The 67,269-nt window shown below is 39.6% G+C and overlaps 1 long non-coding RNA gene and 1 other non-coding gene across 2 annotated transcripts; one reads left to right on the top strand and one right to left on the bottom strand.

Moving 5' to 3' along the window:
• Window positions 1-13,471: 13,471 nt before the first annotated feature.
• On the top strand, window positions 13,472-41,421 carry LOC131229121 (uncharacterized). Its single transcript, XR_009163182.1, has 3 exons — window positions 13,472-13,575; window positions 40,029-40,095; window positions 41,244-41,421. It is a non-coding gene; the product is annotated as an uncharacterized LOC131229121 (long non-coding RNA).
• Window positions 26,089-26,195, bottom strand: LOC131229934 (small nucleolar RNA R71). Its single transcript, XR_009163670.1, has one exon. It is a non-coding gene; the product is annotated as a small nucleolar RNA R71 (small nucleolar RNA).
• Window positions 41,422-67,269: the final 25,848 nt, after the last annotated feature.

The following is a 67,269-nucleotide window of genomic DNA, read 5'->3' on the forward strand; positions in this document are numbered from 1 at the left end:
GAAAAACAAATTTCATATTGATCTAAAACTTCTGTGATACCCAAAAGAGTCAAGGGCAGGCATTAGATCCCCACTGTTTCCTGTGATGTGGGCCATCTGAGACTTATATTGGCCTGATCTTTGGAGGGGCCCACTTCAAGGAGGGGCCCACCTAATGGACGGTTTGGATACTAAACATACATCATGGTGGGGCCCACGGTAGGGGCCGTGGGTCACTGCCGTCCGCTCGCCCGTAATGACGTAGGTGCTGCCTACGCCTGCTGCATGTTATTTTTTTATTTTTTTTAAAACTAATTTTTCTGAGGTTTTTCACGTGTGGGGCCGGCATCAGGCGAATCCGCCCCGCCCATTAGTTCCCATAGCTCGAGACAAGCTAAACAAGCCCAATATCTGATATTTTTTGGTGCATAGAAACAACAGGATGGTTTTTCAATGGTAGAAACCACTGTTTTATGTACACTATGGCCCGCTAGAAGATCGGATGGACTTCATTTTTCGGCTCAACATTTAAAACAGGCTGAGGAATGAAATGGACGGCGTGGATTGAATACATACATTAAGGTGAGGCCTACATAAGTGGCCCACCCAATAAGCTTGAAATCAAGCTTATATTTATTTTTACATCCAGCGTCCCTGGACCCTGGACGTCCTGGCTCACACGAACGTTCAAGGTGGGCCCTGCTCAGGTGGGCCACCACATGGCTGGGTGGTGTGGGACAACACATATAAAGTGGGCCCCACCTACAAATGGATTGGATCCAATACATGCTTCATGGTGGGGTCCATCCAAGTGGGCTAAACAGCCACCTCATCACACATAAAAAAATAAATAAATAAAAAGAGGGAGAGAGAGAGAGAGAAAGATAGAGGGACACACGTGATGGAGGGACCCCGATACTATGGGCCCTCCATTTCAAGCATCCAATCATACATCAAGTGGGTCCCAATACATGTGGGCCCATTAAATCAAAATTCAACGGTGGAGATTCCTTCTTCACAAAAATGGATGGTCTAGATGACCTCTATTCAAGCTAGAAAAGTAAACATCATGATGGGGTCCATGGAGAATGGCCCTATCATGGAATGATATCGATAATCAAGGTGGGCCATCGGCCACATCTTAGGGTCCAAAGTAAGATCCATACCATCGATCGGTAGGCCTCACTTGGCCCATCATAAAAACATAAAAACCTAGCCTATAAGGCACCCACCATTGATTTTCTTGGTCTGTTGGAAAGCCGATCTCCTTGTGCTTCACTTTGATGGTGGAAGATGAGGAATGAATGGTTAGGATGAAGGTTTTTGGGATGGGAAGGTGGGCCACACACATGCACTCTCTCACATGGAAGAGAGCTTGGACGTGAGTGTTTTTGGTTGCTTGGACTTGTGTGTTGAGAAAGAGAGAGAGAAGGGGTTATAAGGAGAGGTGATGGATGGGTGAAAGGGTGAGTGATGTGTGATGTGTACTTGACATGTATGGTTGTGTAAGAGAGAGGGTGAGAAAGAGTTGACTTGGTGGTTGCTTAGGGATTGGGTGAAAGGTGATGTGTACTTGACATGAAGTGATTGATTGAATGATGGGACATGTTGTAGAGATTCTCTTGGGATTACAAACGCATGGTGTTTTTTTCAAAATAAATGCCGGCCCACATCTCCCTGCCAGGGTATCGGATCGGTATGCAAGATGCGGCGTTCGAACCGCGGCGATGGCTCGGTCGCAATGGTACAAGTTTCTGATTAAGCTGACTCAATTATATAGGATATGACTTAGGGTCGTGCGCAAACATCAATTATACGTCACAGATTGCCGGACTTCGACGGGAAGGATCGCGGGAGCTGACGGAACAGTACGAACTAGGATACAGGTCTTACAACACCGATCGAGACTTACTATTCACCTAGGCTCCACGAAGATGTATCATAATATGAGGAAGAAGTATTTTTGGGAGGGGATGAAGCATCAGATAGCTAATTTTATGGCCGAGTGTGACACATGCCAGCGTGTCAACGCTGATCACCAGAGACCCCTTAGTCCCTTGCAGCCGTTGAGCGTTCCAGAGTGGACGTAAGAGCACGTATCGATGGACTTCACCGCAGGTTTTCCGAGGACCCAGCGTGGTCATGATACCATCTAGGTTATCATCAATCGTCTGACGAAGTCGGCTTATTTCATTCCAGTGCATGCATCCTAGTCTATGGACCGTTTGGCGAGGATATTCATTGAGGAGATAGTGAGACTGCACGGCGTCTTAGTTCCAATCGTTTTAGACCGAGACTCTAAATTTATGTCTCAGTTTTTGAGGAGTTTTCAGTAGGCATTGGGGGTCACCTTATGTCTCAGCACCGCTTATCATCCGCAGACGGATGGGTAGACCGAAAGGGTTAACCAGATCCTTGAGGATATGCTCAAGGCTTGTGTAATCGACTTTGTGGGTAGTTGGGATGAGTATATGCGCCTCGCCGAGTTCGCGTACAATAACAGCTATTAGGCGACTATCGGTATGGCTCCTTTTGAGGTACTTTATGGCAGACCGTGCAGATCTCCTAGTTGTTAGACCGAGGTTGGAGAGCGTCGTCTCTTAGGTCCCGAGCTTGTGCAGCAGACGTCGGAGGTTATTAATGTTATTAGGCAGAGGATGCGTACAGCTTAGAGTCAGCAAAAGAGTTTTGCTGATCGTCGGCGTCGACCCCTTGAGTTCGCAGTCGGGGACATGGTATATCTCAAGGTCTCGCCTATGAAGGGCATGGTATGCTTTGGTGTGAAGGGCAAGCTCGCCTCGAGATTTATTGGACCTTTTAAGATTACCGAGCGCGTGGGCGCTGTGGCCTATAGGCTTGCCTTACCTCCTGAGTTGTCCGCGATCCAAGACGTGTTCCATGTTTCTATGTTACGGAAGTGTAGGTCGGATATTATTCCTTTGATTGATTGGCAGCCACTTGAGGTTCGTGAGGATGCTTCTTATATTAAGCAGCCGATTCGTATTCTTGATCGGAAGGACCAGGTTCTTAGGACCAAGGTCATTCCCTTGGTGAAGGTGCAATAAGGTCATCATTCGGAGGCCGAGGCGTCTTGGGAGAGCGAGGCTGAGATTAGAGAGCATTATCCCCATTTATTCGATAATTGATTGCTTGTATTTCTTGCATTACCTTCTCTTGTGTTTGATGATTGAGGTATATATATGATGATGTTTATGCATTTTGTTGTTCTGATTTTGTCAATTTCGAGGATGAAATTTCTTTGTTGGTGGGGATGATTGTGAGATCCGACCCTAGTTCGCATGTGTGCATGTGCGTGTGTGAGTATGGATTCCATCCATTTTAGTTCTCTAGTCCTACCGGTCAAATTTTGGTGACCCGTGACTCTCGGATTGTGTTTGCGGTCATCCTTGAGTTCGGTCAAGTAGGCCTAACTCAGATCGACCCTAGACATATGCCATCTCGATTGTATCGTCGCCGCGGTTCCAACGGCGGGTCTCGTGCGTAAATCCGACGTGTCCATCAAAAGTTGTAGGCCACACATTATTTAGGCCATCGATCATGATGTGGGGCCCACTTTACCCATGTGCACATTTTTCCTCTTGAAGCCTAGTACCTAGATCTTGGAGTTTGAAGGCATATTTCTAGGTGGGTGCTCTCCTTAGCTTCTTCTCTTTTTCTTCTCTTTTCTTTCTTTTCCTTGCATGCATGGAAGCATGTAGGACCCACCAATCCATGGTAGAGGTCCTGCATGGTTCCTAGGATGAGGACATGGGCCTAGATCCTCCATATTTCTATTCATGGTGAGCCATTCTCCATGGACCCACCATGATGCTTTCGCCTTCCCATTTCTTGCATCCCATGGGTCATATAGGCCTTGCATGCATGTGGGAAAAAGGATCCCTACCCTCCAGCAAGTTTCTTTGATGTATTATAATATGCACATATCATAACATAGTAGACGGTGTGGATTTGGGTGTGGGAGGTTCATTAGTGGTGGGACCTTCCACCAATGGCTGATTGCTTCTTCCTTCTCCCTTTCTCTCTATTTTTCTCTTGTGTATTCTGATGATGTGTGGCCCACTAAGGAGAGGTCAGTAACATCTTAGACCCTTAGCTAGATGGGAAGTCCAAGCCCACTTTGACTAGATGTCCAAGCCCACCATGCATGCATGGTTTGGGTGGCCTCCAAAATGGCTTTTTCATAGAGGTCTGAGTGAGCTCATGGGTCTGGAATTTTTTTAACCCATCAAGGTGGACCCCACATGTTGAATCAGGGCCATAAACCCTTTGATTAATTTATATGGGCTGAAATATGGACAAATATGTTGCTGTCCAGATTCCAGGCCCAGTTTGAGCATGACTTTTGAGTTAATGTTTGGATTTGTTTGTATGCCTTTTGGTCCCAAATTTCTTTGGGGTTTTTCTGAGACATGAACCCCATCTTGATGTAGGATGGGCCCCACATCATTTAACCCTTGATTGAGGCCTATGGGATGGGCCAAAGTAGGCTGGACGTCCAGAAATTTCGGAACATTCCAGCAATGTTGCATGTTGGAGAGGAGCCTATTGTACCTTGAATTTGGGGAAGTAGGCCGCTCCAGTGGACCCCACCTACTGTATTTACATAGGAGTACCAAACTCACCTATTTTCCCAGTGAATTGAGAGACCTATACCCACCCCATGAGGTGTTAATCATGGGGACAACAACATTGTGCAGTAGCAGATTTTTTTTTTTGAAAACATTACTTTCTGGAATTTGTATCAATTAAATAAAATACTTTTATCACTTCAAAAATTCTAAAATTTTATAGGGGGATGGCCCATTTATAGTTGGATACACTATAAAATTTTAGGGCCAATGGATACCTATACTCACCATGGCAATAGATGAACCGGCCCACTATATTCTGGGGTCCAGATCAGGAAGAATCACAGGATAAATTGTCTTCTTAAAATGAATTAAAATATTTATAGTTATCCAAAAATCCTAAAATTCTATATAAAGGTGGCCCACTAATTGTAGGACCTACCTAAAATTTTTTGGGGCCAATGGACTCTTGTACACACCGTGGTAAGGGCTGGACCGGCCCACCACGTTGGGACGTCTAGGTCAGTCTGATTTTCTGGACAGACTGATTTCTATAAATTCATTAAAATACTTTTAGTTATCTAAAAATTATATAATTTTATGGAGGTGTGGTCCACCTGTGGAAGAATCTCCCTGCAAAATTTCAGACTCAACAAACATTTGAACTGACCTTGGTGAGGCCAGGAGTGGCCCACCAATCAGGGACGCCCAGGCTGGGGTGTCCAGCCTGCTTCGTGGGCCCACCTTGATGTGTTGTATAGCCTACCATCCATCCATGTGGGGTCCTTAGGGGATTTATCATCCTCCTTTTTTTTTGGTATTCAATTGGGGCCTATTGGGTGAATTTTTGTGCCATATACCCCGGGCCCATAGGGTTGCTTACACATGGGATGTCCCTGCCTTAGGATATTGCTGGGCCTGCATTCCAACAGCCTGACCCACTTGATATATGTGTTACATATCTTCTCTCATTTGGTGGGGCCCATAGTGATGTGTGTGGGTCATTAGGGATAAAATAAATTAAGAAATACTTTTATTGTTGGACTCCATCCAACCCAGAAATTTGGGTGGGCTAGAATTTGGCAATGGGCCCAATGTTGCCACACATAAATGAATTGGGGCAATATGCTCCACCAGATATGAGGAGGACTTAGATCAGTTATCTTACCCATTCTCTACAGCATTTTGGGATGTGATTAGGTCCCAGTTGAGGCCCACACAAGTTGAGTTTTATTGGAATGTTACGTGTGATTAGTTGACTAATTCCTTAGGCCTTGTAGACTAGATCCTTTTAGTAGGCCCACTGACCTTTGGGCCTATAATCTTCTACCTATTGTGATGGGTTTAAGGGCTATAGTATGCAAGTAGTTGGGTCTTTTGGCTGCCCACTAAATTGACCCTATACTTGGGCTAGGATGTGAGGCCCAACTCGCTTGTGTTAAGTGCTAAATGGCCCATGTGAATGAACTACTGGGCCACCCATGAGGCCCACCACAATATATGGACTTCTGATGGTTGGGCCCAAACCTTGCTTGAGGGCCCACCATACTGTCTATGAGTTGGGCTCGTGTATAGCCCATCAGGCCACATATTTCTTGGGCCTTAGACCTTATTTTATATGTGTAGTGGGCTACCTTTTGGGACCCAGTTGATGTTGGATGTCCTTCTTGGTGGCCCTAAGGTAGGCCCATAAGGCCCTTATAGGTGGTTGAAGGCCCACCTTGGACCTTGTTAGGCTCGTCTCCTCCTTGAGGCTTTATGATTTTCCTAGCTTGTGGGTTATCCCAAAGTATTGGGCCCCCACTAGAGGACTTCGCTTCTCCTTAGTACCTGTTTATGTACCTAGACCTTGTCCCTCCTTAGGACGGAGGAATACATTCTATAGGTAGCACACTTACATCATTATGACCCATATGCATCATCTGTATGAATTGATTGCATTGTATGATGGTCATTGAGGGATGAAGTTTCTCCCCTTATGCACATTGAGTGCCTAAAGCTTGTTCATGATTTGTATGCATGACTCTTGTATTGGCATCGCATATCATGATGATACCACCCTTTCTTCATCAGGGCCTTGCCTCCACAGGGAAATTCATGGATGGCCGTATGTGTGGACATCAAAAATATTACTTGAGCATACCAGGTGCATAGGATGCCTATGGGTGAAATTCTCAAAACTTCCATGGTACCAAAGATCTACCCCAACGTCATGACTGAGTGGAAACTATGAGTGTACGAGGGCCTTATACCGTTAGGCCGCGACTCCCACTGTCGTGTAGTCGGTTGAGTAGAGATGTGGCCTTAGCCAACTGTGTGGGAGGGCATTGCTAGGCTGAGTCTGACCAGCTCGCAAATGGGTTCGCTATCGTTAGGACTTGTTGGTAATTGACTATCCACAGGTGGGTAGTGAGGTCTCTTACGCTCGTTTAACTGTGTAGGGTCTATAGAGCGGCAGTCATTCAGTAGTATAATGGACCCCGGTGATTTCCTTATGATTGGAAATGTATTTGACCTATGGTTTGGATTTGAGCACTAACATGACTTCCATCTTTTTAGCATTAGCTATATTAGCACCTTCATGCATTCCCTTGGTATGGCGCACAGTACTCATTGCATCATATTCATGATAAGCCTTGAAAAGGCTAGTGATATCCTCCTTGAGCATGATTCTGTTCTTGCATATCCCATTATTCTTCTGTGCACTATTGTCACACACTTTCACCACCCTCTAAGCTTCTATAAGCTTATGCACGATTGATGCGTGTAGGTGATCCTAGGCAGGTTCCGTAGAGAGGCAGAGTGCAGATTAGAGCTGAGCTTCAGGACCCAGTGTTGCTGACTTTCTCTCATTTTCTATTATCTTTTGTATGTCCTTTTGAACCTGATGTAAACTTGTAAAAGTTCAATTTCATAGTAGATTTTGTGATGTGTGCCTTGTTATTCTTAGATATACTTGTTGTGATCATGGGTATGCTCGTATTAGAAATGATTACACTATTATGAAAATCCTCCTTGTAGGATCTCAAGATCAGAACCTGTCTCAGGAGTGGAGAATGGGGTACTACAGAAGCTGTTGCAGCCAGAACCGGCCATCAGGTTCCTTGTGAGTCCGGTTACCGAGTCTGGGGCGTGACACACGACTACCTGCTGAAGCTCCAATTGATTTATCATGCCTCTCAACCAAACACCTTTTTAAAATGCTTCTGTCATTGTCATATACTTTGCTTCGGTCGTGGAAAGAACTAACATGAACTGAAGCTTCAACATTCAACTAATTGCTCCACCCGCTAGTACAAACGAGTAACCAGAAGTTAACTTCATGGAGTCCACACTACTTACATAGTCTTAATCCACATAGTCTAACAACTTTGTCCCTGTCTTCCCAAAAGTTTAGACGTAGTCTGTTGCACATTGAATGTATCGAAGTAGTCCTTTCATCACTTCCCAATGTTGCTTGTCGAAGTTTGACATGTATCTGTTCACAACACCGATTACCTATGAAATATCTGGTCTCATATAGACCATGATATATATTAAACAGCTAACCACATTCGAATAAGGCACATGAGACATAACTTGCTTTTCCTCAATCGATTTAGGATATTATTCTGAGGAAAACTTAAAGTGAGTCGCATGGGGAATGCTTATCGGTTTTACCTAGTCCATCCCATACTTGATCAATACTTTTCAAGGTATTCTGTCTAGGATAACTAAAGCATATTCCTCTTCCTGTCTTTATGAATATCTATGTTGAGAACCCACTTTTCAGCCCCCAGATCTTTTATCTCGAATGTCCTTGATAACCGAGTCTTCAGTACGTTGATTTCAGACATATCATGACTAGAGATCAATATATCATCAACATACAATACTAGGATGATGAACTTGCCATCCCTCAGTGTCTTATAATAAACATAGTGATCGTATTCTCTTAGAGTAAACTTCTGATTCAATATAAAAGAATCAAATTTCTTATACGATTGCCTAGGCGACTGTTTTAAGCCGTACAACAACCTCATTAACTTGTAAACTTTTTTCTTTGCCCCTTTAACTTCATAGCCCTCTGATTGCTTCATGTATATCTGCTCTTCCAACTCCCCATGCAGGAATGCAGTCTTGACATCCATCTGTTCCAGTTCGAGATCATATTGGGCAACCAACACCAACATGAATTTGATAGATACTTGCTTAACCACCAGATATCTCTGTGAAGTCGATTCCTGAGCATACCCCTTTGCTACCAGCCTCATTTTGTATCTATCATGTTTCCTTTTGAATAACCACTTGCATCCGATCGCTTTATGGCCCACTGGAAGTTCCACCAACTCTCATGTGTGGTTTTTGTGAAACGAGTCCATCTCATCATCCATAGCCGCCACTACTAAAACAAGAGCAAAGGCTATGGACTATGTAGACTTTTCGCTACGGATATAAATTGTAGCTATATTACTACGGATTTAATCTGTAGTTAAAAAATAGTTAATCTGTAGCTAAAACATACCTCTTCATGGGACCTTATTAAAGACTAACGATGCTTAAGGGGCTCCATGGGGCCCATTGCAATATATGTGTTTTATCTAATCCATCCATCAATTTTGAAATATTATTTTAGTGCATGAGCCCAAAAAGTAAAAAGATCAAAAGTCTAAGTGGACCACACCATAAGAAACAATGAAAAATAAATTTACATCGTTAATATGTGGTGTGGTCCACCTCCATCTTCGAACTGACTCATTTTTTAGATCAACCCTAAAAATGAGCCATTAAAATGAATGGATGGAATGGATAATTAACATACACAATGGTGGGCCCCACAAGTCCTAAAATAAATCAAGATGGTGATATGTCCGTCACCCTTAAAACACAGTCCCATCTGCCCTCCTCTCCCACGCACCCAATTTCCCAAAACCAAATCCCGCTCTCTCTCTCTCTCTCTCTCTCTCTCAGCTTCTCCCTTTCCCTCTCCCTCTCTCGATCTCCCGCGCTCCCTCACCCTCTCTCCGTCTCTCAGCCCCATTTCCCTCTCTCTGTTTCCTAACCTCTCTGTCTCTCTCGCAAGGGTTTTCAAAACCCCCTTTCACTTAAAACTCACCATTGATCTATGAGCACATCCTATGCTAGGGTTTTCGAAACCCCTTTCCTCTTGAAGATTTGAATGGTTCTGTTGTAGATTTTGGGGTATGGATGGGCTAGGATGCTTAGGAAATATTTGGTTGAGCCTGCTGAGATGTGGTGGCCGTCCAACCTTACTCAGGTCTCTCTATTCAGGTCTGTATTTTTCCGCTTCTCTTTCTAGAAATCAGATGCATGGCAATATGGTCCATTGTCCAGACCATTCATCAGGTGGGTCCCATTGTGGATTGGGCACAGTGGTAACATCTCACTGCTCAGGCAATCATAATCGTACAACTTGTCACTTACAAATGGATGGTAGAAAAAATATGAACAAATGTTAGCCTGGGTTGGGAAAAAGGTCTGCTACTCAAATTGGTAGGACCATCCAATCTATGTCATTCACTGAAACTGGTCCATCCATGCTTAGCACAATTTGCAAAAAGTGTTCCATTGATGGGATTTGCTTGATGAATGGACCCGGTGGACCATTGCTCCACCTGTCCAATTTTGAGTGGAGCACTGTGGGTAAGGAAATGGGTACGCCTAGATTCGCCTGATTTAAATTCCGTGGTCAAAATTTTATTTATTTTTTCTGGCTGTAATGGTAGTGCTGAAAAGGCTCTTTACCAACTTTCATTAGTGGATGGCTTGGATCTTAGACCTGTGTACCATGTTGGCACATCTGATGGCATGAAGACGAGATGCCTTATATCGGTGTATTGTAATTAGCAAACCTGGCTTTTGTGAATATATTTACATGGTGTTTTAGATCCATCGATAATTTAGTAGTGAAGATGGGATTGATCCATTGATATCTGCGTGTGACCATTTCGAGTTTCATTGCTTCTTGCTCTCCCAAGGTATTTGTGGTCATCATAGAATTTGAAAGATTTATAATAAGAAATCACCATTACCTGAGGGTGACCATTTCGATTTTGAGATGCTTTGTTGCAAAAAATGACAAAGGTTTGATATTTGATTCATTAAAGTGGAAACGATCAATGTGCAGCTAGCTCCACTCCATTCATCAGAAGGGACCGTTCCACAAACTGAAACTGAGTCATTTGTTTTCCAATATTAAGCACTTGGAATTGAAATAAGTTATTTTTCCTCTATATGAATTAAGTTCCTCATTAAGTCATTGTGAATTAAATTATTATTTTTTCCTCTATATTGGATTTTAAGTAGTTCAACTCACTTAAGCATCTAAAAATGCCTTGAACTTTTTATCATCATTATTTCTGAGGTTGGACTAAGTATTTCACTGTTGCTTACATCCTTGTTCTGTTTTCTTTTTGCTTAATAAAATTTCACCTTTCCTCATTGAGTCATTGTGAATTAAATTATTATTTTTTTCTCTATATTGGATTTTAAGTAGTTCAACTCACTCGAGCATCCAAACATGCCTAGAACTTATTATCATCATTATTTCTGAGGTTGGACTAAGTATTTCACTGTTGCTTACATCCTTGTTCTATTTTCTTTTTGCTTAATAAAATTTCACCTTTCCTCATTGAGTCATTGTGAATTAAATTATTATTTTTTCCTCTATATTGGATTTTAAGTAGTTCATCTCACTTGAGCATCCAAACATGCCTTGAACTTATTATCATCATTATTTTTGAGGTTAGACTAAGTATTTCAGTGTTGTTTACATCCTTGTTCTATTTTCTTTTTGCTTAATAAAATTTCACCTTTTCAAAAAAAAAATCCTTTTCTGGCTAGTGTAGAACTTGCTGTGCATTTGTAGGCTCAATTGGGGTTAGCTGATTATGATAAGGCTTGGTGGGTTGATATGGAGGAACTAAAAAGTTTAGATGCAATCCGAGCAATCACTGAAGGGGATTGTTATTAAGTGGACATTTTTCATCACCAATCATTGTTGATGATGGAATCCCTTTGTTGTAATCTTTGTTTTCTGTTTTAAAGAAATTCCATCTTATGCTTTCATACCCTTCATGTGTTTTCGTGTTTATACTTTTACTATATTTCAAAAAAAGGAAAATGAACCACTTAATAAGCAGTGTTTAGAAATTTCTGAGTCAAGCGAACTCAATTAAGCATCAGGTCATGGGGTAACTTAGTTTTTCACAAACCCAGGAAAAAAAATCCTAATTAGGTATTGAAAGGCCTATCAAACAGTTGATTAAATTTGAGAAACTTGATTTCAGCGGAATCTTCTTCTCCCGATTTTTTCTTATATATAGTTCTCAACTAAGTTTTGGGTCGACTTGGATCGAGGACAACTCGGGCCATCATCAAGTTTGAGTTAGGTCCCAATTTTTTAAATATTTCAAACAATGACGCTATCTCATGATTCTATGATGATGATTTTTTTTAATAGGCTTACTCATGATTCTTTATAGGATCACTACTTATGAATTCATATATGTGGATGTAATGATAATTTTCTAACTTTGCTTTGAGGATACCCTTCTCCTTTGTTTTATCGTGCTCGGTCCAACTATCCATTTCACTGATTTTTATACTAGGCTCCATCAGCTAAAATTGGTCGTTAATGCATCTCTTTCTATCTATAGATTCTTTAATTGATTGGTTTGATGAGAATCAGGGTGATTGGAATGGTGCTAGTGCTCACACAAACTATAGGTGAGTTTTCGTAAAAACTCCTATCCTCACTATCTAGATTAGATAATGGCCTGCTAAGCATGAAAATGTTGCCTATCCATTCATCTTTTCACTGAACTAGCAGAAAGTTCTCTTAACACATCAATCTAATCTTCTTCTCCTCTCTCTCTCTCTCTCTCTTATTTATTATTATTATTTTTTGTCTGTCAGCACCAAGTCGATGAGACATGATGGATGAATTAATGTGATTAAGAAAGCCATCGAGAAGATGGGCCTGCGACACAAGGAACACATTTTTGCATATGGAAAGGGCAATGAAAGAAGATTGACGGGTCGTCATGAAACTGCAGATATCCTCACATTTTCTTGGGTAAGGAAAATAAGTGGGTTTTTTTTTATAAAAAAAAAAAAAAAAACTTGTAAGATGAATACATGAATATTGGGAAAAACTAGCTTAGCCATTTTGTTTTCTTTTCATTTTTCTCCAAATCCAAATAACTCGATAAATGTGTTGCAGGTAAAGATATTGGCTAGAACGGCGTTTGGTTCAAAATAATGTGATATTGGCTGCTAGCTCATGCTTTGTCTATAGGAAGCTTTCCAATCTTGTAATTCATTATGATTATTTTATTTCACAACACCTCTTTAACATCTTTTTTCTTGAGGTTGTATTTGTAGAAAGCTAGATCTGCAACAATTCTGAATTGATAGCTTTTTTAAAATGGTGTTTACCAGTTGATGTGCCCAGGGCATTTCTTCTTCAATTTGGAAGCATAAGTCCTGGATTTATGAATGGGATGTAACTATTTTTATTCAGTCACTTATCTTACATTCTCTAGTGGGTTATATAGCTCTTTTGCAGTCCCCTCTGATTCTAGAAAGTTGTTTGAAACAAGAATAATCTCACATGGGATGTGTGTGATTGTAGATACTTGCTCGGACTACCTCTGCTCCCACCATTGTTTTTATATCTTACTCACCTTTGCTTATGCATATTCCATGTATGTTATATTTTATGGTTGGATAATGGAAATTGTTCCACGTAGGTTGGAAAAGGATGTGAGGTTGATGTTTTTGTTTTTTTTTAGATGTGACGCTCTTGGATAACAAGGTTATATGCTTGGGGCTATGAACCACTCTTTTGCAGTGCTAATTCCAAATATGGATGGACTAGTGTGAATTTGAACCAGGTCCATACTTGGTGAACAACCCAAAAATGAGCCCTTCAATGATGATATTGCACAGTTTGAGGTCCCTATTGTTGTGATCCATCCTGTTCCAAGTCCAGTAAGAAATGAAGGTATTTTTATTTCTCTTGATGTGGGCTCATCTGTTCTGCATTTTTCAGCTAAGACACATCATTCATTCTCCTGCTTACAATTAGGATACAAAGATACTCCAAATAGTTAACATATTTGCATTGTATATCATCCTATACTTCAATTTCAAGTGTAAATATGAAACTCATGGCACATCAATATTGCAAGTGGTACAATAGACCAGGCGGTGCCATGTGTGAGGTTCTAAAGGGAGCCATAGGGGTTGTTTAATGACTAATGCTATGCATTTTAGCGGTTGGCAGTTTCTTTCTAGCTGGCAACCAATCACGTCCAGAAAGGACTTAAAATTTTAATTGATTGTTTTATTTGCTTCACCAACTGGAAATTGGCACTATTTATGATCATCAATCATTATATATCCCATTGTTGCATGCAATGTTTGAAATATCGGTATCGCACCATGTATCGCACCCTTGGGATACAGATATGTATCTGTTATCATACGGGATATACTGTTTATGTCGCATAAGTTATCATACTTTTTGGGAAACATGGGGAAACATTGGGAAAATGATTGAATTTTTTAATAAAACTTTGGGGATTGTTAAAAAAGCCCTTAATACACACTTTTAAATCATAAGATCTCAAAAAAAAAATGTACATAATAAATTTCCTTTCTATAGGGTCTTAAGTTATGCGTTGTTTAATGGAACTAATGCAACTATATTTAAATTGAATGCATGATATTTATAAATATGTAAGTGCTATAGTTTATAGCCCCTTTTTGTTGTCAAAATTGTGGTGCCAAAGACACTTTTATGAAGCGTGCATATGTGAAGAACAATGCTTTACTCAAGATCAGCTTTGATTGACAAGCACTGTTTACAAGTCAAGATCTTAAGAAGCTTTCAAGTTCAACCTCAAGATCTCAAGAAGCTTTCAAGTTTGAACTACATCAAGACTTCAAGTTTCACTACTTTCAAAGGTCTCTCGTCTCCTATTTTCAATGTCCTTACTTCACTATTGAGGTATGACTGACCTTAGGTTGACCTTTATAGTAGGCCATTCTGGATACATAATTCATATGTTTTATATAAGTGAGTTTAGGCTATTTTAATACTAGTCTTAGACCTTGTTCGATTAGTCCTAACACTGCTTCGACCTGTCTAAGAATTTTCTAGATCAGTCGTAAGTTTGTTGCAAAATTTAGATATTTTCTGTTAGGCTTCGACTAGTCTTAGGGACTGTTCGACTAGTCGTATGAACAGTGTCGACTACTTCTTCGACTAGTTGTAGACCTATGACTCAAAGTACAGTATTAAAATTTGACTATCTTCGACTAGTCGTGAGCAACCTACGACCAGTCAAAAGAGACCTACGACTAGTCGTAGACTATCTACGACCAGTCGTGAAACCGCCAGATCTTATCGCACCTGAATTTTCAAATATCTGTTGGTTCTACGACCAGTCGTAGAGTTCTTTAGACCAGTCGAAGACGTGATTTGCTCACCTATAAATAGAGTACGAATCTCAGAATAAAACGATGAATTTCAAGCTAATTTAATTTGACCTTCTGAGAGATAAGTCTGTGCTCCATTTAAGCTAAGTGTGCATATTTAATATTCTCTTTCTTTAGCTTTTCTTATTTGATTTTGTTCCTATATTCCAATCTTATTTAAAAAGAGGAATTACTATATTCCGTCTTCTTGGAATCAAAATCAAATAGAGCTACACCCAATTTGGTTTAATTTAAAATCTATTAGAACCTAGAACCATTATAAAGTGAGTATTGGAAATTGAACTTTGACGTTTAAATCTCTACTCCAACTTGGTTCTTCTGGGCTGCTACAATGAAGGAGAAATTTAGGTATTTTACGTTTGTGTAATTTACTTTCATTTGGTTTTCTTTTGGAATTTTTCAGAAAAATCCCATTGTATTGGTTATCTAAGGAGAGCCAGGAAAACTCAGAAGAGGGGTTTTTTTAATTGTGTAAACCCACAGAGAAAAACACAATTATGAAGGTTTTGGGTGAACTTGGAAAACCTATCTTTGATAGTGAACGCTGATATCCCCTATGTGAGGATATTAGGAGTGGAGTAGCGTTGTGTGGTTGTTGTTGAACAGTTGGTGTACACACAGGTGAACCACTATAATTTTTTATCTTGTGGTTTGAATGCTTGCTTAAGTTTTATATCTTTTTTCATTCAGATTTCTGGAATGTATGTGTGGATGTGAATGTTGTAAAATTTACATTTCAATCACAGTGGAAATGTTGTAATAATTTAGTTTTAAATTCCTGCAATTTATTTCAATTCCTTGCTATTTATATATTCCTCTCCGGTTTGAGTTTTTGATATAAAGGACGTTCTAGAAATAAGGTTGTCCTGCCATAAACCCTTAGTTTTTATGGTGTAAGGTTGTCCTTAGAACTGAATTCGTATCAGCCTCTCAATTCTTGTTTAGAGAGGTTGCTTTTATTTTAGCATTGTGATTTGATTTAGTTTATTTGGCAATATATCTTTCTTTATTCTGTTGTTAAAGTTTTATTTTGAGATTGTCCTATTCACCCCCCCTCTAGGACGTATAACTAGGCCATTTCAAGTGGTATCAGAGCTTAATAGCTCGCTCTTATTCTTTTTATTTGGATTTATTTCTTAAGCTAACGATCTAAGCTATTTCAAAAGATGTCAAATTTTGATAGCCTATCAGTCACTAGGCCTTCACCCTTTGATGGCTCCAATTATGCCTATTGGAAAGCCAAGATGAGGATCTTCCTCAAATTAATGGATGAGAGTGTGTGGCAAGCCACGGTGACTGAATGGAACCCACCTACCACTGAAGTGACTGGTATCGATGGTTCAAAATCAATGAGAGTAACACCATATTTCTCATGGACCACCCTTCAGAAAAATGAGAGTAGTGCCAATGCAAAAGCACTAAATGCAATCACTTGCGCACTATCACCGGATGAGTTCAAAAGAATCATATCCTTTGATACTGCAAAGCAAGCCTGTGATATATTAGAAATGACACACGAGGGTACTACAATTGTCAAAAAATCTAAAGTCCAACTCCTCACAACCAAATTTGTAGAAATTTATATGGAGGAAAATGAAATGTTTATGGACTTTTACACTAGATTAAATGACATTGTAAACTCAATGTGGGGTCTTGGCAATAAAATTCCAGAGAGTAAAGTGTGCAAAGATACTAGGCTCACTTCCTGAATGGTTCAACTCTAAGGTAACCGCGATCCAGGAACTTCGTGATACGGATAATATGAGGGTAGAAGAACTAGTTGGTCCTTTACAAACCTATGAGTTAAATTTTAAAGCTCCTAAAAGTAAATTTATTGCTCTTAAATCTTCTAAAGACAACTTTGATTCTGAAGATGATATGGCTCTTTTAGCGAAAAAGTTTTACAAGATTTTCAAGAGTAAGAAGAGGGTTGATTTTCAAAACTCAAATGACAAGATTAGATCAAAACCTAAATCTAAAACTTGGAAGTCTTAAAAAGATAGTCAATGTTACAACTGCCAAGAATATGGGCATTTAGCAAACAAGTGTCCTAAAAAGGACAAACCCAAAAAGAAGGGTATGTTAGCTACTTGGGATGAATCGTCTGATTCTGAAGCTTCTTCTGAATCAGAAGATTCTGAAACTGAGTTGGGCAGTGAAGTTAAAGCCCATATGACTCTAGCCAAATTCACTTTTTCAGATCATGATGATTCAACTAGCGAAGAAAATCTAAATAGTGATTATGAAAATGAAGATGATCTTCAAGATGCTAACAATGCCCTATACAAGGAAAGTTGAAAAATTGCTGTGAAATTGAAACTTCAAAAAGAGAAGTTTTTTAAACTCAAAGAATGTTTTGAATCTCTTGTTTTAGAAAAATCTCAAATTTCAGATTGTTTTGAAAAATCAAAATGCGATTTAGAATTCAAAACCTCCCTGATTGAAAATCTGAAATCTGAAAATGAGAAACTTAGAAATGAAGTATCTTCTCTTCTGAGTTTAAAGGATACATGGAGGTATGCCCAAGGAGATCCAAAGTTAGAAATACTTTTATCTAGATCTAGAAAATGTGGCGACAGATCAGGGTTGGGCTACGATAAAAATGTTCCTCCTAAACAAAAGATTACTCCTCCTATGTTTGTGAAAGGAGAGTCCTCTAACTCAAAAGGGGAAAAATACTAGTCAAGGTTTTTCTAAAAATTCAAAAGCTTTTCAAAAAAACTAAAAGCAGCTTTGTCAACTTAAAAAATCAGAACAGAAACCCACTAGCTGAAAAGATAGTGGATTTACTCAAGGAGCTCTTAAAATCTAACTCAGTAGGTTATTCTTATAACAACAGACAGAAGAAGTCCAACTATACTCCTAAACCCAAAATAGTTCTGAAATGAGTTCCTAAGGTTGCCTGCTTGGTTGCCCACACAACTTTCAAAGCAACAAGCCATTCAAAGTGGTACCTAGTTAGTGGATGCTCCAGGCATATGACAGGCGAGAAGGCTTTATTCACCGATCTTAAAGAAATGACTGATGGGTCAGTTAGTTTTGGTGATGGAAGCAATTGCAAGATTATGGGCCAAGGTACGGTTCAACTCTATAACCTTCCTTTGTTTAAAGATGTTTTGTATGTTGAAGGAGTGAAACATAATCTTTTAAGCATATCTCAAATTTGTGATAATAACCATAGTGTACGGTTTTCTAATCAAAGTTGTGAGATTCTAAACAACAAGGGTTCAGTAATACTAACTGGACGTAGAACATTTGAAAACTGCTATATTATTAGTGAATCCAGCTCATCTAATCAATCGTGTTACATGGTCCATACAGACGAGACTAATTAGTGGCACAAACGTCTTGGACATGTACACTATCGAAATCTATATAGATTGAGCAAACGGGAACTTATAAGAGGTCTACCCAAACTATAAAAATTAGATAAAATATGTGGTGAATGCCAGATTGGGAAACAAACGAGGAACTCACACAAAAAGGAGAATTTTGATACCACATCAAAACCACTCGAGCTTCTCCATATGGATCTTGTAAGACCTACTAGGACAGAAAGTCGAGGTGGCAAAAGATATATCTTGGTAATAGTAGATGACTTTACCAGATATACATGGGTTGTCTTCTTAAGGGACAAATTAGAAACCCTTGAAGAAGTGAAAAAGGTTCTCAAAAGGATTTAAACTGAAGAAGGTTCTCAAGTTAGTAAGATTCGTAGTGATCATGGATCTGAATTTGAGAATATCAATTTTGAGAAGTTCTGTAGCGAGCAGGGAATATTACATGAATTCTCAGCGCCCAAAACTCCACAACAAAATGGTATAGTTGAAAGGAAAAATAGAGTACTTCAAGAAATGGCTAATGTCATGTTGAATAGTATGAAGCTCTCTAAGAATCTTTGGGCCAAAGCAGTCAATACAGCTTGCTATATCATTAACCGGGTTTACACTAGTAAAGGTAATAATAAAACGGCTTATGAAATGTGGTTTAATAAAAAGCCTACTGTCAAATGCTTTTGAGTTTTTGGCAGCAAGTGCTATATTTTATGAGATCATTAATATCTGGGAAAGTTTGATACGAAGAGTGATGAAGGGATCTTTTTAGGATACTCTTTAAACAGTCGAGCTTATAGGGTTCTGAACAAAAGGACCGGTGTGATTCAAGAGTCTATCAATGTAGTCAATGATGATCACTTAAACACACTAGTCTCAAGTTTAGATAATGATGAAGTACTAGTAATTGATAAATCTGATACTTCATCTAATCAGACTGATTCTAAACTAAGGATTATTAAAGATCATCCAACTACATAGATTCTTGGAAACCCTCTCACTGGTGTTCGTACCTGTAAACAACTTGAGGATATATATAATTACGTACGTTTTACATTCCAAATAGAACCATCTAATGTAAAAGAAGCTCTTGCTGATGAAAACTAGATTGTTGCGATGCAAGAAGAACTTAAACAATATGTGAGAAATGATATTTCGCATTTCGTACCTAGACCTAAAGATAAACACATCATTGGAACCAAATGGATTTTCAAAAATAAGTCTGACGAGCTTGGCAATATAATTTAAAACAAGGCTAGGCTAGTGGTACAAGGTTACACTCAAATTGAAGGCATTGACTTTAATGAAACCTTCGCACCAGTAGCATGTCTTGAATTAATAGACTTTTTATATCTATTGTATGTTTTAGAAAGTTTAAGATTTACCAAATGGATGTGAAAAGTGTTTTTTTAAATGGCGATCTGCATGAGGAAGTCTATGTTGAACAACCGATGGGTTTTGAAGACTCCAAAAATGCTGATCATGTGTATCGCCTTAAAAAGGCACTTTACAGTTTAAAACAAGCTCCTAGGGCATGGTACGAGAAACTAACAAAGTTTCTATTAAGGCATAATTTTCAAATGGGATGTGTTGATAAGACTCTGTTTATTAAAAAACATGATGATCACATTTTAATAGTATAGATTTATGTTGATGATATGATTTATGGATGTACCTATACTGACATGACTATTGAGTTTGTAGATTTGATGAAATCTCAGTTTGAAATGAGCATGGTTGGGGAATTGAATTATTTCCTTGGGTTGCAAGTTAAGCAAAAACCTGATGGAATGTTCATTTCTGAATCTAAATATGCTATTTATTTGATTAAGAGATTTGGTTTTGAGAATGGTAAGAACTTTGATACTCTTATGAGTACAACTTTGAAACTTTTAAAAGATTCTAAAGGTCAAAATGTGGATCCGAAATTATATCGGAGTCTGATTGGTAGTTTACTATATTTAACTGCTAGTAGACCTGATATTGCTCTAAGTGTTGGTATTTGCGCTAGATATCAGTCTAATCCTAAAGAGTCGCACTTGACTGCTGTCAAGCGGATTATGCGATATGTCTCAAGTACTGTTAATCTCGGTCTCTGGTATCCACATAAGACTAGTGTTCAATTAGCTGGGTACTCGGATGCTGACTGGGCTGGTAATCTTGATGATAGAAAATCAACCAGTGGTGGTTGCTTTTATATTGGAAACTGTTTAGTTTCTTAGTTTAGCAAGAAACAAAGTTCTATATCACTTTCAACATCTGAAGCTGAATATATCGTAGCTGGTAATGCGTGTACACAGCTAGTTTGGATGAAACGTATGCTAAGTGATTATGGAATTAAAAGGGATTCTATGTTATTATATTTTGATAATTCTAGTGCTATAAATATTTCAAAAAATCTAATTCAACATTCTCGTATTAAGCACATTGACATTAGATTTCATTATATTTGAGAATTAGTAGAAGAAAAGGTTATATCTTTGGAATATATTCGTACCGAGAATCAACGTGCTGACATTTTCACTAAACCACTCGACAAAAGCAGGTTTAAAAAAATGAAATTTGATCTTGGCATGTGCATTTTAAAACGAGTATTTATGCCTATTTGTATCATATTGTATATATTTGCTTGAATAGATTTCAGATTTTGTATACATTGCTTAAAATTAGATTTTTTGGCCAGTACTCGACCAGTCATGAGTATATACGACCAGTCGTGCTACGACCGATCGTGTATATCCACGACCAGTCGTGAATTGCGTGAATCACTTAAAATTTTTTAAAAAAATGCTTCATCTTCTTCATTTCTTCTTCACTCTCCAACGGACCGATGCACGACTAGTCGAACCCTTTCTTCAAAATCTTCAAGGTTAGTACTTCATTTACATTTTTCTTGTAGATTTAAGTCTAGATTTCTTCTATTTTTCTCTTGAAGTTATCTATTTCAAATTTTGTTGAGATTTGGAGTTTTTCTTGGTTAAAATCTGATTTGAGAAACCACTTTTCAATCCTTTGCAACTCTCTTTTTCCTTGAAATCCTTGATGCAAATGGCATCTAGAGGGAGAAAGACAACATCTCGTGGTCTATCTTCCTCCTCCAGATCAGCCCCTATCACTAAGCGTCATTTCGGGCTCCTAAGGACGATCCATCTTATGTTCGGAACATCAGATTACGTAACGTTATTGTTGAACATCCTGTTGATATTAATGATGTTGCTCCTTTTGATATCCTTCCTATGCTCCAAGCTGTAGGTTGGGATAACTTATTACATTGGGGTGGGCCAGCATACCGGTCCATTGCCCAGTCCATGTTTGCATGCATATGTGATTTTTCATTGGAAAATTTATCTTTTAAGATAGCCACAAGAGAAGGACCAATTGACGTTGATCGTCATTTGATTTCAGCTCTTATGAAAATTCCTATGAATGATGAGGGCATTCCTATCCATAACTTATCTGAAAAAGCCTCAGTATCTGAAAAATGTATGCTCATAAAAGATTTATGCAATTTGGATGTTCAATGGACACATAAAGGGAATGCGCTTCCGTCAAAGTATCTGTTACCCAAATACAGAGTTCTTCACAAAATCTTTGTGTCTAACTTTTATCCTCGATCAGGTAATAAATCTGAATTGACTTCATTCATCGTTTGTGTTCTTCATGCTGTTGCTAGCAGTGCTTATGCTTGTCTACCATCCTTGATTTGTCACTCCATTATTCAGTTTTGATTCCATCCTGGTCACAGTGACATTCCTTTTGGTTATTTGATGACTGTGTTAGCTACACATATATTAGTCGATATGCCGGTTGGAGAAGCCCATATCCATCATCTGATATTTAACAATTCTAATATCAATAAGATGAAGCTTGATTTTCTTCCTGGTCAAGGTGTTGGTGGTGGCAATGCTGAAGCTGAACATGAGGAAGAAGCTAGTGATCTTCCTCCTGATGATATCAACATAGATGATATTTTTGAAGAACTTGAATCTAATTTTGCAACTGATCTAGATTATGAGCCTTCTGAGTTTGATGCATATGTTATGAGGAGGGAGTAGCATTGTATGTTACTCAGGAGGAGTAGTATGTGCAGTAGTGGACTGTATGTTATGTTAAATATTGATTTACAAGTTTACAGGATCATGTTAGTATGCCGGTTGGTAACAACTGGTGCATGATATAACAATTGGTGTATGATTCTTTAATCAGATATTCTTTGTTATGTAACTTATCTTGGAAGTGTATTTTGTCACTAATTTGACAAAGGGGGAGATTGTAAGTGCTATAGTTTATAGCCCATTTTTGTTGTCAAATTTGTGATGCCAAAGACATTGTTATGAAGCATGCATATGGGAAGAACAATGCTTTACTCAAGATCAGCTTTGATTAACAAGCATTGTTCATAAGTCAAGATCTCAATAAGCTTTCAAGCTCAACCTCAAGATCTCAAGAAGCTTTCAAGTTTGAACTACATCAAGACTTCAAGCTTCACTACTTTCAAAGGTCTCTCGTCTCCTATTTTCAATATCCTTACTTCACTATTGAGGTATGACTGACCTTAGGTTGACCTTAATAATAGGCCATTCTGGATACATAATTCATATGTTTTATATAAGTGAGTTTAGGATGTTCTAAGACTAGTCCTGGACCTTGTTCGACTAGTCCTAACACTGCTTCGACCTGTCTAAGAATTTCCTAGATCAGTCATAAGTTTGTTACAAAATTTGGATATTTTCTGTTAGGCTTCGACTAGTCTTAGGGACTGTTCGACTAGTCATATGAATAGTGTCGATTACTTCTTCGACCAGTCGTAGACCTACGACTCAAAGTACAGTATTGAAATTCGGCTAGCTTCGACTAGTCATGAGCAACCTACGACCATTTGAAGGAGACCTACGAGCAGTCATAGACTACCTACGACTAGTCGTGAAACCGCCAGATCTTATCGCTCTTGAATTTTCAAATATCTGTTGGTTCTACGACTAGTCGTAGAGTTCTTTAGACCAATCAAAGACGTGATTTGCTCACCTATAAATAGAGTACGAATTTCAAAATAAAACAATAAATTTCAAGCTAATTTAATTCGACCTTCTGAGAGATAAGTCTGTGCTCCATTTAAGCTAAGTGTGCATATTTAATATTCTCTTTCTTTAGCTTTTCTTATTTGATTTTGTTCATATATTCCAATTTTATTTAAAAAGAGGAATTACTGTATTCTGTCTTCTTGGAATCAAAATCAAATAGAGCTACGCCCAATTTGGTTTAATTTAAAATCTATTAGAACCTAGAATCATTATAAAGTGAGTATTGGACATTGAACTTTGACATTTAAATCTCTACTCCAACTTGGTTCTTCTAGGTTGCTACAACGAAGGAGAAATTCAGGTATTTTATGTTTGTGTAATTTACTTTCATTTGGTTTTCTTTTGGGATTTGCCAAAAAAATCTCATTGTATTGGTTATCTGAGGAGAGCCAGGAAAACTCAGGAGAGGGGTTTTTTTAATTGTGTAAGCCTACAGAGAAAAACACAATTGTGAAGGTTTTGGGTGAACTTGGAAAATCTATCTTTGATAGTGAACGCTGATATCTGATGTTTTATTTAAACCAACACGATTTAAATGATTTTTAAACTCGCAAGTATACGAATTAGATGCAGATACGGTACGTATTACGAGATCGTTCCCACGAGGACTAATCGTCACAATTCAAATCTATAACTCTCCTTAACTAATCCAACAAATAATGAACTAAACTACTAAGCACAATTTTAGGAAAAAAAAAAATTAAGAACAGGGAAGAAAATTCAATCAGAGAGAGCACATGGACGTTCAAAACCACCCATTTTTTACTGAAATTTCATCCTGAATCCAATGGACGGGGTAGATTTTCCAGAAAATGCCTCTGTGGGGCCCACCGATCACAGCTGCGAAAATTTGTACTCCGAGTCCTTCTACGACTCGGCCACTGATCCCAGCCATCCAGCAGCTATAAAAGGGGAGTTTTGGACGTGAGAAAGGTATTCAGAGCCAGGGAATTCCAGACATAGAGCAAGGGAGAGAAGAAAGAGGGGAAAGAGAAGAAAGAAGAGAGAGATCGATCGGTTTGATGTTCCTTGTTTTTATGAATTTTATTTCATCTATTTAATGGATTTTATGGGTCACTAATCTCTCAGCTAGGGCTGAGATGAAGCTCCTAATTTGATTAGCTTTTGTTTTGGTTGATTTACTTTGAATATCAATTAATTTGTTTCTTTCTCTAAGTGGGCTTTATGGGTTTAAATTCTATACTTCTCCATCTATGAACTTGACCAAAGTATATATATGGATGTTGTTTGGATGCTTATTATAGGTGCTTGTGTCTGATTAAGAACAGGTTTCCTATAGAGGAAGAAACAGGGTGCTTTAATGAATTGTACATTCCATGTGCCCGACCAAGGATATGGGATATGTCATTCATGGCATTGCTTAAAGGAATTAGACAGTCTGTATGCCCGATTAAGGACACAGATTGTGCTTTCTCTATATAAGTGGTATCAATCTAGGTCAAGGTGAATCAACAGACAAAACAAGGGTTAGGATAATTAGGGGTGGATTCGAAAGTCCTAGTGCTCTCTCTCTGATTGAATTTTCTTTCCTGTTCTTAATTGTTTTTTTTCCTAAAATTGTGCTTAGTAGTTTAGTTCATTATTTGTTGGATTAGTTAAGGAGAGTTATAGATTTGAATTGTGATGATTAGTCCTCGTGGGAACGATCTCGTAATATGTACCGTATCTGCATCTGATTCGTATACTTGTGAGTTTAAATATCATTTAAATCGTGTTGGTTTAAATAAAACATCAAGTTTTTGGCACCGTTGCCGGGGAGAGTACTTAGGATTTATTTAATTGTTCTGCTTTATCATAATTCATAGCTTAGGATTTTTCTAACTTAGACTTCTTTTCTTGATTTTAAAAACTAACCTATTTCCTGTTTTGTAGGATTCTGACATAAATTTCTAAGTTAGATTCTAACATAGATCTCCAAATTGGAAGTGAAGGAGGAGCTCCCTATTCTTCAGACATCAATCATCTCCTTTTCCGGGTTCTTTCTTCCCATTCTTATTTACATAGTTTTAACTTGTTTTAGAATCTCATAGTTTCTAGGTCTAGTTTTATTTCTCTTAGGTTGCTTCTTAGTTTAGTTTTCTTTCTTACATTGCAATAATATAGTTTATGCTAGGACGTAGATCTCTGAATATAGAACTAGCACCGTTTGATCCCGAGATTGAAAGAACAATTCGTGAAAGATTGAGAAATAATCCTGTTGAAATGGCGAATGAGACTGAAGTTAAAGCTCTCAAAGATTATCCAGCTCCTGTCCAATTTAATGCGCCTTCATGCATAGTGTTGCCAACCACTACGGCAGCACACTTTGAACTTAAACCTGGAGTCATACAATTGTTGTCATCCTTTTATGGATTGGACAAGGAGGACCCATATCATCATGTGAAAGAATTCTTAAACATTTGCTCCACCTTTAAGTTCCAAAACTTCTCAGACGATTCGATCCGCCTATGCTTGTTTCCTTTTTCTTTGAAGGATAAGGCGAAAGTATGGTTGAATTCTCTACAAGTTGGATCTATCACTACATGGGACCAACTGTCTAAGAAGTTCTTAAACAAGTTCTTCCCCGTTCACAAAACCAATGCCCTCCGTAGAGAAATTACTAACTTCACACAAAAAGAGGGCGAGCACTTTCATGAATGTTGGGAAAGATGGAAGGACTTGCTTCTTAAATGTCCTCACCATGGTTTTGAGAAGTGGCAACAAGTTCAATACTTCTATGACGGTCTGACACCACAGAACCGTCGCATGGTTGATGCCACCAGTGGAGGGTCATTCATGACCAAAAGTGATGTCGAAGCGTGGAACTTCTTTGAAACCTTGTGCGAAAATTCCCAGCAATGGGATTATTCAAATAGAGGTGACAGAAGTCCCCAACCACAAAAGAGAGGTGGTATATATGAGATAGGAGTCATGCCAGAGCTGAGCGCCAAGCTTAATAACCTGACAAAGAAAGTTGATGCTCTGGTATTAAATAATGGACCACCACAAACAGCTCAAGTCGAGGCATATGCCACATGTTCTAGTCCTGCCCATCCTATGCAGTCTTGTCCATCTAGTGCAGCATTCCCAGAACTTCTCTCTGAACAAGTTCATGCTATGAACACTTTTCAAAAATCTGGGAATGATCCTTACTCGAACACATACAACCCAGGGTGGGCTAGACATCCAAATTTCTCTTGGGAAAAAGGACCACAACAAGGAGGACCATCTGAAAATCCTCCCATGCAACCGCACCTCCAAGTTGGCAGTCAACAACCTCAACAGTTTCCACAATATCAACAACTGCCTACACAATCAAGGAAACCATCTCTTGAGGATACACTCCATCTTTTCATGCAGAGTTCTCTCCAATTCCAAAAAGACACCCAACAAACCTTACTGGCCAACCAGCAAAGCTTACATGCAAATGCACAATCCATTGCCAAGCTGGAAGTACAAATGGGTCAACTAGCTGCCACATTGAGTGAGAGAGAGAAGGGCAAGTTCCCTAGCCAACCTGAGGCTAATCCAAAGGGACAGTATGAGATTGGCTCTAATTCCAACCAAGGGCAATATCATGAACAGGCCAAATCGATCACTACCCTTAGGTCAGGCAAGCAGATTGATAACAGAATAGAGATGCCTGGGGATGAATCAAATTCTAAAACAGAATATCAAGATGAAGCAGAGAGCCATACCAATGCATCCAAAGTCCAAAAGCTCTCGACTCTCCAAGAGCCACTAAGGTGCCACCTTATGTGCCCAAAGCACCATTTCCTCAACGTCGGGCACCAATAAAGAAAAGAAATAACTTTGATGAAATCTTGGATGTGTTTCAAAAAGTGCAAGTCACCATCCCGTTGCTTGACGCTATCAAGCAAGTCCTTGTACGCTAAGTTTCTTAAAGATTTATGCACTCAAAAGCGTAAGCATAATGTTCATAAGAAAGTCTTCCTTGCAGAGCAGCTCACTCCATGATTCAACATAACACCCCACCTAAATTTAGGGATCCAGGAGCTCCCACCATTTCTTGCGGCATAGGAGATCATAAGATCGGGAAGGCATTACTTGATTTAGGGGCGAGTGTCAATTTGTTACCATATTCGGTGTATGAGCAGCTAGGACTTGGTGAGTTGAAACCGACTAAGGTAACATTACAACTAGCCGATAGATCTGTCAAGGTGCCCCGGGGTGTTATTGAAGTTGTGTTAATCCAGGTTGATAAATTTTATTTTCCAGTGGATTTCATAGTTATAGATACTCAGCCTGTCCAGAATCTTCATAGTCAGATCCCAGTCATTTTGGGTCGTCCATTTTTGGCCACATCTAATGCTATAATCAATTGCAGGAATGGAGTTATGAAATTGTCCTTTGGTAACATGAATATTAAACTCAATGTTTTTAATGCAGGACAACAATCCTCAGATTTGTATGACATATTTGAAGTGGACATGATCGAGAGCCTTGTGCAGGACTCCTTCCGTACATCTTTTGAAGATCCTCTTGAGACCTGCTTAGCACAATCGGGCATGGATTTTGATATTGATAGTCCCATCCATGAAGTCAATGCATTGCTCGACTCTACTCCTATATTGGAGACTGAAAAATGGAGAGCGAAAGTAGAACCTCTTCATCCCTCTGAGACTCTTCCTGACAGCACAGTTTGTAACTCTGAGAAGACAAAGGCGAGCAGGCTGCTTAATGTTCTTAGAGCATATAAGGCAGCAATTGAACGGAAGATAGAAAAAATCCAGGGAGTATGCCCCACTGTATGGATGGATCATGCTGTGGTAATATCGCATAACATGCAAAGGAAGCGTGATCCTAACATAGAGGAAGTCGTTCGAGCAGAAGTCCTTAAATTATTTGACGACAGTGTCAGTTGCCTTATTTCAGATAGCACAGTTCATGGGAACTCACATCACTTGTCTGGGATCGGTTAATGAAAGTGTTGAGGTAATTTCTTTGGCGGACCCCGGTTATAAAGATTATTTCATTCATGGTCCGTTCTTGTCTGGCTCGAAGACGTTAAACTTAGCGCTCATGGGAGGCAACCCGACTTTTGCTTTATTGTATTGCTTTTTATTTCATTCATTTTCATTTTTCTTAGTTAGTTACTTCAATGTTTGTGGGTAACATTACTGCAAACCCTCACGAGACTACAACTCGTCCACTAGGGGTAACCTAGGGGTTTAAAGGCTTGTTGCATGCGCTAAATGCAATCGAGAGCACCTGCGAAAGTGGTATAGGTAGGATCTTCTTTTGTTTTTCTTTTTGTTATTTTTGCTTATGTTGATTTCTCTCTTGTGCTAACTCGCTTTTACGTTGAAATTTTTCACAAATTTTGAGAAAGCTTCTTGATTTTCCATCCAGGTATTATCTTTTCATCACTCCTCTTTTATTCTCGTTGTCCCATGTGCATTGCTTGTTTATTTCTTTTACATTGAGGACAATGTAGATTTTAGGTTGAGGGGAGATTAGGGTACCTAATCAGTATTTTCTTGGTCTTGAGCAAAATTTGTGAAAATTTTAAAAAATTTTCTGAATTTCTATTGAATTCAAAGTGATTTTGAAGGATAGTTGTGATTTTAACATTATAAGATACATGATGTTGGTAACTAATGACTCTTGGATTCGGCCATCTGCTTGATTTCACAGTCAATTTTGAATTGTTAATCCATGATTAGACGTTGTAAACATTGATTGAGTCATGATTTCACATATCACATCTCGCTTGCACATTAAGTTTTGGTTCGATAACTGAATGATTAACTTGGTAAAAAGAAGAATTAAAAGGCTAAGTCACATAATCTTCACCATAGGTTGGCTCCCTATAGGTGTAGATTTGATTCTCTATAGTTGACTTATAAAAAAAATGAGGCGACGAGTTTTCACCATAGGTTTGCTCCCTGTAGGTGAGGATTTGATTCCCTTCCTTGGCGTACTGTTCATAAAGAAAATCAAAAAAAAAAAAAAAAAAAAATGAAGGCTGAAAGGTTAATCTAAAATGCTAGTGTTGGTTGTCAGGAATTCTGTTGTTAATTACCAATTTTAGCATGAAATTGATTATTGGAACTCTTAATGATTGTAAGCTGAGATTATACTATACACCTGTGGAACTCAATGTTTAGGAATGTTCTAATTAATGGATTAATATGTTGAACTTGATTATGAAGTTTACTGTGATCTTGATTTCAGGAGAAAATTCTACTTACCATTCATGAATCTTAGAATTTTCACATCTCAGCTATCTGTTCACAAGTCACTTGAGTTTACTTGCTCGAGTTTGGTGCAGCCCAAAGGATTAAATATTCCTTCCGTTCATCCTACGTGTGATCAGGGTCAAATATTGCATATCAGACCCAGTAATTGCCTAAATTGACGTACATGATGAGGCTTAATGGAGTGTTTTACTCGTGTTTTTATTACAGAATGAAATCAGGAGTGTGTATTGAAAATTGATGTTAAATGCATGGATTTTATGATCCAAAGTCTCCAGAGCAAGGCACGCACCCCAGAAAACCAATAGTGAAGATTTTACACGCCTGGGATCTGAGGAAAGCACGATAAAGAGGCCCGAAAAGGGTCCAGAATGCAAGATCACATGGTTCCCGCCATCCGATCAGTTCAAAACTTCATACATGGGATGAGGGCCATAAATTAACCGTACATATTAATTTTCATCCATTAAAGATCTCGGGAAGTGAGCCAACTGACAAATCAGCCCGTTAATCTCCAATTTGGGGCCCACCTGATATTTGGAACTGCTTCAAACTTGGTGTTGACGGTTGAAATTATATGACAAAGAAGATGGACGGTGCAGATTCCTCCAGAATGTTGCAACAGACCCCACATGCGTGAGTGTGTGAGTAAAGCGCACGTGCGCTGGCACTACACCGGATGGCTGGGATGGTCAGCGAGAGCGCTGACCCGTCTCTCTCTTTCAAAATCCAACCAGTCGCCGCTGCAGCGTCCGCGGAACCGAACCGCAGTTGTCGGTTGTGGGGCCCACCTAGTGTGAAATGGACAATCCAAACCGTCCATCCACTTCCTGTGGCAGCCATTACCATTGCCTAGGTGGCAAAAATTCAAATGAACGCATAGATCTGATCTATGCGTTCATTTGAATTTTTGCCACCTAGGCAATGGTAATGGCTGCCCCAGGAAGTGGATGGACGGTTTGGATTGTCCATTTGGACACTAGGTGGGCCCCACAACCGACGACCGCGATTCGGTTCCGTGGACGCTGCAGCGGCGACTGGTTGGATTTTGAAAGAGAGAGACGGGTCAGCGCTCTCGCTGACCGCCCCAGCCATCCGGTGTAGTGCCAGCGCACGTGCGCTTTACGCACACACTCACGCATGTGGGGTCTGTTGCAACATTCTGGAGGAATCTGCACCGTCCATCTTCTTTGTCATATAATTTCAACCGTCAACACCAAGTTTGAAGCAGTTCCAAAGATCAGGTGGGCCCCAAATTGGAGATTAACGGGCTGATTTGTCAGTTGGCTCACTTCCCGAGATCTTTAATGGATGAAAATTAATATGTACGGTTAATTTATGGCCCTCATCCCATGTATGAAGTTTTGAACTGATCGGATGGCGGGAACCATGTGATCTTGCATTCTGGACCCTTTTCGGGCCTCTTTATCGTGCTTTCCTCAGATCCCAGGCGTGTAAAATCTTCACTATTGGTTTTCTGGAGTCCATCCCATGCTCTGGAGACTTTGGATCATAAAATCCATGCCTTTAACATCAATTTTCAATACACACTCCTGATTTCATCCTGTAATAAAAACACGAGTAAAACACTCCATTAAGCCTCATCATGTACGTCAATTTAGGCAATTACTGGGGTCTGATATGCAATATTTGACCCTGATCAATATCCCTTATGTGAGGATATTAGGAGTGGAGTAGTCCTGTGTGGCTGTTGTTGAACAGTTGGTGTACACACAGGCGAACCACTAAAATTCTTTGTCTTGTGGTTTGAATGCTTGCTTAAGTTTTATATCTCTTTTCATTCAGATTTGTGGAATGTATATATTGATGTGAATGTTGTAAAATTAACATTTCAAGCACAGTGGGAATGTTGTAATAATTTAGTTTTAAATTCCTATAATTTATTTCAATTCCATGATATTTATATATTCCTCTCCGGTTTGAGTTTTTGATACAAAGGACGTTCTAGAAATAAGGTTGTCCTGCCATAAACCCTTGGTTTTTATGGTGTATGGTTGTCCTTAGAACTGAATTCGTATCAACCTCTCAATTCTTGTTTAGATAGGTTGCTTTTATTTCAGTATTGTGATTTGATTTAGTTTATTTGGCTATCTTTCTTTCTTTATTCCGCTGTTAAAGTTTTATTTTGGCATCGTCCTATTCACCCCCCCCCCCCCCCTCTAGGACATATAGCTAGGCCATTTCAAAATATATTAAAGGCATGTATGAAAACACAAAAGAAGAAGTAAAAATCGAAAAATATACATATCAATGGTGGGACTGGTTATGGCCTAGACCCACATAGAGTTGCACGGTGGCTCATAATCATTTTCTCCATCTCGACGGGGCTGAGAATAGTACTTCTGCTCCACAAATTGACAATATTGTGACCAGGTCATAGTAGAATGGTACCGGTTAAGATACTCCCTAACATAACGCTGGTACTCATCCTCACCGAACTGAATCAATATGCCCATCCGTGGGTACTGCGTAATCGTCACAATCTGTGATTGATATGGATCTAGGAAGGGCACACATGAAGCTCCTTGGTATCCATATTGTTGGCCATATCCATACTACTGCTCATATCCCTGCCTATATGCAGAAGTGAACTCCTGACCATGGTTGAAAAATGATGTGTCATAACTGCTAGAGTCACTCACCACATATTCACTAGGTCCATATCCATGCCTATATTATGGCACAAAACTCGAGCAACTCTCCTGCATTTGTGATCTAGATTCATGTTGTGGCTTGTAACTCGAGCTCTCCTCTTTCGTCCGTGATCCAAATCTAGAGCCACCTCGCTTGTCACGAAAGCTTGTGTCTCTCATGTATTTTTTCAGTAGCTCCTCCTCAAAATCTGAAAGTCTTTTAGTCTGATTTTTCTACATTCGCTTTTGATACGTGTATGTCTTATTGTAAATAAGAAGGGGTCATGGTTCTCCTGGATGAGAACCATGGTCAAGGTCTTGCGTGGAATAATCGAAATTCTCCTCTTCAATGAAAGGACTAAGAAGCCTCTTATCCTGACTCCCACCTGCACCGCCATCATCATCATCATCATCCTTACTGTCATCAGAGTCATCTTCACCCTTATCACCGCGATCATCATCATCGGACCCATTCCCCGCATCACTGTCTGACTCAGTCTCGATGTCAGACAATGTCTTCCGGCCACGTGTCCCGCGTGATAGTGATTTTTGCGGGCTACCCACCGGACTCCTCGTCAATGGGTCAAATGCCTTATCGGGAGACCTTTGTTGCTTCACATATGCGTCAACATTAATTTCTTGTGTCTTTACTTCCACCGCAACATGTGGCTCTAGTCGCCCATTCGAGATATCCAAGTCATCTGACCTAACCCACTGGTAAACTGAATTATCATCCTCATCCCCAACATATGCATATTGTTCGACCTTCATCAGGTCCAGTGGGTCTTCCTATGCTTTTCTTTTTCCTTCTGCGCAGAGCATCCTCTCTCGTAACTTCATATTGTAGTGACAATAAACTAGCTTCTGAAGCTTCTCATATCCTATTCTATTATGTTTACTTGTATGGATGAGGGAGAATGTACTCCAATTCCTTTCACAGGGTGACGAGGACACCGTTTGTGCAAGCACACGGACAGCCAGTCGTTGTAAAACCTCGCAGTCAGTTCCATACATGGACCACCATTCACTTGCATATCATAAATTTAGTTCATTATTTTAGATTTTCTAAAATAATATGAAATATATGTTTATCACATTAACTCACATGCCATCATGGTGTTCCTTGACACCACCGCAGGGTGGCACCCAAACGTTCTAACTGCGATGTGGAATCTAACAATCTGTTGATGGCATATAATAACCAGGATAAGTATGAAATGGTTAAAATGAAGATAAGGAGAATATAAGTGCGGAACATATTTACCTCAGTACCAAAGGTGCCTTTCCCCATACAATCAGGGTATAAGTGATCATACACCTCATATACAACCCTCTTTAATGAATTATCTTCATAGAGTTTCCCACTGTAATGGTATTTGGGATTCAGAAAATATGCTGAAAACTAACATTTGCACATCAGTACAACCCTCACTTATCATTACATATAGTAAAAAAAAATGTATATTAAGTACTTAATAACCTGATGTAGCAGGTGAGAAAGCGTCTTTTCCCAGTGGTCGTTTATTATTGCATGCACCCACTTATAAGTGTTGGGAGTTTTAGCCACGATGGTCTCTTTCATTAGCTGTATGGATGGATACAACGACTCCATTGACAGATTTGTCTCATTGTCCACCATCCTCAACACTATATAAATGGGCTCTAGAATACCCAGCACGTTACGCACGTGATCCCAGAATTCATTTCTCAGCACCAGCTCCTCGATTCTCCACGTTACTTTCATCAACCTCTTTTTCCATTCTTCATAATCATGAAAGGCGAAAAAGCTCCCATGACCCCTGTCTGTGTTTGACGAGATTACTTAAGGCAATATAATTTATTATGAATTGCGTCGACCTAGGGCGCACTATATCCCCACCACACCTCTCGCGCATCACAGCTAATAACCAGGTGTAGTTGTATATGAAGTTTGTGATGAGTCATGCATTGGTAATTATGGTCTTCATCGATGGCCTATCCCCCATTGCCTCCAGCATGAGATCGATGCAATGGGTTGTGCAGGGGGTCCAATACATATGATAATTCACCTGAATATCCTTCCCCACCTTGATAAATGCACTCCCATTGTCTGTAACAAACTGCATAATGTTTCTCCTCCCAACATCTCGCATGACATTGTGCATTAGTTTGTAGATGTAGTCACTATCTTTAATTTTATTACTTGCATCTAGACTTTAAGAGCACCACCTGTCCCTTGCAATAGATCATAAAATTTATAACTGACATCTTTGTCGGTTCGGTCCAATCGTCACACATGACGGTGCAACCATACATCTCCCATGACTATCTATATAAAACGACGTATGTCTTCATCTTTGCATGTTCATCATCCAAATACTTCCCCATGATCTCAAAGGCTGTGGGCGACTGCACACCCTCACCCTCATGTTGCACTCCACTTATCATATTTTTAAAGTGCAGGCTTGCGGCAGTGTTCATAGGGATTTGATCGTATATAAAAAAAACTTTGCTATAAAATTTTCAACTTTCTTCCTCACATCCCCTCCACTAAACATCTCCTTTATTTTCTTTTGTTTCCCTCCTACCTCTTTGTACATCCTCGGATTTGAAGGTAGATCAGGGCACTCGCACGCTACTACTCCTCCCCATGCCACATAATCCTCCCCGCTTACTACCTTCCCCTGGTCCACTCCTAACACTCCCACATACTCCACTCCCCCTACCATATCCCCCCTGCTCCACTCCCCCAACCACGGTCATGGATAGACCCCTCAAATCTAGGACTACTCGTGTCCCACCTCCTATCCTGATCCCTCTCCCACTGATCCCGTATAGACTCTTGAACTACGCGTCTATATTCGGGATTATCATCGCCATCGAGATCCACTACATCCTCCTCACCTACATATGGTGGTCGCCCAAACTCCACCCTAATCTCCATGTCCCATGTATGTCGTTCATTTTTTGCCTTCACATCCCTCATCTCTTCTCGCACATCCTGTGGGCACTTAGGACAATCCACAACAGTGCGATAACCTCCCGCTAAATACTCATTCAAGCGGGTTACCCCCCACTCCTTGATACATGGCCACATAAATTACATATACTCCCGAATCGATTATCGAGGGTGGGCCGACCATATTACCACCCTTTATCTAGTTGTCTCCCTCCTCTGCCTCCCGACATTTTATCTGTAAAAGAATATTATATCGTGTATGTCCATCATGACATTTCATGAAAGCTTGTTCACCAAGTTTCCATATTATATAGGTGAGCCATATTTCATGGTACTTATTGACAATCACATGGTCTATGTTGGTTATCACATGTTTCATGTATTTTTTCTAGAGGCAGGAAGCTCATATCTTTAAATTAAAAAAAAAAAAACATAATGAAAATGACAAAGGCTACGTCATAGGGTGGATGAGATGTTTATATAAAAGAATAACATTATATTTTTCAACTGAAAACTACTTCAAGAATCCATGTGCGGCCCACCTTAATATTATTTTTATATCCAGGCCAATCATCTGTCATGCAATATACATTTGGCCCAGTAGATGATGGTACATGGTGATCCAAACCGTTCATGTGGTGGGCTCCAGCTTGGATGGAAAATAGCCTGAAAAATCTCTCCCAATGATCATCCTAGCCATCTGATTTGGCTCCCATTAATTGTGGACCCTTGGATGCACTGTTTTTAGGCTAAATAATAAATCTGCACCACTGTCTTTGGATCTTTTGATCCATATATGCTGACACATTTACTATCCATTCAATTGGTTGAAATGGACATGGCCCATTCATCAGAAGATCAGAACTACTTGATGAGCTGCAGGACTACTTAATCAATGTGCAAGCTTGTGAGTGGCCATCATCTTTCATCCACGTCATATGGCCCACCTGATAGACCTTGAGTCACTGGCGGGATGATCTGCATGGTAGATCCCACCATGATGTATTTTTGGTATCCACACCGTCCATCCATTTGAAGAGATCATTTTAGGGCATGACCCAAAGAATGAATCAGATACAGATCTTGAGTGGACCCCACCACAGAAAACAGTGGCAAGAGTGACGCCTATCATTTAAAAATTTTAACGGCCACAAGAGTTTTTGATCAAGATGATATTTGTGTTTTCCCTTGTTTAAAATATTATTTAACTTTCAACGGGTTGTATCTAAAAAAAAAAACATCACAGTGAACCTTAAGAAGGTTTCAACGGTGTGCGTTACTCTCTCCACCTTTTTTTCTATGGTGGGGTCCACTACAGATTTAGATCTGACTCATTGTTTGTGTCATGCTTTAAAATAATCATTCCAAATGAATGTACGGTGTGGATATGACACATATATTATTGTGGGACCAATATAACTTGGTGACGTCACTTCAGTGGCGTGGGACGCGGATTGCATCCTACCCCCGCTCGAACGGATTACCATCTGGGCAGGACTCTGTGGGGCCCAAAGTGATGTAAGTGTTTTATCCACACTGTTCATACTTTTTCTAAGATCATTTTAATATAGTACATAAAAAATGAGACAAGTACAGGGCTTAAGTGGACCACAAAGTGGGGATTTAACTTCCACCATTAAAACTTCTTAGGAGTTGGAGAAGTTTCGGATCAAGCTGATGTTTCAGTTAGGTACTTGATCCACGTATGTATGACATTATTTATAGGTTGGATGGTAAAAAGACATCATGGTGGCCCTTAGAAAGGTTTCAACGGTGAGAATCGTTATCACTACAGGTTCCTTTGATGTGGTCCATTGGAGCTGTGGATTTGCTTCGGTTTTTGCCTTATACATTAAAATTATCTGATAAAAGCGATGAACAACGTGGATAAAATATTTACATCACTTTGAGCCCCTACAGAGCCTGGGTAGGGAGGACACAATCTCCGTCCAGTGGCATGTCCATTACTCAACAGTGGCAATGGATTGCGTAATGAGTAACTCAGTGCCCCTAGCATACAGAGTAAACTCTATGGGGCCCACCATCATATATATACATTTTATCCACCCCGTCCATCCATTTTACCAGATAATTTCAGGGCTCTATCCCAAAAATGATGCATATCCAAATCGCAAGCGGAACACACCACCAAAAACAGTGTGAATTGAAATTCTACCGTTGTAAAGTTCTCGAGGGCCACAGAAGCTTTAGATCAAGCTGATATATTTTTTTTTTTTATTTCCATTCACAAGTGGAAGATCCCTATTTGTGTGATCTTATGAATATTTTGGATAACAAATAAACATCACTAGGGGCCTTGGAAAGGTATCAACGGTGGACATCAATACTTCCACTCTTTCCTATGGTATAGTCCACTTGAGGTTTGAATATGCTTCAATTTTGGGATCAACGACTAAAATGATCCTTAAAAATGGATGGACGGTGTGGATAGACCACATACAATCAAGGTGGGCTCAACAGAGTTTACTCAGTACAATAAGATTTCTTCAAATAGAAGCGGATTGCGTACTGAGTAACTCAGTATGATAAGCGTAGTGAGTAAACTATGTGGGGTCTAGTGTTATTTATCTATTTTATCCAATCCGTCCAACCATTTTACTAGATAATTTTAGGTCCTTGGATCGAAACCTAAGCGTATAAAGAGCAAAAATGGACCACACCATAGGAAACAGTGTGAATTGAATGTTTACCGTTGAAAAATTCTTGGGGCCCATAAAAGTTTTGGATCAACATTATATTTTTTTTTCCCTTCATCCATGTTTACGTGATCTTATGAACCGTTTGGATGACAAATAAATCTCATATATCGGCCTAGAAAGGTTTCAACGGTGGAAATCATTATTTCCACTGTTTCCAATGGTATGGTCCACTTGAGCTCTGGATAAGCTTCAAATTTTTTATCAACCCCTAAACTAATCTGGAAAAATGGATTGATGGTGTGGAAAAACCACAAACGTTTACAATGGGCCCAACAGAGTTTACTTAGCACGATAAGAGTGTACTGTACCCAATCCGATTTCTCTTCAAAACCTAATTCGTGTCCCTCCGTTACAAACGCAACGCAACTTTTTCGAAATGAAAGAGGGCCGCAAGGGTTCTGAAAGTGGAAGGTTTCGGAAAGAAGAGGGTTCCTCAATCACATTCAATCTAGCTCAATTTCTCGTCGGAATCTCTAAGATATCCTATTTCAAAGAAAATATAGAAGAAAATTGGCAAGAGGAGGGAAATCAAACTTACTTCCGTCAATCAATGGAATGGCCCACCTTCGAATCTCCGATCGCTATGGCCACAGGTACTCTCCAATTTTTTCTCTTTTTTCTTCTATTTTTTTTTAAAATTTTCTAGTAAACATGCAACCCCTTTTTATCGTCATTGCAGGTTATTGGCTACAGTGGACTTGTGAGTCCTCTACAAATGAACTCGTGAGTCTGTCAACAAATCCTGGGCGAGCCCGTGAGTGCATCGTGAGGATATCAAGATATCGCAGATATCACATGAAATTTGCGATATATTGAGTGATATCGGTGTGCGATAACTAAAATTATAGAATTTTTTAGACTTCTAATGGAAATATTGTGGGTTTCATATCGCTAGGCTGCGATACCGATAATATCGATATTGCGAACACTGCTTGCATGAGAATGCTATTAACACTTAAAGAAAGAAGGTAAATGCAATGCTTTAGTTTTGTCTGCTTCCCCAACTTTCAAATAATGTTTGTGAACGGAGAGGCTCTAATATTGAATGAAGGAAAATGCTCGGCTATGAAAAAATGCCACACAGTTTATGTGCAATTAATACTTACAGAGTTCTCATCTGGGACCTTTCCAATTTATAATCGGGTTTTATTTTTTAATTTCTCAATGATATTGTCTTAAAAGTTGAATTGAATGATGTGCAATTTCAGTTTTAATAATTCATTGCTTTGAAGCATTTCTGGACATTTTTGTTATGTGTATGCATGATATGCACACGATCTTATTTTCTTTATTTCTTTCTTTCTTTCTTTTTTTATTTTTATTTTTATTTATCTCCAATGAATGTTGATGCCCACCTAGGATCTCTTACAAGTCTGCCATGTTGGCCCATTGATGCTGTGAAGGAAACACTGTTCGCATGTAGTTTCTTGACATTTCGTGTTATATCGATAATGGTAGAGTGAGGGTTTCAGCAACAAATCTTAACTCTGATTTTTCTAGACATGTACTTGTGAGTTTTATTTATCTGGCATTTAAAGTAGCTGCTGATTATTTTAATATCTAGAATTCTGTTTGTTAGGAGCCACAACTGCAATATAGTTTGTTTATTTATTTATTATTTTAAGATGCTTAACTCGGAGGTCATGAGATTGATTTCCCATGTGGTGTGGGTGTGAGTGTGAGTTTCTGTAAATTAAAAAAAATATATATATATATATATTCATCCTTCATTCCAATTGGATTATTTTGAATACATTTTGTTGGAGATGGACAAATATCTTTCATGTTAAAATCATCCTTGCAAGTTGTTGGCTTCGACTCGGGTTCTCTTCTAAAAAGATGAGTACAAAATAAGCTTCACTGACTCCTTTACCTATGGAATTTTGGCAGTGGACACAATTTCATGCCCATGTATAAATATGTTGGAATATATCTACATGCTACATGAAAGGAAGAACCTCTCTCTACATATATCTAATCTCTTCTAAAATCTACCTGTCATTTGTAGGGATATGAAGATATCAAATGAAGAGGAACGCTAGAGTTGCAAACATTTATCCCAACGTCCAATTAAGGTTGGTTTCTCAATTTTTTTGTTTTTTATTTTTATTTTCATTTCAGGCAAGCATTCGGCATTCCATGCTAGGCGTCACTTTAGGTGGTCCCCACATTGTAAGGATTTTATTAGACTTTTGACATGCAACTGGATGATTAATAGCATGACTTGGCTGTAACTTGGAACCAAATCTTATGGTAGATGCAAATCTGATCGTATATGCACCTTTGGCCCACTTTGAACCATCTTAATAGTTTTGGAATAAGTGGGCATCACACACATGTCGAAGGAAATGAACACAGAGAACTTTAAATTAAGATCAATGCGACATTCAAGACTACTCTTGCTGAATTTTCTTTATAACATGCAAAAAATGAAGAAATGATCACTCTTTAGATTTGGATGTTAAAACGCTTCATATTCTAGTTGATACAAACATCAATTTCTTTAGGACTAGACCTGTCTCCATCTTCCTCCAATCGCTCAACTGCTTTATGAAACTTAGTTAATAAAGCAGGATTAGAAGGTATAATAAAGACAAGCATCCCTAGTGAAGAGAGGTCGACGTCGACCATGGCAATTGGTCTGATGATTCGCATCCTTCACCCTAGATTTGATAATCATTGTGTATCAATAGACTTTGTTATCTTCAAAGTAGAATGCTCATTCTTTGGCTGGTAAAACCATACCATGAGGACCATGGAAAAGGTACAAAGTGGAGGTACTTTTGTTATTAGGAAAGACTCTAGGAAACCAGATTGGAACCAGATTGGTACAAACCTATGTTGTATCCACATAAGGATCATAATTTAAGGGATGTGGTTTGCATGGTGTCCATGACAACAAGTAACTTAGTGGTGTTAGGATGTGGATTGCGTGGTTGTTGGAAAATATTTCACAAAATAATAATGAAAATGGAAAGATAAAAAATAAAATTAATTAACACTAGGCTGAAGTTTTAGAGGTGAGAATACATTGGGTAGAATAGTGATAACGTAAGGCCTAGGTGCGAAGCTAACTGTCCATTCCATATTTCAAGCAACTTTCGGGCTGCTAATGTCAGCCATATATGTTTCTCTAGGTTCTCAACCATCCTATTTCTATGTTTTCCTTGCATTTAGTTTTCATCCTTCTTCAATTGACTGATTCTTTGTTTTTATGTTGCAGAGTCCTCTAGTGGTGGTTCGCCCTCGAATAACTATAAAAGACGCACAGGAGAAGTTATCAGTATAGCTGTCGGATGTGCAAGTGGACTACTGATACTCGCATCCATTTTCTATCTATGGTGGATGAAAGATGCACCTAGCCATATGCGAGTGTACACAGACTCACCAGATTTGTATTTTCAGCATCATTGTAATTGTAATTGTAATTGATTGAATGAAAGATTATAATTGATTCATTATTGAATGAATGAATGATTATGCAGGTGGTAATTGAATGAATGAATGATTATAAATTTTTTTAATGTAGGCAATAGATATGAATATTGACTGTAGTAGGTAATCTGACAATTGTAGCTATTATTAAATTCAGCATATTGCTATAGATCCAGTAATACTTTTAGCTACAAATACTATCCGTAGCTGTAGGTACTTTTGGCTATAGAAATAATTGTTACGGATTATATCTGTAGCTATATTAATCTATGGCTACAGATTAAATCCGTAGCCATAGGTTTTAGACCTATTGACACGGCACCTACGACTACGGTCGTGCTATAGACTAAAATCATAGCAATAGGTCTTTAGCTACGGCTTTTATTCATAGCCTTTGCCCTGTTTTATGGTAGTGCGCCTTCCACTTTTCTACATCAGGCTCATCAAGAGCCTCCTGAATAATTGACGAGTCCTCATCTGTAATAAGGGCACATGCGATATTAGATTCATCCATATATCTTGCCAGTAACCTACGATTATGCAGTGGGTTCCTTCTCACAGGAGGCTGCTCCACCTACTCCTGTACCTCTGTCTACACATCTGTTTTTACCTAAGTATCATCTATGTCAATCTGGACATCTACGATTAACCTTTCTGGTTCCTCTTGCTCCTCCTGATCATTCTTCTAGAATAAGGAACTTTCATTGAACCTGACGTCACAACTAGTGATGACCTTGTCAAATAACCTGTAACATTTCAGACCAATACCATAGCCAACAAAGATGTACTTTTTGGCTATATGGTCTAGCTTATCTCTCTCAACTAACGGTACATGAGAGTAAGCCTTACAACCAAATATGTGCAAATCTAAGTAGTCCAGATTATGAGCACTTCATACTTCCTCTGGGATTTTACATTCAATTGCCGTAGAAGGGAATCAGTTTACCAAGTAACAAGCTGTGTTAACGGCCTCAGTCTATAAGTCCTTGCCCAATGCAGCATCACTTAACATGCATCGGGCCTTCTATAAGAGAGTCTGATTCATCCACTCAACCACACCATTTTATTCGGGTGTCTGACGCACTGTGTTGTGCTTAATGATCCCTTCATCTTTGAGATATTTATTAAACTCAGTTAAAGTGAATTCTCCACCATTGTCAGTCCTTAAAATCTTTATTTTTCACCCTGATTATTTTTCCACCATTATCTTTCATTGTTTGAATATAGTGAAAACTTCGGATTTACGTTTCATGAAGTAAACCCAAACTTTCCTGAAGTAGTTGTCAATGAATGAAATAAACCATGATGACCCCCCAATGGAAACCTCTGGCGATGACCCCTATATGTCAGAATGCAAATAATCAAGTACTCCCTTACATTCATGTTTTTCAGATTTAAATGATAATCTAGATTGTTTACCATATATATAATGCTTGCATATATGTAAATCAGAATTCTTAGAAGCTAAAATCAAACAACAATCAGATAGTACCTTCATGCCCGCTCACTCATGTGGCCCAGATGAGCATGTCACATATATACAGACATGGAATGTCATGCCCTAAACTCGAAAACCGGGCTCATAAAATTCTTGATGGCCAAATCCGGTGCTGATAGCCTCCATAGTACCCCATTCTCGGCTCCCAGTGTCCATACGCCAGATTCCAATCCTGGGATCCTATAAGGGGGATCTTGTAATGTACATTTACTTATAAGAAGCATAACCACAAGTTTACCCAAATCACAAAGGTAACATCATCATCACATATCCACCAATATAAACATTTGAATACAATGCTGAAAGGGAAATACATATGTCAAAATCAAATCTCCAAAAGTTAGCTACATGCTCCAAGCTCCACGCTGCTGCAACCTACTATCACCTGCACGCATCTATCGTGCATAAGCTTATAGAAAACTTAGAGGGTGGTGTAAGTGTGTGTACAAGGTAAGTGCCAAGTATTTAATACAATGCCATAATCATACAATATCGAAAATACTGGTAAGATCATGAGTTATAAGATATTAGACTAAGCGAAAATACTAACAAGTCCATGAGTCAAACAATTTCAGAGTATGCAATGTGGATCGACTATGTAAATACGGAATCATAAAGAGCTAAATATCAAATGCTGAGGATGCAATGCAATATATAATTCCTGATGAGTTCACAAATACCGTCAGCCATATCTAGACCATATAAATGCAGAAACACAGTAACCCAAAATGCCATATGCCGCGGATGTAATGCAATATGCAGTGCGAATGGAATAACCATGTTGGAGTGTGAAGTCAAGATGATAGTAAATAGTATCGCAGGTTATGGGGTCCATTACAAGGAACTTCTATCCAAGCTAGTCTCATACTTAATTTGGATAGTCAGACTCAATATAGTAAACTCTTGAGCTCAAGTTAGTCGCGCGCCTCAACCGAAATCTTGGCCATTGCGAAGGTACACATAACAAATAGTTGCACACCACTAGCCCGAGTGGATAGTGAATGAATGAACGAATTGAGTATGTAACTCTTGCTCCACAAATTAGTACTGGACATCTCTGGGATCATCACCGGGGTCTAGTATACTCTACATGCAATCGCTGCCCACTAGATGCGGAACCATGCAAGTGGAAGAGACCTCACTATCCGCCTGGCTAGTAGTCAGCTAATATCTACCCGGCACATCAATAGCAGACTGAATCACGAGATGGTCAAACTCAGCCTAGTTATGCCCCCTACCCTCGGGCGGGTAAGGCCACACCCCTTCTCAAATCGACCACAATAAAGTGGGAGATACGATCTAATGGTATTCGGCACTCGGGTGCTCATGTATCCACTCGGTCTCGACGTCATGTATCCACTCACTAATAACATATTTTCGGTGTCTCATCTGGCCATCCACGATATGCCCTGGTGTTGCTAGGGCGTACAGTAATCATAACACAATGCAAGTTGCATGAGTCATACAATCCAGTCATGCATCAATTCTGCGCATACCGTGCGCTAATCTGAGATAATCTTTGCCTATTAGGGAGTCTCATAACAACCTGCCCAATGACATATGCAATGGTCAACCACATCTCATAATAAACATGCAAATGATACGTATGGGCATGTATCATGATGCTATACTCATAATCAGTATCGATAACCGGCACTGATAATCGGCATCGATAATCGGCCTATACAATCGGAATTAGCCTCGACAATTGGAATCAGCCTCGACAATCGGAATCGGCCACGACAATCGGAATCGGCCTCGACAATCGGTATCAGCCTCGACAATCGGAATCGACCTCGATGATCGAAATCGATCTTGACAATCAGAATTGGCCTCGACAATTGGAATTGGCCTCGATAATCGAAATAAGCCTCGACAATCGATATCAGCCTCAACAATCGAAATCAGCCTCAAAGATCAAAATCGGCCTCGACAATCGGAATCAGCCTCGATAATTGGAATTGGACTCATAATCAGAATTGGCCTCAATAATCAAAATCAGCCTCGACAATTGGAATCGGCATCAATAATCAAAATTGGCCTCAAAAATTGGTATCAGCCTCGACAATCGGAGTTGGCCTCGACAATCGGAATCGGCCTTGATAATCAGAATCGGCCTTGACTATCGAAATCAGCCCCAACAATCAGAATTGGTCTCAATAATCAGAATCGGCCTCGACAATCAGTATCGGCCTCGATAATCGGAATCGGCCTCGACGATTGAAATTGGCCTCGACAATCGGAATCAGCCTTGATAATCGTTATCGGTATCGACGATCGAAATTGGCCTCGACAATTGGAATCAACTTCGACAATTAGAATTGGCCTCAATAATTATAATCGGCCTCGATAATCAGCTTCAATAATCAAAATTGGTAATCAGCCTCTACACAAGCAGGATTCATAGATGGACAGCCGATAATGGACCAAACAATATCAATGAGGCCCAATCGTTTGGGGTAACCCACTAGAGAATGATGAGAAAGGGCCTAACCAGGCATAAGGGAAGGTCACAATGTGGACGTTTAACCATCATTGCCCATCAATGTGGACCTTTAACCAACATTACTCCCAAGGAGTGGCCCATATAGGGCCGAACATATAGTGGGCCCATGGCCTCACAAAAGGGCCTAACACATATCGCGATGGGTCACATCCATGGGCCTCTCATACATCAGGTGGGCCACATCATATGAGCCACACATACATCACAATGGGCTTATGGCATAGGCCTACTATACATCACAAAGGGCCACATCTTATGGGTCTCAAATATATCACAACGAGCCTCTACCCATGGGCTCCAAATACATCACAATGGGCCTTAACCCGTGAGCCCCAAATACATCACAATGGGCCTCAATAAGGGTCTCATATATCACATCGAACTTTATCAATGAGCCCCAAGTACATTACATTGGGCCTCACCAAATGGGCCCAAAATACATCACATCGGGCCTCACCAAATGGGCCCCAAATACCTCACATCAGGCCTCACCAAATGGGCCCTAAATATATCACATTGGGCCCTTCTAAATGGGCCCTAACTACATCAAATAGGCCATATCAAATGGGCCACTCCAGCTACACCATTCATCCATCTACAGAGATTATTTTAGAATGTTATCCAGACAAATGAGTCGTATCAAAAGATCATATGGACCAAACCACAAATAACAGTGGTGTTAGTGATTCCCACTGTTAAAGTTAAGAGGGCCCACCATTGTATTTATTTCCCATCCAGTTTGTTCATAAAGTCACAAGGACCTGAATAAAGAGGAAAAATAAATATCATATTGGTTCAAAACTTCTATAACTAAAGGGTTTTAATGGTAGATGTTCAATTCCTCTGTTTTCTGCAGTGTGGTCTGCATGATACTAGATCTGTCTTATTTTTCTTCCCAAGCCTTATGATTGGCTCACCAAATGGATGGACAGTTTGGATGAACCACATCTATCAGTAATGGGTCCCACCAGTTCAGCATGCTGGACGGTGTGGCAAAACCCATACATCACGGTGGCCCCACATAAGTGGATGGACAGTGTAAATATGGTCCACCTAACAGGCTAGTAACCTCAAAGCAGGTGGGTCCCCACGTGGGGTCCACCACGTACTATATCCTATCATATATATATTATAGTATATATATATATTATATTATATATATTTTTTATATCATACGTACACACACACACACATTACAACAGGGTTTGTGTCCAGGCCCTAGACGGCCTGGATGCAGACGTAGAACACGATGGGATCCCACCATCCACATACTTCATATAGGTTGGGGCCCACAAAGGATGACCACCAGCCAATCCATGATCAGGTAGGTCCCACTTAGGGTAAAAAAAAAGCCTACGAAGACCTCCATTGAAAATGAGGTATCTTTCACCCAGCCTACCACTTGAGTTATGGATCAGGGTTCTCTAGTGGGTGGGATTCCCACTGTCCTAACAGTGGACAGTATGGATCATTACCTACAATATGGTGGGCCACACCTTCTGATGGACGGAGTAGATATAACACATATTAGTGGGGCTCACTCCATCATAAGGGGAGGGGAGAGAGAGAGAGAGAGAGAGAGAGAGAGAGAGAGAAACGTGAAGGGGAGGGACCCCGCCACAATGTGCCCTCCCTTATACAATGCATACATCAAGTGGGCCCCACAACAAGTGGGCCCTAGAATAAGATTCAACGATCGATCACCCACCTCAAGATCCCTTCTTCCTTCTTCTATCAACGCATTCTATAGCTCTAAAGAATGTGATCTAACGGTTGAGATGAGGCTTGGAGGGTGGAGATGTGAGGTAAGAAGGTGGGCCACATTAGGCTCTCATCTCATTGGAAGCCATGAACGTCCACTCTCCCTTGGTTGCTTAGGAGATGGAGTTTGAAATGAGAGAGAGAGAGAGAGAGGAGTGATGGATGAAAAGAGGTGGATGGAGTGGGTGTTGTAAGAAATGGGAATGGGAAGGCATGGGTTGGTTTGAAATTTATGAAAAGGTGGAATGGGTGGGGAGAGAGAGAGTTGACTTGGGGAAAAGAGGGAATGGGTGCTTATACTTGGGTTAGGGTGAGGTGGCATTGGGGTATGGAGGATGTACTTGACTTGATTGATGTGACGGGTCGTAGAGATTCTCTCAAAATTCGCAACGCGTGGTGTTTTCTTTGAACTGAGCGCGGGCTCACATCTCCTGGCCCAGGTATTGCCTCAGCGCGTAATACGCGACGTCGGATCTACGGCAATGGTGCAGTCACAATGGTACAAATCTTAGGTCGAGTCGACTCTGATATATGGGACACGACTCAGGATCGCGCGCAAATACTGATAACAGATCGCGGGTCACCGAAATTCGACTGGGAGGACCGCGGAAGCTTATAGAACATTACAGGCTAAGATATAGGCCTCACATGAATCTGCAACAACCGTTGCTGTTCCACCTACTGAAGTACTTCTGATTAACTTGTAAAGATTTCTATACCTTTGTGCTCTCATAACCACGAGTGCCCCTTTTGAAACTTCAAGGACACCATCAACACCAGTGAACTTGCACCCTACAGCCTTGAGTGCACCGAGAAAAATTAGACTTTTCTTCATATCAAGAATGTACCTGACATCAGTCAAGGTATACTCCATCCCATCAAACATCTTAATGCTCACCGTACCAATAGTTACAACATTATAGGCATTGCCATTGCCCATAAATATTTGTCCGCCATCCCATTCCTTGTAACTGGTGAACCAACTTCAATGAGGAGTCATGTGATATGATACTCATGTGTCAAGGATCCACTCATCTTTAAGATTATTATGCAAGTGTTCGACCATGGACACAGATAGAACATCACCTCCACTTGTTTCTTCATCAGATGTGACAACATTGGCCTCCCTGAAAGAAGCCTCTTCACATTAGGATTTGTGCAATCGTTCTTCATATGTTCATTCATCCCATAGTTCCAACACTTTAGTTTTCCTTTGCCCTTGCTCTTATATTTAGATCTAGGTCTTGAAGATCCTGTACCTTGCTCTATATTTTTACCCCATGCAAACAGTGCATCAGAAGATGACCCGAAGCCACTGTTTATCTTTCTCATGACCTTCCTTTGAAGGGCTGAGATACAGTGTCCACACTTAAGGATTTATTTGTTATCCACAATGAGTCTTTGAATGACTCATATGATGGCAGTAGAGTATTCAGCAATATACATGCCTAATCTTCATCTTTGATCACTTCCTCTATGTCCAACAATTTACAAATTAGTTTATTAAAAATTACTGATGTGGGCCTCCTCATCTCCACCCTCTGCCAATCTGAAGGTGAACAATTGTAGCTTCTAGTGTAGGCGATTCTCAATGGATTTTTTAGCATAAATATCCTCTAACTTCGCCCATAAACCAGCTGCGGTTTTCTCCCTCAAAACATTATAGAGGACCTCATCCGTGAGACATAAATGGATTGATGATAAGACCTCATCAAGAGTATTCCATTTATCATCAGTCATAGTAGACTTTTTCTCCTTAAGAGCACCATCCTCACCTTGCTTGGTTAAAGAACTGATCATCTTGATCTTCCACAACTCAAAGTTATTTTTCCCTAAGTTCTCAATATCATACCTAGTGCTTCCCATTGATGTTAATCCTACATATTCAAATCTGTGTCCCAACGATTGCTTTGATACCACTTGTTGGGAATTGTTCCGTGGAATCACACAGAGATGAATTTAGGATAGCAATCCAAGAGCACTAAGAAAATACAAGAGAATACAAAGATTTAACATGGAAAGCCCTTTCGAGAAAAAATCATGGCACAAAGCGACAAAAATCCACTATGAAAGCATAAATTACAAAGAGAAATGACTTACCTGATTCGAACAACCTCGAATCTCACCCTTTGCTACACCCTTTAAAACCCTAGAACCCATTCTAGAAACCCTTTGGAATGCTTTAAGAAGCCTTAGCATATCTTAAAATGGCCCTAGGGACTCCTAGTTATAGTTGGAAAATCTTAGCTTTCGCACCGACTTAGAATAGTCCGAAAATTGCCTCAAATTTACATAGTCTACACATAATTTGCGTAACCTCCGACTAGTCGAACCAGAGCTTGGGCTAGTCAAAGGGCACTTCGACTAGTCCAACCTGTCCTCCAATTGGTCGAATTTCTCAAAAGTTTCAAAATATATTGTTGCTGGACTTTCACCCGAACTTTCTCGGGCTAGTTGAATTTCCTCAGATTTAAGACATATGTTAACAACACCTATGTACTCACCCACCCAGCTCACTGGTCCTATCACAACTTGAGCTGGTCAATGGGATACCTACGTACTCACCCACCTAGCCCACCAGTCTTATCGCTACCCAACTCGTCAATATGGTACCTACGTAGTCACCCACCCAACCCGACAATCTTGTCACTACCCAACATCATCGGTGAGGTATCTATATACTTACCCACCTGGTTTGCTTGTTCTATTACTACTTAACCTCGTCAGTGGGGGTACTTATGTAGTGATACACCTGGTGTGCCAATTTTCAAGACTATGTCCTAGCATCTCGCCGTTCCTTATGATCCCGCAGTCCTCTTGATTGAATTTCGGTGGTCCGCAACCTTTAGATATCGTTTGCGAGCAACCTTAAGTCACATCCTGTAAATCAAGATGACTCAACCCGAGACCTATGCCATTGTGACCATGCCATCTCCATGGTTCTGATGTCGCGTCTCGTGCACCAATCTGACGCTTAGATCATAAGATGTGGACCACACATTATAATGGTCGTGGACTACACGTTGCACAACCCACATATCCCATATGGTATCATTCCCTAGGTAATCATGAGGGTGATGACATCACCCTAGGTATAGCCACCCTACCTAGCCCATAGCCCTAAGCATGCTAGTAATGATGCCCTTTCTCTCCCATGCTTCTTACACATCTAATGATTGGCTAGGTAAGAGAGCCAGCAATCCTTACCCCCTTTTCTCTCTCTTATCTCTTTTCCTCCCTTTTTCCCTCATTTTCTCATTCTCTAGTAAGAGAGAGAGCTCCCAACGTCCTACCCTTCTCCAAAAATTTAGCAAATCCCTCTCTAGTAGCCCCAATCCAACCCTCCAAACTCCATCTCAACTATTGAATCTTGTTCCCATGGAGCATTGAAACCCATTGGTGGAAGAAGAAGAAGATTAAGATCCAAGGTGGGTGCATGTTTAGGGCTAAATTTACTTGTTTCTTGTATGGATCTTTAGTTTTTATTACATAGGATCATGTAGGACCCGCCAATCAATGGTGGAGAACCTACTTGACCCTTTGGATGTGGCCAACGGCCCATCCTTGATGCATGCATGATCCATGATGGGGCCATTCTCCATAGACCCCATCATGATGTTTTTATTGAATTCATGCTATTGATGGGTCATCTAGACCCTTGATTTATGGTGGGGATGACATCTTCACCTTAGATTCTTTTATATAGGGCTATGCAATGCATGGGACTCATCTTGATGAGTGTATGATGTATGTTGTAGATACTAGAGGGGCCCATAGTGGCGAGGTCCCTCCATCACGCGTCTCTCTCTCTCTCTCTCTCTCTCTCTCTCTCTCTCTCTTTGATCCTTGCATGATGGCCCACCTGATGATGCATGTTGCTATCTAAGCATGGGGTGATCACACATCCAGATTTTTGGGCCACCTTGCTGCCCATTTTCAGGCCAATCTGGATGAGGAAAACACATAGAATCGGCCTAATTTTCTGGATAGGTGGCCCACCCACGTGGACCCCTTGCATGATGTATGCATTTAATCCATGCCGGTCACCCGTGGGGCCCACCTTGCTAATGTCCAGCAGCCTGGACGAGTGAAAGACACAAATATCAGCTTCATGCAAAGCTGGTGGGGCCCATACGTGTGGACCCACCTCTAATGTATGTGTTTCATCCATGCTGTCCACCGTCCATTGATGGATGGTGGGACCCATGTGTTGTATGTGTTTTACAGCCACCCTGTCCATCTGTTTCTGGACGTGGGACCCACCCCACACGTGCTGCACGTGTGGGGGTGGGGCCCACCTTGATAATGTGTTGTATATCCACACGTACAGACCCTGGATAGTGGGAACCCGCCATGATTTATGGGTTTTATCCAACCGTCCATCCCTAGACGTGGACCCCACTATGATGTATATCCACACCGTCCATGGGACGTGGGGTCTACCATGATGTATGTGTTTTGCTCCACATTGACCGTCCATTTGTTGGACATGCAGGGACCCATCTGCACTATGCAGGCCCATCACGATGTGTATATTGCATACAGGCCATCTAGTTAAGGCCCATTGTGCAGGGCCACTTTGATGTATTCACATTGCTGCCCATCTATTTTGGTTGAACCATGGGTTGCCTCATGAGGCCCATTTTATGGTGCAATAGGCCCACTTTGATGTATGTAATGTAGGCACTCTATCCACCTATTTTTCTGGACCATAAGGTTGACCTGTGAGGCCCATCTTGATGTGTATATTGACCTTGCTGCCCATTTATTTTCTAGGCTATGTGAGTTGCCCCATCAAGCCCACTATGATGAATGTGATGCACTCACTATCCATCCCTTGTGCCTAGCCCATGGGCCCTTATGTGAGGCCTAATATGATGTATTTTTAGCCCTTGTGTGAGGCCCAATATGATGTATATGTGGCCCATTTGGTGAGGCCCAATGTGATGTATATGAGGCCCATGTGTGAGCCTGATGCAATGTATGAGAGGCCCATATGATGAGGCCCAATGTGATGTATGAGAGGCCCATATGATGAGGCCCAATTGTGATGTGTGAGCCATCATGATTATGTTTATGATGCCCAACTATTGTCCTAGCTAGTATAAGGCCTTGGACCCCCATCATGAGATAGATTCTATGAGTCATGCCTTAGGAGTAATAATGGTTAAATGTCCATATTGTAAAAGCAATGGTGGTTAAATGCCCACCTTGTAATCCTTCCTAGGGTCCATTGTTAGGCCCGTTCTCATCTCCCCTTGTTGTGGGCTAACCCAAATTGATAGGCCCCCACTAGTACAAGTATGATCCATCTCACCTTTTTGGGCTATCCCAAATTATTGGCCCCCCATTTATATCTATTGAGCACCCATTAATGCTATCCCATTTATATCTATTGGGCCCCATTGGTAGCCCAACCGACTTTATAATGGGGTGGGTAAGGAAGCCCACTTATTGTGTGATTCACCCCTGCTGAAGATGGATGAATATATGGTATCAAATTCGGTATATCCACTATTGAGGACCGATCTTCACATTATAGATTAGATCTGTTATCCTTCTGTGGACCTTGCCTTGTCTATAGGCTGATTATCATGCCAGCTATGAGTATGTGATAGCATAGCATCATGATACATGCCCATACACATCATCTATATGCTTGTTCTGAGGAGTGACTGATCATAGCATTATGTCATTGGGCAAGGTTGTTTATGGGACTCTCTGATAGGCGGAGTTGTCCCACATGAGTGCACAATATGCATAAGATTGATGCATGACTGGATTGTATGACTCATGCATCTTACATTGTGTGATATGGTTACTGTACACCCTAACGACATCAGGGTTGTAGCCTCCACAGGTATAGTGTGGATAGCAGGATTGGATACCAGAAATACTTGTTAAAGCATGGAGGCGTCATAGATGTCCTAGGGTGAAAGTCCCCAAACCCTTATGGTACCAAGAGGATGCTCCAACGTTGAGACCGAGTGGATGTATGAGCGCACGAGTGCCAAATACCATTAAGCCACGTCTCTCACTGTGTCATGGTCGGTTGGAAGGGGGTGTGGCCTTACCCGCCCAAGGGTAGGGGTAATGCTAGGCTGAGTATGACTAGCTTGTAAATGGGTCCACTACTGATGTGGCGGGTAGATATTAGTAGACTAGTCAGGCAGGTAGTGAGGTCTCTTTCACTTGCATGGTTGCGCATCCAGTTGGGGCGACGATCTGGTGTAGAGTGTATTAGACCCTAATGATATCTCAAAAATGAGTTGTATTGATATGTGGATTCAGATGAGGCCTGATATGCTTGACCAACATCTCCCATATGATAGTGGCCATGTATGCCTTGCATCGCATGGCCTTGGTGTGGCCGATAGCATTCATGCCTTGTATCACATAGCCTTGGTACGGCTGATAGCATTCATGGACTTACTAGCATTCTGCATTAGTCTGATATTATATACTTGCATTTCTATCTTGCGTACACACTTTCACCACCCTCTAAGTTTTCTATAAGCTCATGCATGACCACTGCATGCAGGTGACGTTAGGACATAGCTGAGTAGGAGCAAGAGCGTGCAACCAAGCTTTTGGAGTCTCGATATTATCATTGTATTTCCCCTTTCACATTTTATTTTAAAGATTTTGATTATAGTGGATTTTGTGATGGTGTTCATGTTATTGTTCGTGGGTTATGCTTATGGTTATGCTTATTATGAAATAAATTTATATTGAAAATCCTCCTTGTAGGATCCCAGAATCAGAACCTGGTATATGGGTGCCATGAGCCAAGAATGGAGTACTACAGAGGTTGTTGGCGCCGGATTTGGTGATCAGAAATTTTTTGAGCCCAGTTTCTAAGTTTGGGGCGTGGCACTGACCTTGTTACTTCCCAACCTTAATAGTGCGGTACCTACGTACTCATCCACTGAGCCTGTCGGTCTTGTCACTACCTGATCTCATCGGTAGAGCACCCATGTACTCATTCACTAGACTTGCTGGTGGAGGTTTAAGGTGCATGGGTATTAACCACGACTTATCATGAGGTCTCAATATCTAACTCTCATGAGTCGAACACCCTGAACACTAATCATAATGTCATGTATGATTCATCATGATGTAAAAGTTGAAATGCATTCAATGTATGATAACTCTTCATATGGTTCTAAAATGGTATTTTGACCAAACTAGCCTTGTAGTGATGCCAAATGCCATAAAAGTTGAGACTTTTAAATATTTTCAAAAAATAGCCCCTTGACAGTTTTTTCAAAATTTTTAGGATAAAATTGCCCTTGACTACCATTTGCGTTTAGCCCAGCACGTGATGGCGGGTGGGATTCGAATGGGGTAAATACTGTGGGGTCCACTTTGTGTTTGTGAGAAATCCGTACCGTTCACATGTTTTGCCAAATCATTTTATGACATGAGCCCAAAAATGAGGTAGATTCAAAACTCAACTGGGCCACACAATAGAAAGTAATGGAGATCATACGCCCATAATTGAAACATTCAAGGGGTTGCATAAGCTTGGGATCAAGCCAATATTTTTATTCTTTCAATTCATCCCCATAATAAGGACCTTATGAACATTTGGACCACTTTATAAAGGATTTAGATTACATATAAATATCAGAGTGGAGCCTACAAAGGTTTGAATGGTAGGCAACCCCTTTCCACTATTTCTAGTCGTGTGGCCCACTTGAGTTTCAGATGTGTCTAATTTTTTGTCTCATCTCTTAACATGATCTTCCAAAATGGATGGATGGAATGGATTTCCCACAAACATCACGATGGGCCCAACATGGCTTTCGGTGGCAGGAACTTTCTACAAAAGGCTTTTGCTTGAAATATGTGTCAATGTGATGAGACATGATGCGGATTGGGTAGCAGGACGTAGATACAGATGGATGGTACTATGGGGGCCATCGTGATGTATGTATTTTATCCACGCTATCCATCCATTTTGAAAGATCATTTTAGGGCATGAGTCCAAAATGAGGCATATCAAAGGCTCAAGTGGACCGCACCACATAAAGTAGTCAGATTGAAAACCTACCATTGAAAACTTCTTGAGGGCCATACAATTTTTGGATGTAACTCATTCTTTAGCCCATAAAATTAAAATTAAATTCTCAATCCAATGGACAGAGTGGATTTGGCACAAGTCTCACGGTGGGCCCCATAACCCTTAACACATGACAATCTAGAACCTAAACACATGACAACCATGGCACTTAACATATGACAACCATGACCTAGACCCTGACAACCTCAATTCTTAACACATGATAACCACGATTCAAACCCTTAACACATGACAACCACTAACCATACCCTTAACACATGACAACCTGGACCCTTAACAAATTAGATATGTAAATTGTCTTCCAAAGCAATATATTATAAAATTCAAATTCTATCTCCTTCACTGTCTTCCACATGACAACCACAACCATCCATCTTCACTTCAAATCCCTTACGATAATCACTTCTTCCTATGACAACAACCATGACAATCCCTCTCTATCTACACCCAAAAGTGGCCTCTATCTCTAAGAAAATGTTATTATGTAAAAAAGTTTTTTTTTAAAATCATTTAAAATGTTTTTCATCTATTAGTGGCTTTCATCTCTAAAAAAAATGTAGTTGTTAGATGTTGAGTATGAAATATTGCATATATTTTCTTATTGTGCATTGATTTTGTACGCATATGTGTGCTAAATTGATCTAATTATGTGTGTTTTTCTATGCTAGGTGATTTAGAGAGCTAATATGAAAAGGACGATTAAAGTAAAGATTTAATGCTCGAAGAATGATCAAGTGAAGGATTAGATCTATGGAGGACAATATTGAAGAATTTAAGTGTAAAAGATTTTTTTTAAAAAAAAAAGGATCAAAGGAGATAAAAATATGAAAAGTCACACAATCCATTAATAAAAATAACAGATTGTTCAATCCCACCTAAGGTCAATTCAATTCGACTGAGAGTGCCCCAGACATTCCATAAAGAAACAATAATTTTTAGACTTAATTCGGTTGCAACCGAAACTTAATTCGGTTCAACAGTTTGGTGTGACCAAAGAAGGGTTTGATGCGACTTGAGGGAAACAGAGACTTCAGAGGTATTTTAAAAAAATTTGGCTGGAACCAAACATTAATTCAACTATGACCAAAGTGATGTTCGGTGCGACCGAAGGTTATCATTGGTGAGACCGGTGTAATAAAATTACAAAAATTTGAAGACAGACCAAAGTTGGTACAGATTTTTCTTATTTAAAGAGGTGATTTAGGCTGTTCTAGATGAAAAATAGGGTTCTGAAGACAAAGCAATGAGTTACAGAGCTTCTAGGGAGCCTTTCTTCTTCTCCAATATTTTGGTTCTAAGTTGTTTTTAATGTTTTTATTTGAGTTTAGTTCAATTATGATAATGGTTGGTGAAATCTCTTAGTTAGGACTAAGAGGTGAAGCTTATAGTTATTTTTAATGTTCTAGTTTACTTTGATTCAAGTTTATTGGTTTGAATGTTAAACAATTCATTAGATTTGGTTTGAATAAAGCTTTATTTTTAATTTACTTTGATCCATTTTTTACTCCATGCACTTTGGATGCTTATGAAAGATAAAATTGTTGGCTTATTTATTCTGTAAGGGTTTAATTTGTAAAATTCATTAATCTATTATAAACTAAGGGCATGATAGATAATTTGGATTCCATACGATTAATAACTTAGTGCTTTATGTGGAAAATGAATCAATTAAAGTTCAAATCTATTTTAGTTTATGAATGATAAATTAACCACTTTACTATCCAACTGGATAGGATATGACTTCGATTCCATTTGAGTTATCTAATTGAATCAAGTGCATTAGGCATGAAGAATGGCTAGAAGTGGATCTTTGACGCTCTAGTATTTTATTTTATTAATTTCTTATCTAAATTCTCAAAATTTACATCATTACTTCATGTAATTTAAATTCCATAATTAGTTTTAGTTTTAATTCTAGTTTTAAAGTTTTTTTTTTTTAAGAACACATAAGAAGTCCCTGAGAATTTGATTTCAGTCTCATCAAGTTAAAACTATATCACGCCTTACACTTAGGGTTGTCGACCCTTGGGTTTGATCATCAGAGCAAAAACAAAACTCATTTTTAGGGCCATAAAAGTTGTTTGTGGTGCCCATATGCCAAAGGTGTTGATGGCGATGATTGTATGTCAGAAAATGCAGTACTAGGAAAACAACAAAGGAAGAAGATGAAGGTTCGTATGGACACTAGCCTCTAAACAGGGGCAATTTCGTCACATTTAAAAAAAATAATTGTCCATCTAGGGCATTTTTTTTTTAAAGTCTTGATTTTTAGAGCATTTGGCATTATCATAAGACTACTTTGGTTGAAATCGATCTCTTCTAAAATTAACATTTATTAAAGTCAACGTGGAACATATTTAGTGTCTACGATATGAGTTAACTCACAATCCACAATATCATGATTCAAAGGTCTATGAATTTTTGCACCCGTACACTAGATCAACTACATGAATATGTCATTCTGTGCTAAACCTCTTTAACACAAGGATCTATTAGCATGCTACAAAAAGATTTCATTAGAGTACTCGAACAAGGCTACTTGCACACCATACTAATGTACATAACATGAGTCAACTGTGTTACATGATTATACCTAAACAATAATTTGCATGTGCAAACAATCAATCTATATTTCATTAGTCTAATATTTTGTTAATAGTATACTTGAACATGGATTCCTCTATACACCCTTTAGTGTACATCTCATAAGTCAAATAGACTTGTTTCCCCATATGTGTAAGCATCGTCTCTAAGTATTGTCAACTAAGTACAAACATACCAATTTAGCTCTTAATTAACACACATTTAAGTAAATTATCCTAAGCTTTACAATTATAAGGTCAAGCCACTAATTTGTGCATCATTATCGTGATTAGACATCAAATCTTAATTACTACTATAAGCATTATTATCGACTATAGGCATTATGTCCAGTTGTTTATTCTAATTGACTATAGGGATTATTATCGACTTTGATTTATTATTATTGTTAATATTATTATTATTATTATTTCATATAATTGGTTTAATAGTATCTTCCCTCAACAATGGTATGAAAACATCTAAAAAAAAATTGGAAACGTCCATAATATAATATAATATCATCTAAAATATACATCGGTTCAATTACATTATTACATTTTTAGATAAAAGCTACGTAAAAAAAGATGAAAATGAAATTTGCTGCTCACCTAGTTACCTCGGCTGGCTATGATTTCTTGAAAAGTTAAACAATGGGGGTGAGCTTTTATATGCCTAGTGAAAACATGTGTAATCCTGAAGAATGAGCATAATAATCAAGATATGCGAGAAGGTAAATATAAGTACCATGATACTAATCATTAATTAGGTGGGGCTATGGATGCATTGCAAGTATGAATACGGTGTGTATGAGAACCATCTCCACTACCTTCTAATATTGTCAATTAGAATAAACAACTGGACATACTTGCCCAAGTGGCCTATCTCTCATGCCAATATCCGACCTCATCTGTAGGATACCACGTATTTACTCACCTAGCCTGACCGCAGTGGTGGGGTACCTTTGTACTCACCCACCTGGCTCTTTGGCACTTATACTAACCAACCTTGGTAGTGGGGTACCACTACACTCATCCACTCAGCGCACCAGTATTGATACTACTTGACCTCGGCAGTGCAGTACCACTGTACTCACCCATTTGGCCTGACGGTATTGGCACTACCCAACCGCATCAATGAGGTATCACATACTTCCTCAACTTGGCCCATCGGTCTTACCACTGCTCGACCTCAGTCATGGGTTACCTCTGTGCTTGCCCACTCAGTTCGACGATGAAGGTCCAAAGTGCCTGCAAACATAAACATGGCATATCTTCAGGTTCAAAAGTCCAACTCCATGAGTCCACCACCCTCCACAGTAATCATAACGCACATATATAAATCATCATGATGTAATGGTTGAAATGCATTTAACTTATGACAAGTCTGAATATAGTACTAAAATAAACATTTATTGAAGTCAATGTACAATATATTCAGACTCTATAATATGAGTTCATTCACAGTTCACAGTATCATAATTCAAAGTTTTATGAATATATGTATCCGTATACTTAAGTCCTGATAAATTCATTTCACAACATTAGACCTCTTTAACATAAGAGTCTATTTGTGTGCTGTGCAAGGATTACACTAGTGTACTTGAATGAGGCTATTTGTAAGCCACATTGGTATACATTCCATAAGTTAAATGAGCAACATTAGTCTTCATGTATACATCATTCATGTGTATTTCATTAATCTAACATTGCCTTAAGAGTGTACTTGATTACGGTCCTTGTGGACGCCCTTTAGGGTACATCTCATAAGTCAAATATATTGTATTCCCCATATGTGCAAGCACCATCTCTAAGCAATGTCAACTAAGTTCAAGTAGAGTAGTTTAGCCTTTAGTTAGCACATGCTCAACTAAACTAGCTAATCCCAAGGTTAAGCCATAAATTTACACGTCATTCTCATTATTAAACGTTAAATCATAATCACTACAATAAACGTCATCTTTCTGACTTTCGGGACTCACCCAATGGCCCCGTATAAACTATAAGGTGGATCCTGCCGCCCTTGTTAGTGGGTCGCACATCACACACTCATGGTGGGCCCAATTATCTAAATAGTGGGCCCACATGACATATACACCATGTGGTGGGCCCCATGGTCTTGTGGGCCTCACGACACACACGGACACCACATGGTGGGTTCCATGGCCTCACGGGCCTCAACACATACAAACACAAAAACGGTGAGCTTCTCAACCTGGTGGGCCTCCCGTCGCACACATACACAATGAAATGGACTCCACTATTAAGTGGGCTTCACAGAATACACGTGTACAGTTCCATGGATTCGACAAAGTTTTGGTTCTAGCTGACATTTATGCTTTCTATTCAGCCAAGTCCGTGTGACCTTATGCACAGGGTGGGTAGCAAATATACATTATGGTGTTTGGATTCATGTGTTTTCCCCTCAACTAAGGCTTGTGGGGAGTTAAAAGCAGGTTGGATGCAAAATAAACATTTGGGTGGCACAAGTGCTTGTGTATCGATCATCACACTCTGCCAAAGTATCAAAATATCTCATTTTAAAATTAGAAAATGTTACAGTGGTCAATGTTGCATTCAAGGCTATGATGAGGTGTACACAGAAATTTTAATGGGCCAAGCTTGTTTGAACTTCTGCTAACCAAGCCCAGCCCAAGGTCCATCCATCTAACATGGGCTCGGTCCAAGCTGGGCTGGGATAGCTCAAGTGTAGAGAAATCCAAATGAGCTTTTATATCATAGCCGAAGACCATCCTGTGCGAGGCTGTGTGCCCAAACCCAGCTCAAATACCTACCCAGCTCGAAAGCCCATTGATGGTCTGAAGTGTGCAGCAAAGGTAATTTGCGAGTGGTATCTTCCGGTCTATATTGTAGTGTGCAACTAGTTGTAGGTAATTAGATGCACAAATATATTGATGCAGGGAAGGACGTGTGGCGGTTGAGCACCATCTCTGTCTATTATAACTACTCCGAGTCCATGGAGTTTCTCTAGACTCACAGAGATTTCTCAAATCCATGAAAAAAGAAACAAGAAAATATAAATAAATTCTAGAAAATTCGTAATTAGATTGATGATTCAAATGAATGAGTTTACAACCCTTTAAGTAGGGATACTAAGCCATGGGAGAAGTTTAGGATTCAAACTATAGCTAAAACTCCTAGAATTTGCAACTTACTATAAATAATAAACTTACTATTATAGACGGTGGTGATCTCTACTAGTGTGCATGGTTTTCGGCCAAAAATAGTGTCCTATTTAGCCAAACGACGACGTTCTCCTAATTATCCTAAGCACTTTTCATGTTGGGCGCAACTCCTAAAGCCCAATGGATGAATAGTTATACTCAAACTAAAACTCAACATAAATAGTAAAAACGAAAATACAACGGGAATTTAACTATTGATCTGATGGTATTTTACAAATTCGGCATGTGCAACCCGGCATAGTGGGTTGGGTGGCTAAAGTAGCTTGCCATACCCCAAAATCATATATGGTACATCAAATAACTTATTCTGAATTGCAAGATACACCAGATTTAAGGTCCTGGCGGTCTGGATCACTTCCGCTTGCGATCGGGCCTCTTCTGGTCCATCTTGGCCATGAAATTATCCGCGACCCGCTCTACATCACATATCAATGAAAACCAAAGTAATATTTTTGTAGCAAGGGGCTGTATTATTTTAATTTACCTTCATTATCAATCGATGGCCAACAGAATGGATGTTGTAAAAGAGAAAAGAAAAAAAAAAAAAAGGAGAAGAAGAAAAAAGATTTTGGATCATGCATGGATCTAGACCATCCATCAAGTAGGCCCCACCTTCCATTCAACGTACATCTCTCTCTCTCTCTCTCTCTCTCTCTCTCTCTCTCAAGATTAACTTTGCTCTAATGTCCTAGTCCTCCACTAAAGAGCTAAAATGTGGATGGTTAAAATCATTTTATCACATGGATTTGACCGAGATGTTTTAAAAGGCTGGGTGGGCCTAATGGGTACCTGGACCCAACCCAACACGGCCCGATCGAGTATTGGTGTAAGCTAAATAGGTGTCTGTGTGGATGTAGGTACTTTCTTGAGCCAGATCAATAAATTAATGCCAGGCGTATATAGGTACACCCCAATCCTTATCTGACCACCCCCGACCCCAATGTTACCGGCCCCATCTCCACACTTCGTGATCTTCGTGGTGGGGTCCGCCATTTTGCATGGCTTGAACACTATACATGCCATACCCTGTGGCACTTGGACTTGGCTGGAACTTACCAATTACCATCACAGAATTCCCATGACACAACTACACAATGTTAAGTAACTCCATACGAGTAGGAGCCCTTCCCATTGACAGGCACCGGCACGTCTGTATTTGAAAACTAATGAAAGACCTAAGAGATCTCCGTCGAGCTTGAAACCGTGCTTTGGTCTTCTATTAAAAATAATAATAATCATACTACTTCAATTGTCAAGTTGGCAAAAATGTATAAAATATCCGGATGGTTAGAACAACATTCTTCTACATTTGCTTTGTAAGTTGAAAATCGGATGCCTCAAATCTGTGGTGAAACATGGGCTCAACCGATCGACAGTCTAGTTAAACGATTAAAGGATATCGAATTAAATTGATTTTTCGACAAAATTCTCTAAACAAATTTTGGCATTTTCGACAAGTTGAAAATGTTAGTCGATGAGTCGACCTGGTCGATGTATTATGCAGTTTGCACATTTTTGCGTGAATTATTTCTATTTCCATTTTTTGTTTAGATAAGAGGGTATAAACAAGATTAATGTTAAAGCGAGTTGTGCTAGAATGTTCGAGAGGGTTTTGGAGAGAGGAAAAGCTTGGGGCTTTCTCTTGGGGCTTTGATTGGTAAGATTTCATCTCTTGTAACTTTGTTTTTCATAGTGCATTTTCGCTTTGTATCATGTTTTTTTTTTTTTCAAAAGGATTTTTCTATATAATTTTAGATTGTTCTTTGTTGGATTTGTTTGTGCGAGTGTAATTACCTAGCATGATTCCGCCCTGTGTGCTTTCACGAGTCCCAACAAGTGATATCAAAATTAATGTTGGGAAGCAGATTAAATATGAAACCAATGTATTTATGATATCTAATATGAAGTTCAATGTAGAGAAGTATTCTAGAGACAAATAATTTTGAATTATGGAAGGTGAAGATGAATGGTAGTTCAGCAAGGATTAGAAGATGCACTCCTTGAAAAGCGACCAAAAACTATGAAAGAAGAAAAAATGAATAAGTTAGATTAAAAGTCCAATATTTCAACCAGTTGTGTCTAACGGATGAGGTCCTCTACAATGTTATGAGAGAGAAAACTACAAATAGGCGAAATTAGAAAACATCTATGTGAAGAAATATCTTGAAAACTGTTTGGATTTAAAACTACAATTGTTCAATCTAAAGATGATTGATGGGGCTGACATTGAGGCCCCCATTAGTAACTTCAATAGACTCATTTGTAAATTACTGGATGTAGATGAGACGGTGAAGGATAAATATCAAGCATGTATTCTATTGAATTCTCCTCCAGAATAGTATGTGTCGTACTCAAAGACTCTTTGTGCACCGGTAGGATAACATTTATCATTGATACCATTATTTCAGTACTTCAGTCAAAGGTAATGAGAAACAAAAACAGTAATGTGGGTGCTTTTTTATAAATGCACTGGTTAAGATGGAGATAAATTCTGAGTGAGATAGTGAATATTTGCAAATGAGATCTAAATCTAAAGACAATATCAAATGCAAGCTGATAAATAAAGTTTTTGGTCGTTAACATACAATACCAAGATAATGAACTTTCTATCAATCAGTGCCTTGAAATAGATACAATGATCATACTCACTTCTGTTAAACCTCTGATTCATCATGAAAGAATCAAATTTTTTATACTACCACATAGGTAACTGTTTCAGGTTATAATAACCTCTTTAACATGCAAACCATGTTCTTTGCCCCTTGTATTTTGAGTCTTTCTGGTTGCTTAATATAAATCTACTCTTCCAATTTTCAATGCCGGAAAGCAGTCTTCACATCTATGTATTTTAGCTCGAGAGTATATTGGGCAACTAACGCCAATACGAATCTGATTGATCGTTACTTCACCATAGGTGTGGAGATTTAAGTGAAGTCAACACCTTCTTTATAAACATATCCATTCACTACCAACCTTTCCTTGTACTTTTCCTATTTCTTCTTAAAGATTCGCTTACACCCAATCACTTTACGGTCGATAGGAAGCTCCACCAGCTCCCTCATCTCATTCTTGTATAAGGAATTCATCTTGTTATGCATTGCTGCTTTCCACTTTTCAGCATCTACGTTGTTAAGAGCATCCTGAAAAGTAGACGAATCCCCTCCATTCGTAATGAGGGCAAATGTAACATTCGAGTCATCATTATATCTTGCTGGTAACCTACGATCCCTTGGTGGATTCCTTCTCATAGGTGGTTACTCCACCTATTCCTTTACCTCTATTAGCATCTCAGTATCAGCCCATGTATCATCCATGTCTATTTGAACATCCACAACTGACTTTTCTACTTCCTTGTGCTCATCCTTATGGAATAAGGATCCTTGATTGAATTTGGTGTCACGACTAAGGATTATTTTGTTTGTGGCCATATCATATAACCTGTACCCCTTCACACCATCACCATAGCTGAGAAAGATATACTTTTTGGCCCTTTTGTCTAGCTTATTTATCTCAACCAATGATACATTTGAGTAAGCACCAAATACTCGCAATCCCGAGTAGTTTACTTGTTGACCACTACACACTTCCTTTGAAAATTTATAATCAATAGCCATAGAAGGGGACTGATTCAACAAGCAACAAACCGTGTTAACGACCTCAGTCTACATTTTCTTCCCCAACCTTACATTACTCATCATGCATCGGACCCTTTATAAGAGAGTTTGATTCATCTACTCAGCCACACCATTCTGCTCTATTTATGGTGCATTGTGTTGTGTCTTATGATTCCTTCATCTTTACAAAAAATGATTAAATTTTCCAGAGTTGAATTTTTCACTCATACCTTTTTGGAATAGTCATCAATGAACGTAACCAGCAATGATGACCCTCAACTAGAAATTACGAGCGATGACCCCCATACGTCAGAATGTACATAATCTAGAACCCCCTTCTAAATATGTTTTTCAAAATTAAAAGATAAAACTGATTGCTTACCATATATACAATGCTCGCATATAATAAAATCAATGCTTTTAAAAGCCACAATTAAATAATGATAAAAAAGTACCATCATGCCCCGCTCACTCTTGTGGCCTAAGCATGTATGGTACATACGTGTAGACATGGAATCTATTATGGACGTTGTAGCTCCACTCGATGAAGTACTCCTAATTAGCCTGTAAAGGCTATCATTTATTCGTGCTTTCATGATTATGAGTGCCCCCTTTAAAACCTTGATGATACAATTAAACTTGATGAATTTGCACCCAAGTGCCTTAAGTGCACTCAGAAATATCACTCTTCTTTAAGTTACGAACGTGTCTCACATCAGTCAATATATACTCCATGCCATCATACATCTTGATGTGCACCAATCCAACACCAACCACATTACAGACACTGTCATTATTCATAAACATTTGGTCACCATTGCACTCATTGTAACTGGTGAACGAACTTTTATGATGGGTCATGTGATTAGAAGCTCTCGCATCCAAAATCCATTCATTGTCAAAATACTAGGATTTTGATGTGATCAACAATAACTACCACTCACCTCATTAGATTCTGCATTGTTGGCCTCTTTGAAAGAACCCTATGATTTTTCCTTCATAGACTTGGGATTCTGACAATAGTCCTTTATGTGCCCTGTCATGCCATAGCTTAGCTTGCCTTTGCCTTTACCCTTACCCTTGGATTTGGATATCGATTGCGAAGATCCTCTATCCCACTCAAAACTTCTCCCCTCGTAATCAATGTATCTGTAGAAGCACTCACATTATCACTTTTTTTTATTTTTTATTTTTTATCATTGCCTTTGATTGAAGAGTTTATATAATGGTCTTAAAGTTATGGTGGCCTTACTGGTGCACAAAGAGTCTTTGAATGACTCATACGATTTTGAAAGAAAATTCAACAGAATACATGCTTGATTTTCATCCTTCATCACCTCATCCATGTCCAACAATTTCCAAACAAGCCTATTAAAGTTACTAATGTGGGTCTCAATGTCACGCCGCAGACTCGGTAATTGGACTCACAAGGAACCCGATAGCCGGTTCTGGCCGCAACAACCTCCGTAATACCTCATTCTTGACTCCTAAGGCAAGTTCCGATCCTAGGATCTTACAAGGAGGATTTCCATAACAGTATAATCATTTCCAATAGGAGCATGCCCAAGATCACAAGTATATCTGAGAATAACAAAGACACACATTACAAAATCCACTAAGAATTTAAACTTTTATAAATTTTCATAAGGTCCAAAAGGACATACATAAGATAATAGAAGAAAGAGAGAAAAGTCTACAAGATTGGGGTCCTCAAGCTCAGCTCTAATCCAAGCTCTGCCGCTACGACGCCTGCCTAGGATCTCCTGCATGCATCAATCGTGCATAAGCTTATAGAAGCTTAGAGAGTGGTGAAAGTGTGTAACAATGGTACACAGAAGAATAGTAGGAGGTACAGGAAGAGAAACATGCTCAATGACAATATCACCAGCCTTACTAAGGCTTATCATGAATACGATGTAATGAGTACTGGGCGCCTTACCAAGGCGATGCATAAAGGGGGCTTATATAGCCGATGCGAATGCGATGCAAAGTGATGTCAGTGCTCATCTTCAATCCACATAATAAGTACATTTTCAATCATAAGGAAATCACCACGGTTCATTACACTATTAGATGACTACCGCTCTACTGACCTCGCACAATCACTACCAGCCTGTGGACAACCAATCACCAGCAAGGCCTAACGGTAGTGGACCCATTTACGAGCTGGTCAGACTCAACCTAACAATGCCTCCTTACATCAGGCGAGTAAGGCCACACCCCTACCCAACCGACTATATGACAGTGGAAGTCGCGACCTAATGGTATAAGGCCCTTGTGCACTCATAGTTTCCACTCGGTCATAACGTTGGGGCAGATCCTTAGTTCCATGTAAGTTTTAAAAATTTCACCCATGGACATCCTATGCACCCGGTATGCTTAAGTAATATTTTCGGTGTCGACACATACGATCATCCACGAACGTCCCTGTGGAGGCAAGGCCCTAGTGAAGCAAGGGCGGTATCATCATGAAATACGATGTCAATGCATGAGTCACACATACAAATCATGCACATGCTTCAGGCAATCAATGTGCACAAGGGGAAAAACTTCATCCCTATATG

The sequence above is a fragment of the Magnolia sinica genome, chromosome 16, assembly GCF_029962835.1.
Source record: "Magnolia sinica isolate HGM2019 chromosome 16, MsV1, whole genome shotgun sequence".
Classification (NCBI taxonomy): domain Eukaryota; kingdom Viridiplantae; phylum Streptophyta; class Magnoliopsida; order Magnoliales; family Magnoliaceae; genus Magnolia; species Magnolia sinica.